Source organism: Patella vulgata, chromosome 1 (assembly GCF_932274485.2).
Source record: "Patella vulgata chromosome 1, xgPatVulg1.2, whole genome shotgun sequence".
Taxonomy (NCBI): Eukaryota; Metazoa; Mollusca; class Gastropoda; family Patellidae; genus Patella; species Patella vulgata.
Window position 1 is genome coordinate 3,817,501 of NC_065879.2, and position 55,083 is coordinate 3,872,583.

Below are 55,083 nucleotides of genomic sequence, written 5' to 3' on the forward strand. Positions count from 1 at the left end.
CTTTACTGTATAGTCTTGATTAAACTAGTAAAGGTATTTACTATTAACGAATTCCTAATATTAGCAAGAAACCATATATTGATAAGATAGAACCTCTCAAGTGAATATTATTACATCTGCATGTATATACAGAAATGCACAGACTTCTGTAATTGAAAGCAATCATGGGTGTTCTTCTTTATTTTTGTTTTCTTCTAACAGACATACTTTAATAACTCCCTGTCGGACGAATCCATTTTACATAAACTCATATTACAATCATATTATATTTTATACGTTAAAGAAGCAGTGTGTAAAATTTAGATAAAAAAGGATGGCCGTTCTTGTTATGATAGTTTAAAGCAGAGGATGAAAATAGAGAGAGAGAGAGAGAGAGAGAGAGAGAGAAGGAGAGAGAGAGAGAGAGAGAGAGGCGGGATTGACATATAATTTTATTTCTATAATTCGCTTTCGCGTAGGGGTCTTTAGCAGTTTTAGAAAACCGGAGGACCTGGAGAAAACCCATGAGGTTGGACAGGCGACCTTAATCCTTGTCACGTACAACCGGGAAATCGAAACCACGCCAGTTGACTCAGTGACAGAACTTATGATACAGCACGCACGTTCTATCCCCCCCCCCCCCCCCCAGGATGAAAAACTGTTATGTTGAACATTTCGGTCAAATTACCCTATTCTGAGCGAAGTTATTAATGTTTTCACTATATAGTCTCGATTGTCAAGTACCATTGTTACGATAATAAACAGAGTCTCAATTATCAAGTATTAAATGTAATTATTGTTTCAATCCATTCAAAATCTCGACCATTCGAAGGTCTAGGGAGTTGATTATCGGCTTTTCATGTGCATAAATGTCCGAATAATAATTTATATAACATTTGAAGCCAAAAGAAAGACCCTTAAGATAATCAATTTTAAAAAAAAAAACTGCGTATTTCTTTCTTTTACCTCCTTGGTTAACTCCCACTGCTAAAGACCGACTTGTTGAAACAGAATTATACAATATGTCAGCCCCGAAATGACCTGGTTTGAATCGAGTGGACGTTAAACACCATCTCAACACTGACACTTTTATTTTATTTTTCAAAATTTTATGGGGCCCTCTCAATCCCCACCCGGCTTCTTGGTGTCTTTTGGAATCTAGATGGTTTTTTTGGAGAGAAAGAGAGAGAGAGAGAGAGAGAGAGAGAGGGTGAGAGTGAGAGAGAGAGAGAGAGAGAGAGAGAGAGTTTAACGTCCACTCGATTCATACCAGGTCATTTCAGGACTAACATATGGTTCAATTTTATTTCAATAATTCGCTTGTGCGTAAGGGTCTTTAGCAGTGAGAGGAAACCGGAGGACCCAGAGAAAATCCACGGGGTTGAACAAGCGACCCTACTCCCTGTCACGTACAACCAGGGAATCGAAACCACACCAGTTGACTCAATGACAGACCTTATGATACAACACGCAAGGATATCCCGAAGAACCACCCCTTTAAATCAGTTAGATTGGTTATGGCATCGCTTGATTGTGTGATTATTGTTACTCGTGTATATTTATTCAAGCTGTATCGTATTATACACATCAGTAAAACGAACAATATTTACAGATTCCTTGGAAACTGGATCTTGCTGGATCTTGGCTCAGAGAATTTTGTCATTAAGCAAATATTAGAAAACTAGGTTTACCAATCCCATTAATAAACGTATATTTAGCAAATGTGGGCGTATTATGCCGTTATCCTAGAGGTCAGTCGGCCCGTCGGGGTGAGAAAGAGAGAGAGAGAGAGAGAGAGAGAGAGAGAGAGAGAGGTGGGGTTTAACTTCCACTCAACACAAACTAGGTCATTTCGGGACTAACACATGGTTCAATTTTATTTCAATAATTCGCTTGCGCGTAGGTTTCTTTAGCAGTGGGAGTAAACCGGGGGACCCGGAGAAAACCCACAAGGTTGGACAGGCTACCCTACTCCTTGTCACGTACAACCGGGGAATCGAAACCCCGCCAGTTGACTCAATGACAGACCGTATGATAGAGCGCGCGCGTACCAACCATTCGGCCATCCAACCCCCCGCGGCCCGTCGGTGTAAACTTCTGTGCAGCACGTGGTCACGAGAGGAAGAACCCTATCGATAATCAACGTACCAGAGTTATGCCACCATTTTCGAAAACTTGGTGAACGCGATAGAAGCTATGGCTTTTGGTGTATTTTTTTTTCAAATTTGGTGCGAACAATTGGGGTCATAAGAAGATGAACCCTAATTCAGTGTTTCACGACCTTCCGTTCCGGAGATACCTCCATGTCCGAAAAACGTTTGATAGCCATAGAGGCTACAGTTTTTTTTAAAGGATATTTGCAAATCGTTGGTATTAAGCATTGGGGTAAAGAGCCGAAGAACACAATTTAACAGAAATTTCATTGGACACAATAACGATTGTAATTTTGAATATAATTTTGTATAGTGAAGCTTGAGTCCACCACTGCTCTGGGGGCTGTTTCACGAAACTTTAACTAAGATAAAAATCCAAATTTTAGTAATTTGATTGGATAATATAAGATTGATTTTAGTGCTTATCTTTAGTGAAAATTTCAAGAAACAGGGCCCTGGTCCATTAGTCAACTCTCAATCCCCGTGTCGTCTGCTTCTCCTGTACACAAAACAGCTGCACAGATGCCGAAATTACCACAGAAATCTTAGAATTTCGAGCGTATTCCTAAAAAATCTAGCTGCCACTATACTTTTAACCGGTAGTGAAGGAACTTTTTATTTATTTTTACACATTTTACAAAGCTAATCTGTTTGATGAACGGTTTACATGACGTGACAGATTCATACATACAGAAACCTAGATTTTTCACGGGTTGCCATGGTAACTAAGAGGCATTCTAGTCTCTCACTAATTACCGATTAATGAGCATATATCATGTTTATGTCTTCTTCTGCACCAAAGAAATTCGATCGCTCTCTTTTTCCTTTTTCTAGTCAATTCCTCTGTGTAAAGTGGTTCGGAGCCTACAAATCTATTTAATTTTTTTACGTCGGCATGGCGAACGCGTTGTATCATAAGGTCTGTCATTGAGTCAACTGGGGTGATTTCGATTCCCCGGTTGTACATGACAAGGATTAAAGTCGCCTGTCCATCTTCGTGGGTTTTCTCCAGGTCCTCCGATTTCCTCCCACTGCTAAAGACCCTAACGCGCAAGCGAATTATTGAAATATTAGTGAACCATATGTTAGTCCCGAAATGACCTAGTTTGTGTTGAGTGGAAGTAAAACCCCATCTCTCTCTCTCTCTCTCTCTCTCTCTCTCTCTCACGTCGGCATGGCCGATATTCGTGCCGCGGAACCATCCGATCAGAAGATAAATTTGGATGTATTGTATACATTATGGTTTAGTGCGAGTAAACGTGCTTCTGTTATTTATGATGAAATAAAGATGTGTTTTAGTGTATTTTTTATGGTCTTAATGCGACTAATCTTTGATTATAACTATGACAGCTATGAGAAATCCGTGATTTTAGCTATGAGAAATCCGTGCTTATAGCTATAACAAATCCGTGATTATGGCTATGAGAAATCCGTGATTATAGCTATGAGAAATCGGTGATTTGCAATTTACCAAAATTGAGTCAGACGGAAAATAGTAGTTGTGTGTGGGTGTTTGTGTGTGTGTGTGTGTGGGGGGGGGGGGGGTCAAAAGTGTCCGTATCCCTGGGCGCTAATTAAATTGGAAGAATTAGAAGTGCACTTCAAATTACACTTTGCTCCGGTTGGACGGACTAATGAAGTCGGGCATACGCCATACAGTGTGCTATGAGGGAAATTTTGCCGGACAGCGGTACTACGGTCTACTCTTATATCAAATTCCAAATGCCAAGGGATCTTTTCCGTGCATGCTAACGACTAGACAGCTGTCCTTGTCAGGCCCTCCGTCCTGCACCATTGACAAGGGGAAACCACGTCGGAAAATCCCAATGAACTTTCTCGGCCAATGCAGGGATCGAACACGCGACCTCCTGGCTAGCGAACCAGCGTCTTACCCACTTAGCCACCGTGGCTCCAGCACGGTAAAGATCCCCTTTTGTAAATCGAAATAGGAGTAGACCGTAGCACACTGCATTCGGTATACCCGTACCCTTTAGCCCGATGGTTGCTGAAATACTAGACCCCCATTTGAAAACAAGGAAACAAATCCCATTTGAAAAGTATCACCAGATGTTTCGAATCGCAGTGCTTGGTTCTCCGAGTCGCCAATATGAAAGCTGAATCTACAAGGCCCGTTTTCTATGTACGCGTTTTCGTCGGCGAAAAGGTCGGTCTAAAGCCCGCCCCATACCGCTACGACTACACACAAGCCGACAGGGTCGCGCCTTTACTTCACTTGCCTACGACGGTACCAGTCTACACAGGCCCGACTCTCACAGATTATGCGTCGTCAGTTACGCCACTTTCCTCTAGCGAGTGATTCCAAAAGTAAACCGGAAGCAAGGAGCACATGACCTGCACAGTCACATGACTAAATGCTACTCTCCGATTGGCTAAACATCAGTAAGACAATTGATCGCGTCGTGTGAGTGTCCACACAAACACGATAAGTTACGACTGCAACCAACTGCATCCGACTACGATTGAACATTTTCAATCGGGCCGACGGGCCATGACGCGACGGAAATCGATTGAATCGTGGTCGTGGGACTGTCCACACTGCACTGATTATCTGAGACAAGACGTTGCGTTGGGTAGAGCCTGGGCAAGTCGTACGGCGGTATGGGCCGGGCTTAATGTAATGGGAACGTTTACTATGTAACCACCGAAAACGCGAGCGGGCTTTATAGGAATATCAGTCTAAAAATGATTCAATTATGTTTTGCCCTGCAGTGGTCCTGTACTGTCGATGTGCTATCTCAATCATAGCATCCATGCCCGTATTCATCAGGCCCGTCGGAGCAGAAGAGTAGGACGTTAAATCCCATTTCATTTTCATTTTCAGTCGGCGATTTGGAGGGCTGAATAGGCTAACAATTTTTACCAAAATCACCTCAAATCTAATATCATTGATCTAAAAGACTATTGACCGCAAACCATCAAAACAGAATAATCTACACGTTCTATATATTTTAAAAACAGTTACTGTCCACTTTAAGTTTCCATAATATCGTGATCAATGACATCACATTATATCTAGTGATTTTAATGTGCGGTTTAACGAAATGAGTTCAACACTACGTGAAGATAACAATCAAATCTTCAAACCTGATTAGCAAAGCTGTTAGTAATCAAACGAATGGTTCGGAACAGAAAGACAAGTAATAAATACGGCGGTTGCATGTTTCATACTCACACGTGTCAAATTTATGGAGAGTTCCGTTTAGGGTCATTGCAGATTCCCCCATCACAACCAACACCTTCCAGACAGGATGCGATGCCTTATCATTTAGCCATTACTGGTCCCCATCTGTCCAAATACGTCCTGGGATTGATCTTTGTGCTATTGTAGATATTATATATGTTTAATTATATTTACATCGACCCTTTTTTCTTGATTTTAACGATTCTTAGCTTAGCTCGGTTCTATTTCTCTTAATCACAAATTAGCGATCAAATATTGGAGTACTACAAGGATCGACCCTGTGCCCATACATGTATTAATATATGGTATTGTATCAAAATGAAGACGAGCATATGCCATACAGTATGCTATGTGGGAAGTTTTGCCCGGGCAGCGGCACTCTGACCTACTCTTATATCGAATTTCAATTGCCAAGGGATCTTTTATGTGCAAACCAATGTATACAAGGGTCCTCGGTGTTTTGTCCATTCTGAACGACTAGTCGGCTGTCCTTTCAAGGCCCTCCTTCTTTCACCACTGATAAGGGGAAACCACGCTGGAAAATCCCTATGAACTTTCTCGGCCAATGCAGGGATCGAACTCGCGACCTCCAGTCTAGCGAGCCAGCATCTTACCCACTTAGGCATCTTGGGTACGTATGATGACAAAACGACCATGCACATTTTCATATACAGCAATTTCAGATTTTATTCCTGAACTTTAATTCAATTATCATTGGGTAATGCAAAATTTATGATGAAACATTCAGTTTGACATCCAATTATAGAAGGCACTTTGTTGCCACCATTTCGGGATGTTTACAGATTTCAAAATGTACTTTTCCCATCATTTCCCGATCATAATGTCTTTAAAAGAATAGAGAATGTGAGGGTTTTTCTTCTTTGTGTCTACAATCCATTGGCTGAGAAAGTTTCTCGGTTTTATTACCGACGTTGTTTCTCCTTGTTATTGGTGCAGGATGAAGGGGATCTGGCAAGGAGTCTAGCGTTCGGATGGAAGGAAAACCCGAGGTTCTGTTTGCATGTAAAATAAATCTTGATAGTTGGCATTTGAAATAAGAGCAGCTGTCCGAGCAACATTTCCCCATAGCACACTGCATGGTGTATGTATGGGGTTATGGCCAAAACTTTTGATCAAAACGGCCAAACAAAATTGAAAACGGTTTCTGTAATAACCCTTGCCCTTCTGTAATAACCCTTCCTTCGCCCGGGTGGAGCAGAAAAGAAGGGCGTTTTACCCCATTTCATCTACAATCCATAATAATATCTTAAAGTAGCTAAGTCTCTAACTCAATAGCACCCAAAGTCTTCGACATTGAAAACACGAATTATTTCTCAATTTCAACCAACATTGATGTTGTGATCTTATCGCTGAAAAAGATGGGCTTCTGATATCCAATATTTAAGACAAAATAAACATTTTACTATTGGTATACGAATCGTGTACCTTAATGCGTTTCAGTGCAATTTGTAACAAGGGCCTCGAAGAACGAGGCTAGACATATTCCACAAGTCATGTCAAACGGTGACGTCATATTCTTATCTGGAGAGCATGCACAATAAATACTATCGGTTTAGAGTGGATAACCAGACGCTAGAGGTTGCCAGTCGATTAAGACTTCTGGCGTATTTCGCCGAATATAACTGATTAGAAATTAGATTAAAAACGGAAACGGTTGAATGTAAATCAGTTTATATACATTCATATTACATTATTATAAGCGCTGCGACCCAATAGGATCAATTTCTAGGTCGCAAATATTAGCCATTTAGCTCCTTTAATAATATAAACAACAACGCAATTGTATACTTTACGTTGTTTACCGTTACATTGTATATTTATTCCAAAAACATATACAATATTATTCCAAAAACGATTCCCCATCTTCTAGATCATCTTTTCCAGAAAATAGGTCTTGAGCAGAGGTTGTTTACTGTTCTTTAATTATATATATCTAGATATCTAGGCAACCTTATGAGAAGAAGAAGTCTAATTACTTTCCCATATGCAACCCTATCCTACAACACGAGCAAACTGGGGGAATTCCTCTTGACCATTATGATAATTTAGCATGGGGCGATATGGCCTCATCTATCATCTTTAATTTAATTAACACTTTGTAGTACGCATGCCCTTTAATGTATATCTTACTATGCCCACAGTCCACTCCGCGTATTTACTTTAGACGAGTTTATTTGCTTTTAAAACGGGGGGTGAAGGTTCACTTTATGTTTTCTTAAAGTTTCACATTTTGAACAGGTCATTTTCTTTTTTTGTAAATGCGTTCAAGGATCTAGCTTAGATGTGGAAGATAACTATCTCTATATATATAAGATGACTACGTCATCAACCGAGCTTTTAGATTAGTCGCCCTGCATTTTGTTTTCCACTCACACTGTTAGTAATTAGAGATATTTAATACGTTGACTTTCTGTTTCGAGTGTAACGTAACACCCCACACTCAAAATAATGGTTGAGTCCAATTCTGGAAGACTTTTCTGTCGTGCTATACAAGCGGTGTTCTTGGCAAGTCGTTTCTGTTCCCGGTAAGGTGTCGGCACTAACAGTAAAGTGTGAACAACGCACGCAGACAGTATTACACGGTTCCACTAAAAATATTCAAAACCTTTCAAAATGTCGGATGATCTGCGTGGTAAGTTAATTCTATTCAATTTATTTCTACTAACTTGAATTAACGCCGCTTTCACAAAAATAGAAGGAAACTTGAAATATTTGGATTTGTAACGGTTTTTCGTCAATTACACCATTTTCGCTGGATATATTACCGTATTATTTTATTTTACCTGTGATCAGGTATAGTTTCACCTTTTTAAGCGATATGATTAAATTGTACAAATTATGCTGTAATGCATAAAAAGAGCGTCTTACGTTTTTTAACTACCTGAATTTTCATAAATGCACAGTTATTCCTGATCATTTTCAAATTTGAGTGAATTCTGTGTCACTACAGGCCCGGGACTGTACAGCGCAGTGGACGCTTACGTCTAGTCCGCGGATCCCTTAACTTTATTTGAATTGTACACTTGTTTGTGATTTCTGCGTAATATGTCTTGTCCGTATATTTGTTTTTGTGTAAATTATGTGTGGTGCAGTCCCCCTGCACTTACTATTAGTGAGAAGAATTTGGGCAGTTTATTCTTCATGGACAATTAAGGAAAATTATTTTCGGATTTATACTTAAAAGCGCAAAGTAGATAAACTTGTGTTTCATATTCATGTTGCTGTTTAGCGCATTTTTGTTATCCATTACAATACACATTTTTATTTCGAACTAAGTTTATTTGACATATCAAAAATCTATTACAACATTTTGAACTGGAAATGCAGACATATTAGTAGTAGTGTTGTCATAGACAACGTCAACGAAGAGGCGTTTCAATAGAAACAGATTGAAACATATCAATGGAAGAAAAATATCCATTTAAGTTTATACGTCTGCCAAATATAGCCTGTATGTATATATAAACCTTGAGTGTAATTATCACTTTTACACACATGAGTCATTCCCGAGATATTCCACTGATTACAAACCATGGTAAAGATGAGCTGGGTGCAATAAACTATTTCTGGTTTAAATCAAATTGAAACCAGTTTAAATGATGAAAGATTTAAATGAAGGAAGAGTGTTTAGACACCTAACAGATATCCCTTGTGTTCTGGTCGATTGGTTTATGGTACGTTCAAGGTCAAAGAACGCATCCTCGGTCGTTGATCAAACCAAGTTTAGAATCGCGCCAATGTTCAAATTATCGCTGGATATATTGAGTCCATTGGTAATCTGCCTGGGACCTACAACGGATTCTGGTGCTAACAGCTCGATGTATGCCAATATCACCCTTCATATTGAACTGAAACAGAATAATTTTTGTTGTTTTAAAAATATTTTTAAGAGAGAGAGAGAGTGAAATGGGGTTTAACATCCACTCGACACAAAATAGGTCATTTCGGGACCACATTTTATTTCAATAATTCGCTTGCAGTGGGAAGAAACCGGAGGACCTGGTAAAAACCCACGAGGATAGACAGGAGACCCTACTCCTTGTCGCGTAGAACAGGGGAATCGAAACCACACCAGTTGACTCAATGACAGACCTTATGATGCAATGCGCTCGCGCTAACCATTCGGTCATCTATCCCCCGCCAACTCATATCTTTGAGAAGTTATTGTTATTAAACGAAATTACTCAGTCAGTTTTGACGAACGCGTTATGTACCAATTTAGATTGACTGCATGAAAATTGTGCTGATTTTGGGTTTCTTCTTGTTTTTGTTTCAAAAACTACTTTCTAAGACGTACTTTATTTGGGCGCCACTTTATTTGCTTTTAACTCTAGAGGTTCGACCATTCGTAAAAAAAACCCAAAAAACGATTAAAAGAGCTAAATCGCTAATATTTTGGACCTAGAAATTGGCACAAATGGTTCGCAAAATTATGAAGTTATATAAACTATTTTAAATTCAATCGTGTCCGTTTTACTGTGAATTGTCATCAGTTATGTTCGGCGAAATACGCCAGAAGTCTCAACCGCAAGTCAGTTTCTAGCGTCTGGTTATTCCAGTCAACACCGATATTATTTATTGCGCATGCTCTCCAAATAAGAACATGATAATCACCGTTTGACATGACTTGTTGAATATGTCTAGCCCCATTCTTTGAGCACAATGTTACAAATGGCGCTGAAACGCATAATGGTACACGATTCGTGTACCAATGGTAAAATGTTTATTCTGTCTTAAATATTGGATATCAGAAGCCCATTTTTTCCAGGTAAGATCACAACACCAATGCTGATTTAAATTGCAAAAAAAATCGTGTTTTCAATGTCGAAGATTTGGGATGATATTGGGTTACGGACTTAGCTACTTTAAAGACCGCATCTGACAGAACTTGATTTAGTCATGCCTATAACATTGCTCGAAAATTATTAAATTTCGAATGAATATTCATTCGTTGTTTTATTGCATGCTTTGAAGATAACAATTTTAGGCAGTCGTTTTGGTAACATCCTTCCATATCGTCTTTTGGTGGGGTACCAAATATCACCATCATTTTTTGGGGGGAATAATCCACAGTAAGATTCTTCTGAACTAAGAAATACTTTTACTTAAAATTATGATCACCCTTAGTTATAGATATGGGCAGCCATTTTGCTAATTTTCTTCCATATCGTTTTTTTTTTGGTGGAGTACCAAATATCACCAACGGTTTTTTGCAATAATCTACAGCATACGTCATCTCAACTAAGAGATGCTTTAACTCAAAATATGAGATAATGAACATCCCTTCTAATTACAATTCTAGGCAACCGTTTCTGTAACTTTCCTCTTCGTCGCTTTTGGTAGGGTACCAAATAACCATTCTCCAGAATACAGGGCTGCTCTATTAGAAAGATGAGAAAATGGGTATCCTTTATGGGTGTTATCTTAAGATTATTATCACCCCAAAACGACAGAGGTGTGATATACTGTCGAGTAACGGTATATCACGGGTTTTTTTTTCACCTGGCCATGTTCACGGTAATTTGAGAAGCTGACTGTGTATCGTGCTAGCTATAAATAGACATGTAACTCTGAAAAAAAATAATAAAAGATATTTCGGGATAGGGTTACTAATGTACGAGTATTGCTTGTGTATACAGAAGACACCTACATGGTGTAGTTGTGAATATCTTACTGCCAAGAGACCATCAACTCATTCCACAAAAATAAGCCATTCCTTCTTTTATCTATTTTGTAAGCTAATCTGTTTATCAGAATCAGGGTATGGTACAGTACTTAAGAAGAAAAATACATCGACATTACTGGTTTATTGACGTTAACCTCATAATAAACACGGCCTTCATATATTTTACAAACTGGTTGGGCCTTTGATTGGGTTGGGTGGCCGAATGGTTAGCGCGAGTCAGCTGGCGTGGTTTCGAATCCCCGGTTGTACGTGACAAGGATTAGGGTCGTCTGTCCAGCCTCGTGGGTTTTTTCTCTGGGTCCTCTGGTTTCCTCCCACTGCTAAAAATCCCTATGCACAAGCAAATTATGGTAATAAAATTGAACCATATGTTTGTCCCGAAATGACCTAGTTTGTTTCGAGTGGACGTTAAGCGATATCGGTTTTTACCCGAATCTTCGACCACCCTAATTTTCGAGGAGGGGGGGGGGGCACATGATCATTTACGTGGTCATACTGTTAGGATTAGGGTTGGGGATTTACATTTTAACATTATCATATAGTATTTTTTTTATAAGCAATATTTTTATTCAGTTTGTATCTGAATAGGGATTGGAGAACAGGCATAGCCTATATTAAACCCCTCTCCCTGTCAGATATAGATACATGTATTTACATTTTAGAAATAAATAATCAATATAGTGTAATGGGAGATTAGATAAAGAGCTGGCACTTCTAACTATAATAGTTAAAAACTAGATAATGTAAAGGGAATTTGCTGAAAATTTGATCCACTCCGAACCGAGATATAGGGATTGAATATAAGGTCTAGTAGCCTCGATCAACATTACTAAATTCGGTACGATAAAAAACATAGTCTCGATTATTCACCTTTTTGGTTTAATCATCAATGAGCGTTGAGCAGCAGATCGGATTCCAATCCTGTAAATATTGCAGGCTAGCGATGACATCGAGAGTTGATTATGGTCTGGATAAGTTAATTAATGTCTAATTAATAATTTAGATAACATTTACGGCCTAAAGAAAGACCTGCCATAGACAGATTTTCATAATGTATGTTTAATGAATGAAAACCACAACGGACGTCAAACGAGAATGATATATAAACGGCTATTACACGTGCCACATTGTAGAGGCTGAAGTATCAACTTTCAATTTATATTACGCCTATCTTAACAAGTCCGTAATTCTTAACGTATGGGGGGCCGTGTCCGTAGAAACAGCGAGATCGTCTATTTCTTACCTTTCTAAATATATAGAGAGCGACCACATGCGTTATCTCATCCACCACACTACAGGTTCAGACGGCTGTTTATTTTAAGTAGATTGCTTTCTTTAAAGTTTGACCTAAAATTGTGAACCGGTTTCACGGAATTCAATATAACGTCGAATTAACCGCCAGCTGTACGTGCTCTTCACATCTGCCTGCCAGAGAATCGTTGCCGTTTTCAATATTAAATATTTAGATAACATTGCGTAAACATAACACAAAGGTGGATGTCAGGAACATATTTCTGATTAGTGTTTCGTGTTGTTAAAAACAATTTTTTTTTTAATAATTTTCGTGGATAAAATGATAATCGCCTTCGTTAGTAAAACAGGTCAACGGAAGTACACACAAGATAGTGACGTTTCACGTTAAGATTACCTCTTCAAACCAGCTCGTGTTTCCGGTATTTTGAATTCCAAATTTTAAGATTTGTTTTGGATAACGTGATGCTCGTCTAACTTGTTCAAACTTTAGCTTATCGAACAAATTTCTAAACTCATCATGTCTGACGGAGAAACCTTTCTTCGGGTACATACCCATAATTCATCTTTGAACTATACCAAATTTTCGTTGTACTTTGTTGTTGAACCGTAGGTGCATAAACAAATTAAAGATCAAAGTTGAAATATCAAACGGCCAGAACCCAAAACTATTTGTGGTTATGACTTTTGGAGAAATCTGACTGATCTGTTCACCGTTTCGAAATTTTGCTAATTGCTCTTGGGTAAATTTTAATGGATTTTTTTTTTCACAGTTTCAAAATTTTGCTTATGGCTCTTAGAGAAATCTAATAGATATTCCCTAAAAAAACAAAATAGCCGACGTCACGTGATTGTTTCATTGGCAGAGAAGATATGCTCTCTAGAAGCAATAACAGAACTTATCATAAAAATGAAATATGGCAGCACCCATCTTCCTAAATAAATACAAACAGCGGCAGACATCAGCATAATGTACGTCTGCTCTATCATATATCACTCAATGCGGGGATCTAATTGATGGCAGGCGGATAAGAAGAACACGTGCAGGAATGATGATGGGTTGTCCAGTTACTGGTCATAATCTGAGCTCTTTCTTCACTTTCATCCAGCCAATAAATATCAGTTAAACCAGTCACTGTACCATGAAATGAACTTACCATAATTGGCGCCATGCGAGCAGACGTCACACTGTGTTGACTTCATTACTGCTATCAATTGGCACATATTTCTGTTGGTATAAGCCTTCTATGAATTAGGTACATGTACATTGACTGCCATTATTGGTATAGTGCTTTAATTGGATAAATTGAACGTTGGTTAATTAGCCGCATAGTGAAGATTATGGTAGGCCTATATTAAACATCAACGTTTAGCAACTTACATGTGTGAGTTTTTGCGGTAAAATGGTCTACTATAGGATCTCTGGCAAACTAATCAAAATTAGACCTCTGGAAATTTACTGCATACTTGCATCATGCCGGTAGCATTGCAAAAGCTATCTATTTAATTTTCCAGATATGTAAAGTTTTATTGCATTCCACGTGCATTACCAGAGAAATTTTGAACTGGAATCTCAAGGTTAAGTCATAGAGGATTTAGGCCTAGTTCCAAGAGAAAGTCTGTTTTCGTGTTTAGCCTATCTAAAGGGAGATAATCAGATATCAGAACACCACTTTACCGTAATAATATCATACCTTAGGCGACGTTGGAACTGAAACTCAGTGGAAAATAGTTCATCAGAAACACCCCTTTACCGTTATAGTTGCTTAATATGGTTTCCATTGTTAAGACATATAGAATGTTGATTATAGTCTGAATGTCCTTGAACAGGTGAGGGGGTGGGGGTGTTGAGATTTTGTCTAAAAGTTCTGGGCCCTTATTCACGAAAACTTAAAACAAGATACAATCGAAATTTTAAGAAATACTGCAATTCGATTGGATGACCAGTAAAATCAATTTGCATATATCCAATTTGCATATTGGTCAGCCAATCGAATTGCAGTATTTCTTAAAATTTCGATTGTATCTTAGTTTAAGTTTTCGTGAATAAGGGCCCTGATCTAACCCGAAACTCTACCGAAACGTCTTAAGTGTATTAAGTCTAATAACAAAAATAGAATTCGTAATCGGATGTTGATAGATACAAGAAAGATGAAGCAATATCAGCAACCCCCCATCGTATTAAATAAACCATTTTATATACCGCTCTATTCTACAGAAAGGAAAAATGACATTGGCCCAACGGGGCTATAAGCATCATCAGCAACCCCCCTTCGTATTAAATAAACCATTTTACCGCTCTATTCTGGAGAAAGGAATAAGGACATCGGCGCAAGGTGGCTATAAAAAGAAATTTATGTAGACATTGGCAAGAAATTATCAAAGGGGACGATTATATAAATCAATTTTAAAGACTTGTACGTGAAAGGTAACATATATACAAACGTGTATAATGTATATATCTCTACTGAATATAACTTATAAATGTATGTAAGGTTATTTTTTCTGGTGTAAGTAAAATTGGCATTAAGCTCAAATTAATAGCATGTAGATACATTTTATTAAAGGAAGAGATAGTAATGCATAATTAAACAAAAATAAAATAGACTGTAAATTTAGATTTTGGCTTTATTCCAGGTATCTTATCTTTTATATACACCCAGGAATTTAATCGTTAAATAAAATACCCGGTAGAAAATGTGTTGATTGTTGGCATGTCAGCGTTTATACTTCCTGTGAGAAAAACTTTGTGACCTGTTAGTGCTAAATGATAAGGCCAGCTCAATCTGATTTAAATACAGATCTATATTTCGTTTCGTTTTTTTTTTACTTTCGATGGCCTACACTACATGAAGATCTGACAAGTTATAGCGATAGGTCACGTCAGGGGTCAAAAGACCGACTTATGACCCTATGACGTCAGAGATTTGATTAACCAATCAACATTGATGTTACTAGTGGATTACCCACAGTTCCGTGAAAAACACGCCTAAAGCTCGCCGTAACAGACATTTTCATTGGCTTATCCCTGACACCATTCAGAACACGAGTTAAATAACAACTCTTCCAGATCCAAGTGTAGTAAAGACAAGTAAAACGAAATTTTGAACTATAAAAACGAAACGAAATAGGATCTGTGTTTTAATCAGATTGAGGCCAGCTCAGTTTTTCGTCATTTGTCACGAGATGTAAACTCGGCTAGCGCTAATCCCATCCGTAAAGCTGACCCTGGACCGAGCCGTAATGCTTATCCTAACCCTAACCCTACAATCTCGCCAACAATCACGTGCCCTAACCTTATTTACATCTTATTACACCTTGACGAAAATTGATTTAGCCTTAACAAATAGATTTGGCCATATTTGTTCAAATGGACTCGGCTCTACTAAAGATACTCGGAAGAACCCCATGATGCCAAGGAGCGGCCCGGAGCAGACGGGGGAGGGCGGGGGTAACTGTCGAATATTCAAACCTCAGCATCATTTCCAAAGATGTCTTCGGTATCTTTCTGGCACTTTTTGTTGGAAACCGATAAGCTAAATGATGTTTCTGAACCACAAAAGATGAATGTATGGGGTTGTAAGTAAATATACATATATTACGTTTGAGGGAATATTGGTACCATAACGCAACGACAACAGTAGGAAAGAGAGAGAAATGGGGTTTAACATCCACTTGACACAAACTAGGTCATTTCGGGACTAACATATAGTTTAATTTTATTTCAATAATTCGCTTGCGCGGAGGGGTCTTTAGCAGTGGGAGGCAACCGGAGGAACCGGAGAAAACCCACAAGGTTGGACAGGCGATCCTAAACCTTGTCACGTACAACCGGGGATTCGAAACCACGCCAGTTGACTCAATGACAGGCCTTATGATGCAGCGCGCGCACGTGCGAACCATTCGGCCATCCAACCCCCCAGTAGGAAAGTAACAAAGCAATCATAATACAGTGGCATCTTGTATTATGTGGGGCTTTTCTTTCGCTTAAGCTACTTTCGCCTATATATGTATAGAACAGAAGAAGTCTTATAAGTGTCAATGATTTCAGCTGATCACTTGCAGAGTTATGGCCCTTAATCACTTTCAAATTGATTTCAGGAGCTCTAGTCACAAAAACTATTGTTATAATAGACATATAATATAGATTAGTGATAGGGGATCACGGTGGCTAAGTGGGTAAGGCGCTGGCTCGCTAGCCTGGAGGTCGGGTGTTCGATCCCTGCATTGGCCGATAAAGTTCATCCAGATTTTCCGGCGTGGTTCCCCCTTGTCAGTGATGCAGGACGGAGGGCCTGACAAGGACAGCTGTCTAGTCATTCGGATGAGACGACAAACCGAGGTCCCGTGTACACATTGGCGTGCACGTAAAAGATCCCTTGACAGTTGGAATTCGATATAAGAGTAGGCCTTAGTGCCGCTGTCCGGGCAAAATTACCCTCATAGCACACTGTATGGCGTATTCCCGTCTTCATTAGCCCAGTTCGGAGCAAAACAGTAGGACGTTAAACCCCATTTCATTTCAGATTAGTGATAGATAGAGACAAAACCACTGCTCAGGTCATAGCATTGTGAATGAGCTGTCTGTCTAGCGCCCCACCTCCACCCAAAGTGGCAGGGTAAAAAATAAAATAAAATAAATAAAAAAACCCAAACAAGCCAGGGTTGCGCACAGTTGATCTACTTCACCCGAAAGTTTCTTTATTCTAGATTGATTGTAATGATAATTAATTTAAATACACGATATTACCCCAAGTTCTTGCCAAATTTACAAAAATGAAAATTGTTTGTGATGTTTAAAGAAGATATAACGACCTACTAGGTTGTATTAGGTTTCCAAGCGCGTTAGGCTAAACCACAAAATTATGCATAGTAATTAAAGAGAGAGAGAGAGAGAGAGAGAGAGAGAGGGAGAGAGAGGGGGGATTGGGTGGAGTTTAACGTCCATTCGACACAAACTGGGTCATTTAGGGGCTAACATATGGTTCAATTTTATTTCAACAATTCGCTTGCGCGTAGGGGTCTTTAGCAGTGGGAGGACAGACGACCCTACGCCTTGTCACGTACAACCGGGGAATTGAAACCTCGCCATTTGACTCAATGACAGACCTTAGGATACAGCGCGCACGCGCAAACCATTCGCCCCCCCCCCCCCGGCCCCCCCAAAAAATAATTAAAGTAAATTCATCGCTACCATGAGATTCTACAGAGCGGAGAGAAATTCCATAAATTTTCTCGCGTACTTATTTTAGAGTTAGCATGCAAGAATTATGTTGTTACAATCTGTCATACAAATAGATGAAACACGACTTTTTTTGTTTCTTCTAGCTTGTATATTAATTGGGTTCTCTCTAAAGCTTTGGTATTTACTTGGCAGCATTCACTCTTGTTCCATTTTCTGTCTGATTTTTATGCGGCTGTTTGCTTCTATTTAGCAAGGCCATGTTTATTTGTTTTCCAAGTCAGAACTAAGGAAAACAAGGTGATTTGTTTCTAAGTAAATGACGTTAAGCAAGGTGAACACAACAGAGAAATGGGGTTTAACGTCCACTCCACACAAAGTAGGTTATTTCGGGACTAACACATGGTTCAATTTTATTTCAATAATTCGCTTGCGCGTAGGGGTCTTTAGCAGTGGGAGGAAACCTGGGAATCGAAACTATGCCAGTTGACTCAATGACAGACCTTATGATACAGTGCGCACGTGCTAACCATTCGCCCCCCCCCCCAAAAAAAAAAAAAACCCAAAAAAACCCAGGTTGAAGGAGAATGAAACTACCGGTGATATGAGAGAGAGAGAGAGAGGTCATTTCGGGACTAACATATGGTTTAATTTTATTTCAAAAATTCGCTTGCGCGTAGGGGTCTTAAGCAGTGGAAGGAAACCGTTTAAATATTAAACAAATCTTACCAAAACATACTTTTTCATGGACATAACCTAGTTTAGATCATTTTCTTTTGATTTTACTTGGCAGAATTTGTTGGCTTGCGTAAATAACTTAAGCACTCATTCTGCTATAATTTCCATGCAAGCCAGTCTCTTTAAAAATGCACTTTGTAGTCATTTAGGTACGAATGCCAGTAATTACAGTAAAACGCAATTTCAGACCACGCCGCCTTCTTGCATATTCATGAAGAAATCATCCGAGAATTCCCTCTCTGGCCATTGCTGGATTGACTTCTAATACCTGCACTTTTGAGGGAGTTTGTCTATTCTTCCCGTTCAATCAAATCTATCCCAAGTACAGCAACTCGACAGCCCTTCGTTTAATCTATGGTCTTCCCTAAAACTTTGGACAGTGATTTATGGTATTAAAAACGGTAAAAGTATATTGTTGGTCTCCAAACAGTACTGTTAACATTGTATTCGTTTTGATAACCTCTTTTGTCACGCAATTAGTTTTCTGCAATATTCTGCTATGAACTGGTTAATATGCATTGGTGACGTAACGTTATGTAAACATATTTGGAGCTCTGTTTATACCCGAATTGTTACGGAGTTAGGTATTGGTTGTTAATTGGACTATTGACCAGTTATAATTTGGAACAGAAACTTGCTTTTATTACGACAGTGCTTGAGTGGGATTAGGTCTTATCATACGAAACATTGCTAGGAGTATAGTTTCTTGTGACTTAAACCAGACTTCAAGTTCATTTCTTTTATGAATTCTTAAATCGTTTTATTAGTCATGTTCTGTCCTTTGTTTCAGATGTACAAGAGGTCTTCGATCTTTTCGATTTCTGGGATGGTCGGGATGGTTTAGTTGACGCCGTCAAAGTGGGAGATTTGTTGAGGTGTACAGGTTTAAACCCAACAGAAGAACACATTACAAAATTCGGTGGAACCAAAACGCCAGGTACGAGTATTTGTGTATAGATATAACAAATGGAACACATAAATTCTGCTACCAGGACCACCTTGTGGAGGCAATAATATAAAGACGCCTCTATCATTAGAAAATTACTGGAAAAAAGTCCCAAGTTTCAATTTTTAGCCCGTCGAGTCAGGGCTTTTGTTGTCACTTCTGTCATATCTGTTCAGTTAAATTACTTGGTCCAAAGGACCAGGGCAGGACAGGACAACCTTAAAGGGATATATTTAGACACGGTTGGCGTTTTTTCAGTTAGATTTAGAACAAGTGCTTATTTAGATTGATTAAAATCAAATTGCTTTGGCACGTTGAGGTAGGACCCAGGCAGCTTGTCGGAGCTTATTTTGACATTTTTGACTGTTCAGGCTACACTAGGGCTGCCCCAAGTCTATAATTTGGTCTATAGGGGTAGCTCGAACCGGGGAGTAACATAGACTAGGTAACACTGGCCTACCGCTTCTGGTTTCGGAGTTTCGAATACAACCCGGGCAGCGCCGAGTTATCCGCTACTACCTATTATAAGCTACCGGTAAAGTTATATTAATAGATTTCAGACAATTACTTTTACTTTATTAAACTTTTCTTGTCATTGCAGGGGAGAAACAACTCCCTTACGAAGAATGCAAGGCCATCTGGGATCAGGCTAAAGCTATTAAGGACACCATGACCCATAAAGATTTCCGTGAAGCATTCAAATCTTTCGATCGTGAAGGCCAGGGATTCATCTCAGCAGCTGAAATGAGACACATGCTCAACGCCATGGGTAAGACATACTGAATTTATATACATCTAATACACAACAGTTTCAATGGATGTTTTAATGGTTGGCAACCTACCTCGAAATCATATTCCTTGGAGCAATCAGATTAAAATACAGATCTATATTTCGTTTCGTTTTTTTTTATACTTTCGATGGCCTACACTACATGAAGATCTGACAAGTTGTAGCCATAGGTCACATCAGGGGTCAAAAGACCGACTTATGACCCTATGACGTCAGACACCTATCAGCATTGATGTTACTAGTGGATTACCCACAGTTCCGTGCAAAACACGCCTAAAGCTCGCCGTAACAGACCGTTTCATTGGCTTAACCCTGACACCATTCAGACCACGAGTTACATAACAACTCTTCCAGATCCAAGTGTAGTAAAGACAAGTAAAACCAAATTTTGAACTACAAAAACGAAATGAAATAGGATCTGTGTTTTATCCAGATTGTCCTTGGAGTATTGTTTTCAAGTTTATGTGAATCAGAAAATACATTTACAAAATACATGTAATTGGGTATAGTTAGACTCGTCAGTTAAACATACATTATGCAAAAGCTAAATCTGCCTAATGTAGGTCTTTCTTTAGGCCTGAAATGTTTTCTAAATTATTAATTAGACATTAATTAACTGATCCAAGCCATAATCAACTCTCGATGGCATCGGATGTCTCCGATATTAAACATATTAGAACGGTTCAGCCATATTTTAATTTAATTTAAAAATGGAGGAGCGAGACTTAGCTTCGAACAGCCAGTGCGGTGGTTGCAATTATGGCACACGTCTTGTCAAACCTTCAAAGGCTAATATCTTCGCTCGCAATAGAGTAATTGGAATGTAAATCAACACTTTTTATGAGAAAGGTTTCTCGGCCGTGTGTTTTATCCTTTATCGTCAGATTTGGGGCAGGATGGGCACTCAAAGCAAGAGAAAAAGATATAGACATTATGTGATATCACAATTAATGCTTTGCATCAATAATTAAATTGAATCACAATGTCATTGTATTAATTCATAATAAAAATTGACGTCAAACGAGGTGTTGAATTTCTCTGTTTAAAAAGCTCAATGTGTATGTATATACGCCAAAATGATGATAGAGGCCATGCGGGAGGGGGGGGGGGAGATACATTGTCTCAGGAACATGACCCCCCCCCACCCTACACAAATTCCTGGATCTGCCCCTGGACCTTTAGCAGTGATAGAAAACCGGAGAACCCGGCGAAAACCCACGAGGTTGGACAAGGCGACCCTACTCCTTGATACATACAGCCGGGGAATCGATGTTCCAGTTAGGCACTCCATTCACTTTGGTTTTTTTTATTTCAGGTGACAGACTTTCAGACAATGAAATAGATGACATTATTAAATATACAGATATTCGAGAAGATTTGGAAGGCAATATTAAATATGATCGTAAGTAATCTCTGTATATTATACTTCTATAAAACTACCTGGTCACGTGACATTTACCTTAGATTAATTTACATATTTCTGCCGTATCTGACAGTCACTGATGTTTGTTTGATGCCTTAAAATTCCGTCTTGTTGTTTTATTATACGCCCACATTGAAATATGGTTTTATATTGTCGTCGCCTCCGTCCGCCCGTCGGTCCGGCGTCCACACTTGCTTGTGGACACTCTAGTGGCTAAATATAATATCCGATTGACTTTAAATTTATACACAGCGTTTAAGGTCATTAGACGAAGAAGCCTTTGGTTTTCAGCGATTTCCGATAATTACTTCCAGAGTTATGGCCCTTGATCCCTTTGAAGAATCTTGTGGACGCTCTAGCTAGAGGCTAAAGTTAATGCCGGATTGACTTGAAATTTATACACAGTGTTTAAGGTCATGAGACGAAGACGCCTCTTGATTTTCAACAATTTCCGATAATTACTGCCAGAGTTATGGTCCTTGATCACTTTGAAAAATCTTGTGGATGCTTTAATTAGAGACCATAGTTATCATCTGCCTAATTTTATATTTTTACACCGTGTTTACGTCTATATATAATCATTTCGATTGACTTTAGATTGATACACAAGAGTTTAAGATCTTGAGACGAACAAGTATATTGATTTTCAATGATTTTTGATAACTTGAAAAGCTAAATCCATGGTATTAAATGTTTTGGATACTAAAGTTTGCATGGGCCAAACAAATTCTAATGATTTTCTGATAATTACTTAAAAATCTTAATCAATGTATTATAAATGTTTCATTACTGACAAAAGTAAAAATATGCGACAACTCTTGTTGACTGACCGGACGATTTAGCTGCTGTGGGCGTATGTTTCGTTGCGTGGCAACCTATCCATTTTTGTTTTGTTATTATTGATTAATACGGGTAAATGCTATCATTTATTGAAAATGTAAGTGGATATAGCGTATGATTTAAAGACCAAGAACAGCTATTAATTCCATTCTTTCACATTTCGTTTCAGAATTTATCGAGAAAGTTTTGGACGGACCCCCTGGTGTGTAAAGTTTTAATAAATTGTAGGAATCTTTAAGAGAGAAAATGTGAACTGTATTTGGGAATCTGATTTGAAAGAACAGTAACAGTGTTAAGTTTTCAAAATTGGAATACATTATTCTATACTACAGTGTGTTTATTGGATTAAGTTTGTTCTATCTAAAATTTCAATCCACAATTTTAATTTTTGTCTTTTCGAAAGGTAAGAACCGTAACCGGTTTACATTATCTTATATTATTTATTGTGTCATTTTACAATGTGTGACATATCCTCAGTGTACTAAAAACAAAACTACAGTTATTAACTGGAAAACGAAAGTATTTTCGGAGGTTTTTAACTAAACAAAAATCATTTGGTGAACTCTAAATTATTTAATTTAAAAACTATTATGTATTTAATTTATGTTTTGTTTTTGTATCATAAAGTGTGAATCTAGTTAGACTATTAAACTTTCCTCATAATTTGTTAACATCGGCCTTAAGGGGGGACAACTCTTCATACACCACGAACAAGGGGCATATTTTCGAGCGGTCATTCTCGGGGTTACTCCGGGTGTCGTTTTAGCTCCTACGTTATTGTAATTATGTTATGTGATACTGGATGATATTTCTAGTCATGTTTTAAGAGTGTTTATACCGTAAAATACCTTCCATTTAGTTCTTATTAGATATTATTTTTGAACGTGACAACTTAATTCTACCTGACCCTTTTTGTTTCCATGCATGTTTCAACGGATTATACACATTCGATGTACATTTTCTTGCCTGTTCGTCAAATTGAATTATTTATAAACGCCTGTTATTGCTCATCCAATACTTTTACAAAATAAAAAAACTATGTAAATGAGAACAAGACATGGTTTGAAACATAAAGCTTTACGACATGGGAATATTAGTCTACTTGTTTGTATATTTACTGGCTGCATTTACATTTCAATGAATGACAATCTCTCAAATTATCTACCCAATTGCTGTTTTTTGTCCTAATGAAATAATTCAGAGAATAATCAATTCACATTGTTTCTTTACTGGTTTTAAAACAAAGCCACATTTGGCAATGATGATTTAAGGGGATGTGGATGGCCGAATGGTTAGTGCGTGCCCGCTGTATCATAAGGTCTGTCATTGAGTCAACTGGCGTGGTTAAGATCCCCGGTTGTACGTGACAAGGAGTAGGGTCGCCTGTCCAACCTTGTGGGTTTTCTCCGAGTCCTCCGGTTTCCTCCCACTGCTAAAGGCCCCTACGCGCAAGCGAATTATTGAAATAAAATTGAATCATATGTTAGTCCCGAAATGACCTAGCTTGTTTCGAGTGGACGTTAAACTCCATTTCTCGCTCTATTTCTATCAATGATGATTTGCATTTTTGAAACAGTCTTAACTGCATAACTCAGCATATTATTTTATTCTCTTTATTTTATTGATGCTACGCACTTGGATTTCTTTGAGAGACTGTCATTTATAAGATGGACTTAAAGTATTAACTAGATTTCGTATATACTACAATGGGCACAGAAGTGACTTAGTCGATGTCAATTCTAGTAGCGGGGATTTATCGGACGTTAACTGATATATTTAATTAAGTGAGTGGAAGAGCTCATTTTTCACACCTTTATTACATTGAAGTAGCGAATAAAATTTAGGGGGAACCATGAATACCATGTGACTTTTCAGTTTTCTAACTTTAGGTGTTTTTGGCTCTGTATCATCCTTAGGCTAGATCTTCTGACCGATTTCATTAATATGCCTAAAGGTGATGATAAAAAGAAATCATTAACCTTACTTTTATTCTGCACACGGCGACCCATCTACTTCATACTTCGAGAATAGATCTCTGCACTAATTGACCGCCATATCCAAATATTCGTATACTGGTTTGTAACGCGGTTCTACTCCGTTTCACATCTGTCATACACACAAAGATTAAATAAACTTTCATTAAATGGAAGCAGAATAAATACCTAAACATAATTCTCGAAGTATACTTAGTGTTTTCGACTAAAATCGTCGATTTAGGACTAAAAATGTCGGTCAACTACCATAGTGTCTGTTCTCAAGCGGATCTAACCGTAGACAGCCAGCCTACGTTTAGTATGCCTTAATTTAAGCAAAAGTTTAGATTTGTGAAGAAAAAAAATGACTGTCCATGTTTATAAATCTTATTTTAAAAAATATAAAAAAAGAAAAACGACTGTCTTGAAATGAAATCATTATTGCGATTAAAGGATAAGAAAAAATTGTTTATCAATACATACTATCTAGCTAGACTAATTTAGATCCACCAAGTCAGGTCAGGACAGTTCAAGGTAGTATCTTACTCTAAAGGATGTGTCTACCCTTTTCTCCTGATCTTTCTAGATCTAAAGCCGATCAGATCATTGATGCAATCTGCGTAGTATTACCATAACGAGATACAGGTAGAAAAGATCTAATCTAAAGGTAATAATATACCTGCAGTATATATTATCTTACCTGTATTATACCATCAAATTCCCCGTGTATTACAGTGTCATAATATCGGCTTACTCGTATATTTTAATTACTTACACACGGTTTCCTGATTGATAACACATGGCACAGAGTCTGAATGGGTAAATTCAAACTGCCATATGTAGAATAACGAACAGGGTCTTAATGCAAAAACTTTTAGAAGACATCTTCATTTAGTAAATCCATTTATTTTGTATTTTATTGTTAGGCTCTTTAATAGAATAATACATCTTGTAGGTTAATGCAAAAATTTTTGAAAAACATCAGTTTGCTATTTGCTATTTTGTATTTTAAGCGCTGTCTTGGAAGTTATTGTTAGAATAATGCTTCTTGTGGGTTAATGCAAAAAACGTTTGAAAAACATCTTAATTTGTTAGTTGTCTTGGAAGTTATTGTTAGGCTATTTAATAGAATTATACATCTGGTAGGTTAATGCAAAAACTTTTGAAAAACATCTGAATTTGGTAGACCCATTATCTTGTACTTTAAGCCCAGTAGGTGTAGATTATTTAGTTTTCTAATGCAAAAACCCTTGAAAGAAATCTTAATTTGGTCAAGACATCTTTTTGTATTTTAAGCCGGTCTTCAAAGTTTATTCTACCTGAAGACTATTCCACTTTTATTTGGGTTACAGATTTGAAAATTACCACGTGTGAACAGAAATATTTAAAATATGTCGCTATTGAGTAGGTAGTGCATTTGTGGAATTTACAAGTTCAAACTTGACGTAATCAATCTGGCCTTAAATAAAACCCCTACACTTTAATTTATTTAGCATAGAATTAAGACAGTGCACTGGCTAAAGACCGCAGACACGACGCTAAAAACGTAATTACAGTATTTAGTCTTATACATTACACCAAAATATCTTTGATGCTAATCGAGTCTACCATCAGGTAGAATACTTGTCTAATTTACTTCAGGTAATAATTGAGACTGGTTATCCGCGAAGTTCCTGGCAGGATTCCACGAAATCTGTCTGTCGTCACGCAAAGTGTAAACTAGAACGGTATTAGATTTCTTGATGTAAAATATTTTACCGGCACAAATTTCAACCTGGTTACCTAAGTTATGTAGACTAAAAAAACGATATCATTGTGTAGACTTATTCGGTGTTCTATAATTCAAATTCTTAAAGTCATCATATTTATAGAAAATAAAAAAAAAGTTTTGCGACACCTATCAAGTTCTATCTGAAATTAATAAATTTGATTTTCACCCGAATAGAATACTTGAATATGTTAATAACCTTATTAATTAAAAGAGGTACAAGGAGCGGGTTGTCTACTACGCGTCATGGTGCTTTATTGTTCAAGTGGCTTTGAGTTTTAACGGATTTAAATGCTTAAGACCATTATACGTACTCTACGGTAGATACCCAAACAACAAGGGGTCTATATTGAACATATGTTTTATTCAAGAACTGGGTTAATCTAATCTGTTATCTCACTAATCAAAATGATCTTCAGGGGAATAACTCTTAATATTACTCGATTCCATTTATACCAACTCAACCTTTATTGCATTAACTTATCACTGTTCACTGCCATATTAATTAATTATTGGCTATTAAAAGAAAAATGGATTTGCTCTCTTTCTATATACAATCGTTGGCCATCTGGGATATTTCGGCAACATATCATATTCCAGAACTACCAATTTTGGCACGTGTTCTCACCACGCTATATGCTAATACCAAGTTCCAAATAAGTCCATAGCCACCCCCATAGCAACCAGATTTGTATACAACAGCTATGGCATTGAACACGGACAGTTATAAAATGCATAAAAACCGGCGATGCATGAAGTAGTCCAGCTTTGAAATAATTAAATTGGCTATCGTAGACGTGTAAATTAGGCGAACAGTCCACGAAAATGCTATCTTAGCTCGATGATACGGATATATTCATATCAGCCCACCTTTGTTACCAGGTGCCAAAAATTACTGTTCAAACATATTCACGTCACTTCCGATCGAGCCAAGAAAAAATGTCAGGGTTACTATCAATATTTGATCAAACATTAAATTTACCGAAACGAAGTTTAAATGAGTTATATTTAGATATTTGGGTTCAAATATTGCTGAGTAAATCATCAAAATGGTTGGTGGTGTGGAATTGGTCAGTGGGACCATTTGATATGAAAATGGATGTAAGCTGTGTTCCCGTGAATTGGAATGGACTGGCCTTATAAAAGAGGGGATATGGGGGTTGCCTAACACCGGCATCTGTAGCATTCCATATCTCTAGTCTTTCTCCTGGTAACATTTGCAGTAGCAGCATCGAATTTAAACCACAACACAATGGTAAGTAAAAAAACATTACTAAAACCGTCTCACCTTCATTGTCTATTATATATGGCTATCTATCATACTACCACCGCCTTGCATGTCTTTCTATTTAATCGTATTCTTAATAACTTTATATATTAACAGGAATAATCATATTTAATTCTTTAATAAACTCTTATTAATATTAATAATTAGAAATACCACCGGCATGTGTTAAATAGTATACTATTGATGTACTAACTGCAATAGTATATACATAATTAATAATATTCTTGATTAAATTTCATTAATCTTTTGTAAATTATTGTCTAAAAGAGCTAATATGTCTACACTTACTTTACTACAAACATTTTTATTAGTTGTAAGAAAAACTTAACCTGGAACCGAGCCAAAATTATTAACCTAATCAGCATTAATTTGTATGGGAACTTTCGTAATTTAGACTATATTAACCAAACAATTTTATGTGAAAGCATTTAAATTGAACTAATAATAACGATCCGAAAACAAATTAAAATAAAAAAAATGAGTTCCCCAGAATCACTTCCCAACACCTTTCCTCCATATCCTCCCAATCCACCCAAACTTTCCAACCTAGCAATACAACTACACCAATGTCACTGTATACCCTCCGATAACCTTGTCTGAACCTACATCGATTACTGTAGTAATGTATCATTTAGTTGTAGTTCTTATGGTAGAGCAATCACCTTATACATTTCAAGGGTAATCAAGAACTCTGTTCATTTCATTGTGTCGGTTACTCTAAAAGTCATATCTAAGTCAAATAATGTTATCTCCATTGACTGTTCGTGTTTTTAAGTTGCACACCTGGATACCTTTTCGACTGGAGCTGTTTTTATGGATAAATGTCTTTACAGAAATAGTGCCATTTTGTATGTTAAGGTTATTTTGTTACGATTCAAAGACAACCGCTTTTGTAACATATTAGAGAATTTGTTTTATACAAGACATTTTATAAATTGGTTATTTTGTTACGATTCAAAGACAGCCGCTTGTGTAACACATTAGAGAATTTTTTTATAAGACATCTTATAAACGGTTAATTAGGGACGAAATTCTCATCACTTTGACCTTTCGGTACTTGATGTAGATTTTTGACCTTTCGTTACTTGATTGAGATTTTTGACCTTTCGGTACTTGATTGAGATTTTGAAAGGCAAATTAAACATACATTATGCAAGAGATAAATCTACCTATTTCAGGTCTTTCTTTAGGCCTGAAATGTTATCTAAATTATTAATTAGACATTAATTAACCTATCCAGGCCATAATCAACTCTAGATGGCAGCGCTAGCCTGCGATCTTTAGTGGATTGTAAGCCGATTTACTGCATAATTTTCCTTCTCCATTAAACGATTAAATGGATAATCGAGACTATGCTGTTTATCGTACTGACTTTAGTAATGATGACCGAGGCTTATGGGAATTTCAGTCGCTTAGTTCTCGGTTCATAGTGGATCAATTTGAATGAAATTTTCAGCAAATTGCCTATACATTATCTAGTTTTTAACTATTATAGTGAGAACTGCCAACTCGTTACCGAATCTCCCATAATGCACCTTTAATTAATAACCGTCAAATGAGGATATTCAGGAAGATTAAAACTTATAATCGACTAAAAAGAGATGTCACAACTTATACAACATGAAATATAAGAAATAAGAGATATTAATATTAATATTAATGTCCACGACAAGAACCCTTAAAACCTTCTTTGATAGGCATTTATTAATTAATAAGAAAAGTACAAAGTTATGAATACACAATTATTGAATTTATTACCATGCAACGCTTCGCCAAGGGCATTCTTGCCTTTGTTGATAAAAGATGAGAATATCTTCGTCCAACTTTGCACAGTTATTGTGGACCCACAAATTTCTGAAGCCACCGTGGCTCAGTGAGTAAGACGCGGGCTCGCTAACCCGGAGGCTCCGTGTTCGGTCCCTATACGTTGGCCGAGAAAGTTCATTGGGATTTTCCGGCGTGGCCCCTCCGTGTCAGTGGTGCAGAACCGAGGGCCTGGCAAGGGACAATGTATAGTCGTTCGGATAAGACGAAAAGCCGAGGTCCAGTGTACACATTGGTGTACACGTTAGAGATCCCTTGGCAGTTGGAATTCGATACAAGAGTAGGCCATAGTGCCGCTGCCCGGGCAAAATTCCTTAATAGCATACTGTATAGCGTCTTCAGTAACCCAGTCAGGGCAGAACAGTAGGACGTTAAACCCCATTTCATTTCATTTCATTTCCCACAAATTTCCACATTCTGTTATCCTTAAAAAGTAGGAGATATCATAACTTATACCAACGGTGATGAAACATAAGAAATCGACAATATGGTTTAATAATTAAGAGATACAGCAACTTATAATGAAAAATACGCAGATATTATAACTATTAAACTAAGAAATATGATAACTTATGCAAACGATGATAACATATTACTCATGTAACTTTAACGAACTTCCCTGAGAAATATTAAAGATACATTATGGGAGATAAGATAACGAGATGGCAGTTCTCGCTATAATAGTTAAAAACTAGATAGTGTAAAGGTAATTTGCTGAAAATTTCAGTCAAATTGATCCACTATGAATCGAGAAACAAGCCGGTGAAATTTTTGCATAGTCTCGGTCATCATTACTAGAATCATTAATATAAACAGCATAGTCTCGATTATCCACTTTTTCTGATTTATTTATCAGTGGCCGTTAGCGGCATATAGGAATCTAATCCAGCCAACATCGAAGGCTAGCCTTGACATCGAGAGTTTATTATGGTCTGGATAAGTTAATTAATGTCTAATTGATAATTTAGATAACATTTCAGGCCTAAAGAAAGACTTGTAATAAGCAGATTTTGCTCTTGCATAATGCATGTTTAAATAAGGAATGTTATAACTTATAAGATATTGATGAAACTTAAACAAAATAAATAGATATCGTAGCTTTCACACAGAGTCACGGAGCATGGAAGGTTAAGAATTTCTGTACGAGCGTTGATAAAATATCAATTATTATTTAATTTCACTTCGAATAACAATAAAAAATATTATGAATTAATATAGTCGGTGGGTAAGAGCGCCTACATTATTAGAGGTTTCTAATTTGGCACGGGGAGCCACGGTGGCTAAGTGGGTAAGATGCTAGCGCGCTAGCCTGGAGGTCGCGTGTTCGATCCCTGTATTGGCCAAGAAAGTTCATCGGGATTTTCCAACGTGGTTTCCCCTTGTCAGTGATGCAGGACGGAGGGCCTGTCAAGGACAGTTGTCTAGTAGTTCGGGTCGTCCCGTGTATACATTGGCATGCACTTAAAAGATCCCTTAGCAGTTGGAATTCGATATAAGAGTAGGGCATAGTTTCGCTGCCCGGGCAAAATTTACCTCATAGCACACTGTATGGCGTATGTCCGTCTTCATTAGCCCAGTCGGAGTAGAACAGTAGGACGTTAAACCCTATTTCATTTCTATTTTCGTACACACACGTTATGAAAATTGTCTGTGTGAAATAATATTATATAGTATTAAATGGATCGGCCATTGTTTTATTCATTAACTGGTATTCGAGGATAACTCTCCAAGGGTCATATTCTACGATTATTACGATCTCTATGTTATCCCGGTTTTTATTTTAAACAAATCTGATAATCGTTTGACTAAGTGGAAGCTATCATAATCAGTACAGGGGTTCTAAAAGTTTAAAATAATGCGCCTATAAAATGTGAGTATTTTGTTCTGATTATTGACTGCAACATCAATTCATCTATCTAATAGATCTCTTCCTTTTCTTTTTATTTCAGTCAACCTTATCAAGAGATACGATTGAAGGTGAGTAAACCAAAATGACGTTCTTTCTCTCTGTCTGTTCAATATCCCTATACATTAAAGATACATTATGTAAGATTTAGATAAAAAGCTAGTCATTCTTGCTATAATAGTTTCAAAATAGATAATGTAAAATGAATAATTTGAAAATTTCATTTGAATTACTCTATTGCGAGCGAAGGTATTAGCCTTTGAAGGTTTGACAACTACTGTACTGGTTGTTCGAAGCTAAGTCTTGCTCCTCCATTTTTAGCTTAAAATATGGCTGAACTGTTCTAATCTATTTAATATCGGAGAAATCCGATGCCATCGAGAGTTGATTATGGTGTGGATAAGTTAATGTCTAATTAATAATTTAGGAAATATTTCAGGCCTAACGAAAGACCTGCAATAGGCAGATTTAGCTCTTGCATAATGTATGTTTAAGTTAAAATGTTGACTTTTCGTATACCCGTAGGCTACTTTTAGTGGAAGCTTTTACACCTCATTTTTTATTTTCACCGGTTTTCTGAAGGTTAAGGAAATCATTTTTCTCGTAAGCCTTACCACCCACTTAAATATAGATAATGGCCATATTTTTTAAGATTATATTGGAACACAGTCCAAGTTGTAGATATACATTTCACTCTATTAGTTTGGCACGTTTTAGGTACCGGTAAATAGTCATGGAATTTAGTCTCGTACATATTGTCATATCTTACTGTATGTTCACGTATATACACTCTTTATACTGGATAAACAAGAATATGCTTATTTTACGCGTACATCTGTTTCTGCTATTATTCCCCACCTGTAATGTGATATGTCTTAGCACGCGCTATGCTATGTATTTTATGTAGAACCAAATCGTCTGCTCGTGCCGTTTGCTTCTCGTTTATACTTAGGCAATATCCGGAAGTAGACACCCCCACCCCTCCCGCAAATTAAAAACAAATTCAATTAAGAACTGAAGTTTCTGATTTTTCTATTTCGTTATAGAATTATTTCTGATTTAAACAGACATATATAATACTAATTCTAGATACTGATAATAAAGTGCGGGTCAATTAATTCATAATTTGCTAAATGAATTCAATAACTGCGCCGCCATTTTGGATGAACTTCACTCCTTTTCATGGCGACTGCTTCGTGTGCAGATAAATTATAAGCCGCGTCTTAAACTGTTTTATACAGCTGTATAAAACATTATAATAAAGATAAACTAAAACAGCTTTTAAACAAAACTTGTGTAAATGTCAGGTAACTGAATGAAACAGGTTAATAACCTTGTGGATTCCGGTGAAAGTCAAACATGATGGTTATGTACGCCATGACGTCATGAGATAGCTTTAGAAAAAGAGAGGCATCAAGGAATATTTCCCGACGTTACTAGGCTAGCAGCTGGTAATTAAACTGGCCGGTTTTATATGAGTCCTAGATATCTTGTTCTTAATAAGTAGGCTACTCTAGATATGATTAGTCTGAATTCTAAGAATAAATTCAGTAGAGCTCTGATTAAACTAGCCGCCATATCATTATTTTGAACATAAATTACGATAAATTCAGAGTCCTAATAGTTTAGGAATGTCTGCATATTTTAATATATTTGATGATTTCATTTGGCCATATTAATTCCCCCGTAGTTATTGTCTTTCAAGAATACAACGTGTAATATCAGTACTTCGCGCGAGATGTGTGGTCTATTTTTAGTAACGTATGCTCTAGAGCTAGTATGTTTCCATAAATGGGGATGCCTTATTCTCTCTTGTACCTTTAGTTCTACCAGTGCCAGTATGTATCGTATCGTATCGTGTAACGGTTGTACCGTAAATCATACAAAATACGATACATTCACTTAATGATAACGCAACCGGCATATTGACTATCCCAATAGCGTTTCTTAATATAACTTCCACGTGGTGGCTTATATGTATATATCAAGAACAAATTCAAGTAATATCTTTTTAATGGATTTAAAATTAGATTACTTGCATATAGATGATTAACGTATTCAAGCCTTCACATTAAACATAATATATTAACTTCACTAGGCGAATTTCAAATCTCTCACTAGTTGACTTTGCACAGGTGGTAGCATTGGAACAATTTATGCATGCATTTTTGTAAAGGGAGAAAATTGCAGGTTTATTCTGTCAAAAAATGATAAGATTATTTCCTATTCTCCATGCAGTCGTCATCTTTGGTATTATCATAGCAGTGCACGGGTGCTAGCATTGGATGCACTTTCGTATTCTCCACGTAGTTGTCAGCTTTGATATAATCATAGCAGGGCATAAATTTACATTATAAAAAACTAAACCGACTGATGTTATATTATGCGCATTTAACACTGTCCTTGTTATTTTTTATATTTCAGAGGTACGAGAAGTCTTCGATCTCTTTGATTTCTGGGATGGTCGTGATGGTGACGTCGACGCTTTCAAAACCGGAGACATGTTAAGATGTTTAGGTTTAAACCCCACACAAGCCCTCATTACCAAAAATGGCGGAACCAAGGCCATGGGTTAGTATATGCGTATATTCTAGTTAGTTCGTTCTCTCCATTGTCACTGAACTTGCCTTGATATGTTGCCAATGGTTTCATGTCTGGAAGTTGTTATATGGCACATGTTTGTTTGGCAATGATAAATCGGCTGCTTTCATCTGGTAAAAACAAATTAATTGCCTGTGTGTTGTGGGATTAATAAAAACATGACGGTACTAGATGATTGTATTAAAGCACGATTTGTGTGTTAATAGGACCCGAGTCGAGCTATAGTAAAAGGTAGATAACTCACAATTAAATCTTCACGAGATGTATGCAGTCAGACCAGTCTTCTTTACCAGCTTTATTAATGACATTTCAATGCCATAATATCTCACAACTTTAGTGTAACATTAGTCTCTATAACCGACAGAACAGGCCGTTTCGCCAGTTCCACCATGTGTTTGGTCAACCGATTTTATAGCAAGTGTATCCCTCCGACCCCACCCCCACCACCCTACAAGTGAAAATAAAAATTAATTTGAAGTGAGAGAGAGAGAGAGAGAGAGAGAGAGAGAGAGAGAGAGAGATCAATGGGGTTTATCGTCCACTCGACACAAACTAGGTCATTTTGGGACTAACATATGGTTCGATTTTATTTCAATAATTCGCTTTAGCAATGGGAGGAAACCGGAGGACCCGGATAAAACCCACGAGGTTAGGCATATGGTTCGATTTTATTTCCATAATTCGCTTTAGCAATGGAAGGACACCCGAGGACCCGGAGAAAACCCACGAGGTCAGACAGGCCACCCTACTCCTTGTCACGTACAAGCGAGAAAATCGAAACAATGCCACTTGACTCAATGACAGAGCATCTGACCCAACGCCCACGCGTTAACAATTCGGCCAAGCAACCCTCAAAAAAAAAAAAAAAAATTAAGAGAGTGCTAGACATGACAGACCTTCTGATTCACGCGAACGCGTTAACCATTCGGCCACCTCCCCCGCCCATTATACAACGAAAAAAAAAAACAAATTAAGAGAGTGTTAGACATGCGCAGCAGTACTCGTGTGACTGAATATATATATGACCTGTTGATGTGTTTTATTTAAATAGTTAATTACTCTTTGTAATATATATGACCTGTTAATTTATTTTAAATATCGTGTGATTGAATATATATGACTTGTTAATGTATTTTAAATATCGTGTGATTGAATATATATGACTTGTTAATGTATTTTAAATATCGTGTGATTGAATATATATGACTTGTTAATGCATTTTAAATATCGTGTGATTGAATATATATGACTTGTTAATGCATTTTAAATATCGTGTGATTGAATATATACGACTTGTTAATGTATTTTAAATATCGTGTGATTGAATATATATGACTTGTTAATGTATTTTAAATATCGTGTGATTGAATATATATGACTTGTTAATGTATTTTAAATATCTAATTACTGTTTGCAGGAGAGAAATCATACAAACTAGAAGAATTCTTACCAATCTATGAAGTTATATCTGGTTTGAAAGATACAGGTACCTTCGCAGACTTTAACGAAGCTTTCAAAACTTTCGATCGTGAAGGACAAGGATTTATCTCTTCAGCTGAAATGAGACAAGTTTTAGTATCTCTTGGTAAGTTTAATAAGTTCCGTTATAATTTATTTTTCCTGAGTGGTCTAAACCCTTGCATGTGATTCGTCGGTCGATGGTCACTGCTCTAAAAGAAAAGGAAGAGGCTCCATATTAAGCATCACTTTCGGGTGTAGCCCAAGTTTCTCCAAGGACAAATTTTGGAAATCAAAATGGTTCAACGTCTAAATAGGAATACATCATGCAGTTCTCGGCCGACTCTTCTGTAAATTCCAGCTGCCGATGTGAACAAGAGGCATCTGGTTTTCGTTCTTATCAGACTAAAGGCTTTTCGTCCCCAGACTCTCCGTCATGCGCCACTGGCATTGAACCAAGGGCTTGAAAATCCCTAGGAATGTTTTCGGTCTGTTTAATGACCGCCATGTTTATAGTTAATGACCGCCTGGTTAATAGTGAATGACCGCCTGGTTAATAGTTAATGACCGCCATGTTAATAGTGAATGACCTCCTGGTTAATAGTTAATAACCGCCATGTTAATAGTTAATGACGGCCATGTTAATAGTTAATGACCGCCTGGTTATTAGTTAATGACCGCCATGTTAATAGTTAATGACTGCCTGGTTATTAGTTAATGACCGCCATGTTAATAGTTAATGACTGCCATGTTAATAGTGGATGACTGCCTGGTTAATAGTTAATGACCGCCTGGTTATTAGTTAATGACCGCCATGTTAATAGTTAATGACCGCCATGTTAATAGTTAATGACCGCCTAGTTAATAGTTAATGACCCCCTGGTTAATAGTTAATGACCCCCTGGTTAATAGTGAATGACCCACTGGTTATTAGTTAATGGCCGCCTGTTAATAGTTAATGCCCCCCTGGTTAATAGTTAATGAATCAGCACCATACACATTGAGCCACCCAAACCGATAACGGTAACTACATCTATTGAGTCGATGTGTTTCTTGGCAACTCAAATAATAATAACTATTGACCATTTTCTTTTGATTGACAGGTGACAGAATGACAGATGAGGAAGTTGATGAAATTGTTAAATGTTGTGATGTTCGAGAAGATTTGGAAGGAAATATTAAATATGGACGTAAGTAGCTAATTACTATAACATTACGTGTTCTACTAAACCAGTGGTTCTCAACCTTTTTTGCCAACGGCACACCTTGGAACACATGAAAAAATAGCGGCCCACCTGGCTTAATATACATGTATATGTAAAATATTTGAATTTTTGTAAAATAAAAACATAGTAAGTCAGACGGCATACAATCGTAGACACAGACTAGTCATAGACACTAAATAAAGAAAAACACAGCTATGAACTTTCAGTAGACACCAGTGAATACTCAATTGGGATCACGTAGTGACATCATGCTCTTGTGGGTTTCGGTTTGATTTATCAAACTCGCAGAAAAAGTGAATCCCAGAATTGCAAAAGCAGATAGGTCTTAAGTGAAATAGGTGCTATGAGATATAAAAAAATAACGGTCGGGGGAGGGGTGAGGCAGTGGGTGTGGCTTCGATGTTGTCCCCCATCTGAACTTGAGCCTATATTATAATGCCAAAAAGAAAAATGATTTAAGATATGCCACAACGAAATAGATAACAAGCTTCCAGAGTGTGGCCGGGATTATCGATAACAGATCAAAGATAAACCGAACATACAGAAACTGTAATCAATTTCATGTTTTATATATTTCAGAATTTATTGAAAAAGTCTTGGCTGGACCTTACCCTGATCAAAAATAAAGTAAACGAACGACGCAAACTATCTCTCTATCATTCGGAACTCAAATAAAATAATCGATGCTGAAGAAAATCACTTCTAAAAATCTTTTACATCATGTAGTTAGTTGTAAGCTAGGTAATCAGGCGTCGCGTAGCAACCAGGACAATAAGAATTTGTAAAAAGTGAACATACTGAAAGTGCCATTTTGAAATCTGTAAATACGGTGCCATTTTGGATCTATCTTTGTGGTGTGTCATACCTTTTTTTACATGAAATATCAAATAAGTTGTTATTTATTTTTAAATTATTTTTTAATTTATGAATGGACTTATGTTGCCAGGGGGTGCACGTTTTAAAAACTTGCGTCATCATGACGTCAGATATCTGTTGACACATGTAAACTATTTTAGTGATTTTAAACCAGGACTTTTCAATCAATGGAATGCTACAGCACATTCATAATATGATTGGTCTAATCCCTTCTAAAATTTCAACAGTGTGAATAGTGCAATAAAAGTTCCCTCCGTGTACATCTATATTACATGTGTGTTCGTTATTTTCTTTACTAATATTCATCTGTACTTCGCCATCTTTAGCTTTCCCCTTGTCAATGGTGCAGGACGGGGGGGGGGGGCTGACAAGGACAGCTGTCTAGTAGTTCGGATGGTACGAAAACCCGAGGTGCCTGGTACACATTGGTGTTCACGTAAAAGATCCCTTGGCAGTTGGAATTCGATATAAGAGTAGACAAAATTTCCCTTATAGCTCACTGTATGGCGTAAGCCCGTTCTCATTAGGACAGTAGGACGTTAAACCCCATTTCATTTCGTCATCTTTATTTGGTCAAGCAGCAAACACACAACCCTGTTGTGCATCAGCCAGGCTTCACGGTGGAGGTGGAGGAGGAGGGGGGGGGGCGGGGGTTGCAGCCGGTGCGCATAAGATTCTGTGGGGCCCATAGAGGAAGGAAAAGTTACATTGAATTAAACTAAAAACTGTACTTGGTTTTAATTTGATAGGCCTGTAAGGCTGTAGGTAAATGCTATGACTACTTTCTAATACTATGTCACTAACCCTTATGACAGTATGACAAAATGGTTTACAGACCTTTTAAAAAGATTTTTGATTCCTCAGAGCATATATAGTGCAACTGAATCATCTAGATATGACTAGTGTTGGAAAGGAAGGGGGGGGGGCAGGAAGGGGGAGGGCAGGTCTTGCCCAGCACATTTGTTTCCTCCCAAGGGACCCGGTATCAGCTCATCAAAAGACGCATGATATATTACTCTAATACCGGAACTTAATTGGACCACATTCTTCACCCCAGATTTTTCTGCTGCTGATGTCTTTTTGCACCATCCGCGTTAAGGAAATCTATGATGTTATGTCGATTGGCCAACTCACAGTCATTGAGTTGCTGTGTGAGAGAGGGGAAATGGGGTTTTACGTCCACGGGACACAAACTAGGTCATTTCGAAACTAAAATATGGTTTAATTTTATTTCAATAATTCGCTTGCGCGTAGGGGTCTTTAGCAGTGGGAGGAAACCGGAGGACCCGGAGAAAACCCACGAGGTTGAACAGGCGACCCTACTCCTTGTCACGTACAACCGAGGAATCGAAACCACGCCAGTTGACTCAATGACAGACATTGTGATTCAGCTAACACGCTCTAACCATTCTCTCCCCCCCCCCCGAACGTAAAAGCATCCTTAACAGTTAAATATCCCTTAGCAGTTGGAATACCTCATAGCACACTGTATGGCGTATGTCCGTCTTCATTAGCCCTATCGGTGCGGAACAGTAGGACTTTAAACCTCATTTCATTTCATTTCGTAAGGACGCATGTACCCCTAATTTCTTCAAACAGTTTAAAATGAAGAACCTTCACCCCTCCTGTCTAAACCCTAACTTCGCCACTTGATAACTGTGTTGCAATTCGATATAAGAGTAGGCCATAGTGCCACTGCCCGGGGCAAAATTTCCATCATAGCACACTGTATGGCGTATGCCTGTCTTCATTTTCCCAGTCAGAGCAGAACAATAGGACGTTAAACCCCATTTCATTTCATTTCAGTTTGTTGTCGGTGTAACCCCAGCCTGAAAAATTCCGCTCGATTATCTCAATCCCCATCTCAAGGACATTAAGACGATCGTTCGTTACTGGAGTTTTCCATCAAGGGTGAGATTGTAGACAAGGCATTAAGACCGATTTACAGATAGGATTAAAATATGGGCAGCTCTGAAAATTTCGGGGATTGTATGAACAATAAGATTTGAAAACGATGTGATAAACAACACAATTCAGTTATGACCAATTAATCTAAAGAGACCAGATTTTCAATCACCATGTAATTTATTATCTACCGGGACCCTAGGTTCCCACTATCACGATTCGTGCTACGATTTAAATCGTGGTTTTAATCGTGGAGTAATCGTGGTGATCCTATCAGGTCTTATCATATATTGAGTTCAGACGTAGCAATCGTTTTGATCGTATCAAAACATATCCAAACGCGTCTGCACGTACCGGATCGTGGACCCAATAGGCACAATACTATCGTAACACATCACACGACAGCGGGAACCCAGCACGACCCCACAGGTATTCAAATATAATAAACACAGATTAAAATATTATTCGAGATCAAGTCAGCAGTAAGTAAGGACATTTCTAAAGTATTGTGAAATGTGACGTTCTAGCAGTAAATGGGTTTTTTTTACCAATTATCATAACACCTTTAACTGATCTCATTGTAACACCACCTCCAACACCAACAAAACACAAACTGGCTGAAATCGGAGGCTCTCTGGTACGTATAAGAATTTGAAATGGAAATTGTGAGTTCACGTGCACGTATTTTTTAGGGGGTTATTTTTCGTATAAATCATTTATTCACAGGACAAAACATATATACATTTGATATTAGCATTACTGTATAATTAAAATATTATATGTATACCAAATATCCAGGCAGAAGTACATATTACAATATTAAAAAAAGTAATTTTGGTTATTTATGGTAAGTAGTTATATATGTAAAAGAGTAAAAAGTAAATACCTGTATTTACATTCTTATAATGCAGCGGAATGATACAGGATAATTTCAATCGTAACCATTTCAAAAGTACACGCGTTAAACCTCTAGACTCCCCCAGTACCGGATCTGGGGGAGGGGGCGCAGAGTGGGACAAATGTCCCGGGCCCCCCACATTTAGGGGCCCCCACAATTCTGGATCATACTAATATTTTATCCCGGACGGAGCCAACCAGTACCTGGGCTGAGGGGGAGAGGATTGAGGCCCTGGGCAGTAAGGAATATTGGGGGCCCCGGGACTGGTAGGTACTAACAGATTTTCGGGGGCCCAGGAAATCGCTGCCTAAATTGTCTCAGATGCACTGAAATTAATCCTAATTTTAAAAAAAAATTCCTGGAGGAAAACACCCCAGGCGCTCAAGGGGGCGGAGTATATACTAGTACGATCCGCGGTCAGTACGAACAATTTGAACAAACAACAATGGGGCCCCCGAACAGTTGGTATGTCCCGCCGCCCCCCCCCCCCCCCACAAGGTTAATCCGGCACTGGACTATCCTGGGAAAACGCCAAGGTTGATAATATATAAAATGCGCACAATAACATTAATAAAACATACATTATGCAAGAGCTAAATCTGCCTGTTGCAGGTCTTTCTTTAGACCTGAAATGTTATCTAAATTATTAAACATACATTATGCAAGAGCTAAATCAGATTATTGCAAGTCTTTGTTTAGGCTTCTGATGTCATAAAAATTATAAATTAGATCTTTATTTACACAACAAGCACAAAATCAACTCTGTAGACCCACGGATGGCTTGGATTCGGCTTGGATTTAAACAGGATTTCGTTGATTGATTAAATTTTTAAATGGCGTCGTAAGCGGAGGTTAACCGTGACGTTGACGTCATACTCCCGGAAATAATTTTAGATCGAGGCTAAATGATAGATTGTACGAAGCGAGACCGCTGTTGAGCGAGGTAGCATGTCAGTCAATTTGATTGAAAGTTCGATATACATATATACGGCCTTGATATTATGTTTAGTTGTGATTAAAATGAGAGTTTGGATGTCGGTATTATAGGCTACGCTCTTTTGTCACTTGCGTTTACAGAAAAATTACAGAAATTGATAAACATTGCAGCTAACATCACCCCAGTTGAATTGCAGCTCCATTGGATCACTGTTCGGGAGTTACGCAGGCCTACCAGTTACAGTACAAGAGTACACGCAGGCTAACAATATGCCTCATTGATTTGGTCCATTCCTTTCAAACTTTCGCTTCTTATCTATATATTAAAAGTCTTATTTTTAATTTGTAGTAAAAATAAATGTGATACGAATTGAACTGCAACCCCGTCTCAAACCACAGCCATTGAAAACGTTACTTGATAATCGAGATTATGTAGGTGGAGTTAGGGCCTGTCAATCAAACAATCGGTGAAGAGAGAATTGACTCCCATTTCTAGTCAAAAATTACAATGGTGATAACTTTGTTCAGAATAAAGTAATTTGACTGAAATTTTTAATATATGCTTCTTTCATCATCTATTTTTGAACTGTTATAGCAAGAATGGCCAATTCTCTATTAAAATCTCCCATAATGTATCTTTATTAGACATTAATTAACTTATCAAGATCATAATCAACTCTCGATGGCATCGCTAGCCTGCGATATTTATTGGATTAGGTTCAGATTTGCTATTCGATTTCCATTCATAATGTAATCATGAAATGGATAATCGAGACTATTTGTTTTATCCTACCGACTTTAGTAATGATGATCCATGCTACGCCGAAAATTCAATCGCTAAAATCTCTGTTCATAGTGGATCAATCTGACTGAAATTTTCATCAAATTCCCTTTATAGTATCTAGTTTTAAAGTATTATAGTGAGAACTGCCAGCTCTTTATCTAATCTCCCATAATGTATCTTTAATGAACGTTTTTAAAAGTATCCAAACATTCCATTACAGACTTATTTGAAGGTCGTAATTCGGGATTTTTATTCATCATTCTAAATATAGTTCTATTTAATAATGGCGGAACACTACTCGTATTTTCAAATACGTCTTTTAAAACAGCCCCTAAAGCTAAAATGTCGGATTCCCACGAGGCTACATGTTCCTCTGGTTCCGGGGGTCGTAAAGTATCGTTGCTGAAGTCGTCATACGTGTCGTCTGACGCGTCGTAAGTTTTACTCAAGTCGGCGAACATTATCTTTGGACCCTGACTACCGTCACCACGTCTATATAAAATATTTTTAATGTGAATATTGTCGATGTATATTTTCTTCTTGTGAAATAATTGAACCATGGCGACGACCCGATGAGCTATTTCAACGCGATAACTAAAATTCCAATTTGAATGTCCAAAAGTGTCCAAAGCCACGTTCAAATGTATGTAGCCCGACACATGTTCTTGTACAAAACCCCTAATAACGTCTTCATCGACCTTTTTCTCTACATGAATGCCATAAACTTTTGGTGCGAAACCGTGGATTGAGGCAAAAGTGTTGCTCACGCATTCTGTATGTAAATCAAAATAAGAATCGTTTGAAAAGAAGACATGGATCGTCACAGGGATGTTTTTGTATAGTCCGCGGTATATACCTTTATCTTCATCCAAATTCACCCACAGTTTTCTCTCATGTAATGAGGGTATAGGAGTTATCTCCCTTGACACTAATAATGGCACTTTAATATCTTTGAAAATGTTGTAAACTCGTCCTGGTTTTATGCCGCCATTTAAGCCAATTTTCTTTTTTTGTAAATGTTGCAAGTTTTGCGAAATGTTTCCAATTCTTTCTACTAACTGATGGATCGAAGGCCGATTTTTAGGTAAAGGTGATAGACACCAATCGATCACCAACTGGAGGTCCCCATCTTCATTTTTTAACACCTGGTTCATTTCGTCAAATATATAACCCAGACCATAAATATCCATACTGGGGTTGGTTTCTTTCCATTTTCCATATTCCGGTGGATAAAATTGATAACCGGTATCTATGCGACCAATCATTCCTTTCCTAAATGTGGATAATCCAGTATCTATCATGCGAACTATGGGCTGGTCGCCTTTCCATTGTACCATGATGTTAGTAAGGTGAAGGTCATTATGGAGTACGAACCGTGTATGCATTGCCTGTATGGCTAAGGCTAATTGGTGCCATATTGACAATAATTGCTGTTTCGTCACGTCATCATGACGTGTGACCTCCAGCAACGTTTCTCCATTTTGAATGTACTCAATAACCAATGACATATTACCCATGTGTGTCCCGTGAGATACGTAACCTAAAAAGTTGGGAAAATAGTCGGACATGTACATCATAATTCTCGCCTCATCCTCGATGTCATGAAAATCCGGTTTCTTTGTGTATTCTTTAATTATAACCTTTGTCTTCGTGGCTTTTATTTCTCCTAAATAAATTATGCTATAATATCCTTGAGCTAATCTTTTCCACTTTCCGGGTTCGTCCAGGTACATGACGATGGAGGACTCCGGCAAGATGGCGGTTTGATATTCAGAGAGATCTTGTGGAATGTTTTTGTCTAAAAATCCATATCTTTCGAAAACACTCAACGGTGGCCTACTGCATGTTGCATTATTATACAAACCATATGTGACGTACGTGTATTTACTATCGACAAAAAATAAATCTGAAATGAAAAGAAATACAGATGTCAAAAATAATCAGATTGATTTCCAATAACAATGTTGGAATTATATTTTTTAATAAAATTTAGTAAAAAGTAATTTAAACTAAAATGTAACATTTATATATCTAGCTTAGGGACATGTTTTCCCAGATTGTGTTGAGTATAAAGATTGTCTTACCAGTATTTGTGTCTAATATAAAGATTATTTACTAGTATTAGTGTCTAGTATATAGATTATTTTACCAGTATTTGAGTCTAATATAAATATTATCTTACCAGTATTTATGTCTAATATAAAGATTATCTACTAGTATTTGTGTCTAATATAAAGATTGTCTTACCAGAATTTGTGTCTAGTATAAAGATTATCTACTAGTATTTGTGTCTAATATAAAGATTATCTTACCAGAATTTGTGTCTAGTATAAAGATTATCTACTAGTATTTGTGTCTAATATAAAGATTATCTTACCAGTATTTAAGTCTAGTATAAAGATTATCTACCAGTATTTATGTCTAGTATAAAGATTATCTTACCAGAATTTATGTCTAGTATAAAGATTATCTTACTAGTATTTGTAGCTAGTATAAAGATTATCTTACCAGTATTTGTAGCTAGTATAAAGATTATCTACTAGTATTTGTGTCTAATATAAAGATTGCCTTACCAGTATTTATGTCTAGTATAAAGATTATCTACTAGTATTTGTATCTAGTTTAAAGCTTATCTTACCAGTATTTGTGTCTAGTATAAAGATTGTCTTACCAGAATTTGTGTCTAGTATAAAGATTATCTACTAGTATGTATGTTTAGTATAAAGATTATCTACTAGTATTTGTGTCTAATATAAAGATTGTCTTACCAGTATTTTTGTCTAGTATAAAGATTATCTTACCAGTATTTGTGTCTAATATAAAGATTGTCCTACCAGTATTTGTGTCTAATATAAAGATTATCTTACCAGTAGTTGTGTCTAATATAAAGATTATCTTACCAGTAGTTGTGTCTAATATAAAGATTATCTTACCAGTAGTTGTGTCTAGTATAAAGCATACAGTGACCAGAAATTGAATAGGCGTGATTAACTTCTTCATAATTATCTTCCCTTCTGCAGATTTCTTGGTATTGGTGTTCAGTCTTCGTTTAAAAAATATCTATAAGAAAAGTAAGGTTAGACAGTTTACTCAGTCAATTATATTTTATGACTGCAAAGGGATCATTAACTTGCCCTAAAAATTAAACATGAGCCTAGGTGGGTCCAATTGAGAATCGCGCAATAATTTCTCTTGTGCCTGATAAACAATTAAGCTTTATTAAAGGGAAGAAGAGCAATAACAGAGAGAGAGAGAAATAAGGTTTAACGTCCACTCGACACAAACTAGGTCATTTCGGGACTAACACATGGTTCAATATTATTTCAATAATTCGCTTGCGCGTAGGCCTCTTTAGCAGTGGGAGGAAACCGAAGGACCCGGAGAAAACCCACGAGGTTGGACAGGCGACCCTACTCCTTGTCACGTACAACCGTGGAATCGAAACCCAACCAGTTGACTCAATGGCAGATACAGCGCGCACGTGCTAACCATTCGGTCATCCAACCCACCGAGGATACTCAGATTGAATTCTGTCAATCCCAAAAATATTGACAGTCGAGTGAAAAGGGGATAGCCGGCTAAAATACACGCGCCGAGTGAAAGGGAAATATTTCAACCAACCATAACAGCTGAAACATATCCCAGTGTTCAAATACATCACGATTCTACTAACACCACATCAGTAGCCGGGACTGGGTGCTAAATGATAAGGCCCGCTCAATCTTTCGTCATAGGTAAACAGGGCCAGCGCTAATCCCAACCATAACCCTAACGCTAGACCAAGCCCCAATGCTTACCATAACCCTAACCTACAATCCTGCCAACATTCACGTGCCCTAGCCTTATTTACATGTCAACGACCTTGACAAAAATTGAGCTGGCCTTAACAAATAGATTTAGTCGTCGGGACTGGCAGAACGGTGACATAATTGAGTTCAGTGTTACTCGATCGTAATTATGTCAATTTGAATCCAGCATTTCTATGGAGTCCCTTTGACCAACTAAACATTTACATAGAAGCCAAGTAATGGAAGAAGTATAAAATTAAAATAGAACTGTTACATAAATAAATAAAAAGCGATATATTCACTTTCTTTAGAACAAATAATTTGTTAACAGAAACAAGAACAAACATACGTGACGTCGTCTTCACAGATCTGGGGATGTTATGGAACCCCCACACGTCTTAGTTGTCGTTTAAACAGTTATAGGCTCCCATAAGAATTGACTATATATAATATGAATGTAATAGGCTTGAGTGTATATTTTATAATACCGCTGTTCAATGTAAGATCGTTTTAAGTAGACCTAGCTGATATTGACCATTTATTGTATACTAATATAACAATATAGGATATAATAACTATTGAGCGGACTTCACGACGATAGAGAGAGAGAGAGAGTTTAACGTCTACTCGACACAAACTAGGTCATTTCGGGACTAACATATGGTTTAATTTTATTTCAATAATTCGCTTGCGCGGAGTGGTCTTTAGCAGGGGGAGAAACTTCAAGAATTTACTTTGGCCCCTATATGTATGGTAAATGGACAGTAAGAGAGGACAAATACATTCTGAAAAATGGACCCTCTCTCAATCAACTTTGGTGACAAACATGGCTTCTAGCTTGGGGTATCTCCCCGTGAATACAAAGCTTTCAAAGGGATTTAAAGCATATTTTTGACAGATTAATTAGTTTGAATATGTTTTTAGTCCAAATATATCATCAAATCATAGTTTGTTTGTACGGGGGAAAGTATCTTTAAGATAAAGCTTAATTTTAAATCGTAACAGCTACTAACAAATCCATTGTTATAAAATCATTTTAACGATTTGCTGTTGTATAGAATCTGTTGCCACGTTCTTGGCGTTATCGATCGGATCAAAGTCACCGTGTTGACATACTCACAAATTCTTAGGTATATTGTCCATACTCTGTCCGCCTTGCCCTATAAACACTCTATACGGGTCAGATATACCCTCCCTCTACGTTCAAAATATAGATCTGTATTTTAATTAGACTGGATATACCCTCCCTTTACGTTCAAAATCATAGGTCTTATATTTCTCTCGTTGCGAGAGAGAGAGTTTAACGTCCACTCGACACAAACTAGGTAATTTCGGGACTAACATATGGTTAAATTTTATTTCAATAATTCGCTTGCGCGTAGGGGTCTTTAGCAGTGAGAGGAAATCGGAGAAAACCCACGAGGTTGGAAGGCGACCCTACTCCTTGTCACGTACAACCGGGAAATCGAAACCACGCCAGTTTACCCAATAACAGACCTTATGATTTAGCGCAGGCACTAACCATTCGGTCATCCAACTCCCTTCCTCAGTACGGATAAACGAAGCGGACATTGATCGAACATGTTAAAGAACGGACAGTCTGGCAAGGAATGGCGGCTAGTCGTTTGGATAGAATTCATGAAGAGTAGGCGAATGTTTCACCCCATTATCGCTAAATCTATTTGTTAAGGCCAACTCAATTTTCGTCAAGGTCGCTGAGATGTAAATAAGGTTAGGGCACGTGATTGTTGGCGAGATTGTAGGTTAGGGTTAGGATAATATTGATGGGGAGATTTGTGCAAAACAAGACATATAATAATATTATGGTCTTGACTAATTATTGTTACAGATTCATAGACAAACACGTGAAACAACAGAAATCTGTGATATTATGATACATGAATTGAACTATAGGTTAATAAACACATTTGTCATATGCCATCTTCATGGTCAGGAATGGAATATGTCTGTTGACCAAATTAGGTAATAATTCCTGTTGTCATGCAACGTATGAGGCATGTCAGTCCATTCCATATTTGGCTAATTCGTGACGCAATTGGGCATGAGTGACCAATCACATAATTGATTTCCGTTGATTTCAGAAGTCAAGACACATTTAACGTTAGATTTACGCGGAGACATTTCAGACACTATGTGGATTCTTAGAGAAGAGACACGCATTAGGAGAGATATGATGGTGGGAGAGTCCGTTGGGGTTCAAGACACACCATCTAGATCCAGAATGATTCGTTAAGTCATGGGGGAGCCATAAGATGTCTTCTTGTTGGTGGGGTTGAGAGAGTGGAGAATGACTTTGTTTTAATCTATGCTTGTAACCTATGTATCCAGTGCTTGACATAAAATGTAGAAACGAATGTGATATTGTAACCATAAACTAAATAAGGGGAGAATAAATCCACAATGTTTAAAGTGGAGTCCGAACCAGTAGATAATTACAAATATAACCAGAGATAATACTAGACGATCACAATGCTAATAAAATATGTAGCAGAGAAGAGAGTATGCGTCACAATTTGGATTCGGGGAGTTTTTGGCATGTTGGCTTTCCATTACACATCGTTCAAAAGGTGGGTAGGACAAAGGTTAGTCCAAAGGGCAACGAGGAAAGTCAGAGAGTTAACGTGTTTGTTTTTTATCTACAAGCATTAAAAATGCAGGTATCTAAAGAAAACAAATATTGAGTAAACATTTGTCAATTACAAGAGCAAATGCCCCTTTAGTGATGTTTTTGTTGAGTGGATCAGTAGATCAATGTCGCCCCACTCCACATTTATGAACTGTGTCTATTTATGAACGACTGCATCCAAACCTTAAAGGCCAATATTGGTGTCAGTCATTATCACATAATATTGTGACCGAGAGGTCGGTCAGATATTACAAGAGTCTGGAAAGGTTCTTCAAATCTTTAATACTGGAAACTTATAATAATAATTATCTACACACACTTACAGGCCCATGGTTAACGGACTAGTACCTTATGCTACTAGTCGGATAGACCTAAAAGACTAACGTATCAAGTACAATCACATATTTATATGGAATTACTTCTAATCACTTGACTAGCTCAAGTGCTGACATAAATAAGCATTGATGTAATAATTGTACAATATAAGAAATAAAACAATTGTAAATAAAATAATTAATAGATTAATCATACGATTGGCATGTTCACCAGACAGGCCATATTGTCAGTTACTTTCTATCTATAACTGTTTTATAAACAATAAGGGATTAAAATAAATTAACATGTCATTAGAATTACGTAACATTTCACCGTTGGCTATAGCCACCTTTCAATAGCACACACACACCCATACTCACACACACCCACCCACTCACCCCCCCCCCCCCCACACACACACACACACACTCTCACTGTTTTGAAGAAATAGAATAATTATTGTCAATTTGATGACTTTCCTTTTTTAAAATTAAAGTATTATCTGAAATATTCAGGATTTAAATTCTAACATAGACCTACTATAACCAGCACGGTTATAACATGTTTTTTGAAATCTTTATAACGCATCTATTGTAGCAATGATCCCTGTGTTAAAATTATATTTGGAATGTGTTTAACCAGTTCTATCACATATGTGATAATGACTGACATCAATATTGTCCTTTAAACGTATATAGCAAATATTTAAACTAACCTTTAGTGTAATAAACCCCTAAAAACCTAAACCCCTAAAACCTAAACGAGCCATTATGGGACATAACGAAACTGACCTCGACCAAATATTGCATTCAGCATAGTTTAATAATATATTTGATTTCGCGATACTATATGTAAATTGTTTCTTTGATAAAATTGCCAGCTTTCTTCGATTTTTCTCAAACCATTCACAATATTACAAAGCTCAATTGATCAATACATAAATAAAAGCCACATATTGGAAACAGAGATCAACGTCATTATTTTTCCTAGTCTATTTTGCACATATTATTATACATTTTCCCAAACAAATTCAACTGGAAACACCGCTTAGTTAAAGATACATTATGTAAGATTTAGATAAAGAGCTAGCCATTCTTGCTGTAATAGTTTGAAAATAGATAATGTAAAATGAATAATTTGAAAACGTCATTCAAATTACTCTATTGCGAGCGAAGATATTAGCCTTTGAGGGTTTGACAAGACGTGTGCAATAATTTCATCCACCGTAAAAGTTGTTCAAAGCTAAGTTTCGCTCCTCCATTTTTAGCTTAAATCAGAAATATGGCTGAACTGTTCTAACCTATTTAATATCGGAGAAATCAGATGCCATCGAGAGTTGATTATGGCCTGGATAAGTTAATTAATGTCTAATTAATAATTTAGAAAGCATTTCAGGCCTAAAGAAAGACCTGCAATAGGCAAATTTACCTCTTTTATAATGTATGTTTAACAATCTGATTAAAATACAGATCTATATTTCGTTTCGTTTGTCTATACTTTCGATGACCTACCCTAGATGAAGATCTGACCGGTTGTAGTGGGAGGTCATGCGAGAGACTTTTGACCCTATGACGTCAGACATTAATTAATCAATCAGTGTTGACGTTTCTAGTGGTTTACCCACCGTTCCGTGCACCGCACAACAAGAATTTGCCGTAACAGACCGTTTCATTGGCTAATCCCTCACATCACCCAGAACACGTCAATGATATCAACTCTTCCAAATCCTAGTGTAGTAAAGACAAGTAAAACAATATTTTGAACTATAACAAACGAAACGTAATAGGATCTGTGTTTTAATCAGTTTGGTTAGTTCAAGATTTGCACATAGACTTATGAATTCGTCACATTGTCCCGACATGGGCATTTAGATTCTTACTTGATATCGGGGAAAACATTATATTTTAGGTGCCATATTAAAAAAACAAGGTCAAAGTTCATCGTGACAAAATGATTCCATGATGTCACCACCACACATTGTTAAATACAACTGCTGTACCGTTGGCCGTAGTTCCGCATTCACATGTAGGCACGTATTTATGGTTTCCATGACACCTGTTAAATTTGAATTTTGAAATAACAATTGAAGCACAACTCCCAGGCTATACACGTCAGAAGCGAATGTTGTGGGATTGTCTTTCTTAGTTTCAGGCGCTGAATAAATAGAATTTTCTGTATAAAGACCACTTGAATCACTGCAAGTTTCAAAGCTTGTCAGTAATATAACCGGCTCAGTGCCGTTTTCACTGTATAAAATAGTGGATGATTTAATATTATTTATCAGAATGTGCTCGTCGTGAAACATGCGGATAGATTTTATAAGTTTACATGCTATATTTAAACGATATTTATCCACCCACTTGGAGCGTTCTGTTCTGAAAGCTTCTATTAACGTCATACTATCTCTGACGTATTCCTGCACAAATCCTGCAGAGGTCATGTTAGTCCCATGAAAAGTAATGCCGTAAAAGTGAGGAGCAATGCCAATCGAACTTGCAAACTTTGTTAAAGCAATTTCATTTCGAACATTCTGGTACTCCCGACCATGATATAGACGAATTATCACTTCTTTGTGTTTATAGGTACCGACATAAGAACAATAATCCGCGTACATAGTCAGCCATTGCTCGTCATCTATATCCGGTAGGGGGGATAACTCATCTATCATAATCATGGGTAGTGGCGCTGTAACATATTGTTGGTATTTTTCAGATGATAATAGTTCACCATGCATTAATTTTTTATATCCTATGCCTGACTCGTTGCTGTATTTCTTTTTTAATTGTTCTAGCCTGTATAATATCTGATCAGTAGTGGGTCGATTTTCAGGAATTCGTTGATAACAGTATTCAGCTAGACTCTTAAGGTCGTCATTTTTCAGGCCTTTGTTAATCTCACTGATAGAGAAACCCATGGCGTAGATATCCATTGAAGGGTTGCTCTCTTCATTAATAGCATCGGGTGGGAAAATGGGATACTTGTGTAGTTTTTTCGGAGAAATTCCTTGAAATTGTCCATATCGAAAAGTAGCATATCCGGTATCAATTAAGCGAACAACTGGGTTTGTTCCATTCCACATAATTAGAACATTGTCTGTGTGCAAGTCGTTGTGTAGAATAAATTTTGAGTGCATTAATTTTAAGGCTCGTGTCATCTGCTCGACGATCAGAAGCCATTGATAAATTGTTATTGCGTCGTTATCAGTCGTCGCATATATCGTCTCACTATTAGGTAAGTATTCCATCACCATAGAGATATTGTTGACATGACTTCCGCATGGTATATAACCGTAAAACTTGGGAAATACACCCGTGTCTTCCAGATACATGAGAATTCTCGCTTCTCTGTCGATAGCGTCTAACTGGGTCTCCTCGGTAAATTGCTTTATAACTGCGGGTTTCCCCGATCCTTTCATTTCTCCAAGGTAAACATTACCAAAAGTTCCATTGCCCAAATACATGAAGTTGCCATTGTCATCAATGTACCTGATAACGGATGATTCGTGTAATATCAGAGGATTGAAGTGGTCTAATGAGCTGGGTATGCCATCATCTTTGTAGCCATATTTTTCAAAGATGTTAAGATTATAATCTCCGGGCAGACATGCGCGGTCAAGTCTGTCGCTGGCATGTTTATAGAAATTTATATACGGACATACTTCATTTGGTTCGACGAAAACGTATGTTGTGCCTATAATTAAAAGAGTTAAAATGTTAATGTATAATTAGCCAACTTTAATTTCGACGGGTTGCGTCTGGATGATCTGGTATAGGGTGACCCATGCACTCTACAGAAATACAGTCCACCGCTGATAGTTCGAGACTACCACTGAAGCGTGCACATTCGCCGTGTCGAGACCAACTTTTTGACAGTATGATACTATAAATAGCCATGGCACGTGCAATTCTCTACAAATCTATCAACTATTACAGCCGTAAAAATTTTATTGTTGACCATTTTGAATAGCAGTAAAATTAAGCTTCTTGGTTATTACAGCAGATTTAGGAATTACGTTCGTTTCATTTTTTAAATCGCTTTATCATTAACTGTACCGTGAAGAGCGGCATCTTTTGGTTTTGTACAAATAATATCTCTGAAACACTCGGGTTAGACAGGAACATGGTACTAGCAGTAGTTTCATTTTACTTTTACAAGCTTCTTAAAACAATTGTTGAGTTAGCTAACGTGCTTATTTCTAAATTCAATTTCTTGTTCTAGCTTTCTGTTATGTTTCGTAAAAAAAGTAGTCTTGATTATCCCGACCTGTCAATCAGACGTAGAATGGTTGATAGACTGGTTAAGCGAGACTAATTTCAAAACATGTTATGGACGACACTTGGAACCAGTTTTCAGTCATTTATAGATGATTAATCGTCAAAGCTTATTAAGTACAACATGATCGTTTATTTAGTGACTATAATTGTGTGAAACTGATTTGAGGCTTGGCATATATATAAATATTGTGGCGTAATTGTCGAGATATATGGAGATATTTATTTATGGTGGGTCACCCTACCACTGGTTAAGCCATGGGCCAATCTGTTTCCCAGAGATCTTTTAATATCTCTGTTACAGATGACTGTTTCGACACGTGACGTCACATCACGTGGCGTCAATCACTGGCTCAATAGCGCGTGCATTGTTTACATAAGACGTTACTGATTCGGGCTAAATGGTGAATTTTACTTATTTTAATACCCGTTTACACTAAATAGGAAATGATTTTTACCTACAAACAATTCAAACGTCTTTATTTATTTTTCTAATAAATGAAAAAAATGTTTTAGAATTTAATTTGACGGAAGAAAAAAGTTAATATTTGGGACTCATTAAGTCGCATCGATGTCATCCTTATCAGTGATTGTAACGGCCTAGCAAAAATTCACCACTGATCAGTGTGGCCATGGGCAACAAGCTAAACAAAGTGGGAGATACAGCCACAGTTTCGAACACTGATACACTATATAAACTACTACTAATATGAGAGAGAGAGAGAGAGAGAGAGAGAGAGAGAGTTTAACGTACACTCCACTTCGGGACTAACATATGGTTGAATTTTATTTCAATAATTCGCTTTATGAGGATAGGAAAGGGAAATCGCTGTCCTCATCCAATTACGCACAAAGCAATGATGAAAAATATTAGCTATGCGAACTTTCCAATTATTGATATGCATACCTTCTGCTGAGGATAAAACTCCAACTATAAGCAGAAATCCTATCATTGTCACACACCTGGAAGAAGAAATATTATTCAAAACTTTAGGATATATTACATATACATTACAATGTACATATCTTGTCAAAATTGGGGGGTTGGATGGCTGAATGGTTAGCGTGCGCGCGCTGTATCATAAAGTCTGTCATTGAGTCGACTGGCGTGGTTTCGAATCCCCGGTTGTACGTGACAAGGAGTAGGGTCGCCTGTCCAACCTCGTGGGTTTTCTCCGGGTCCTCCGGTTTCCTCCCACTGCTAAAGACCCCTATGCGCAAGCGAATTATTGAAATAAAATTAAACCATATGTTAGTCCCGAAATGACCTAGTTTGTGTCGAGTGGACGTTAAACCCCATTTCTCTCTCTCTCTTGTCAAAATAATAGGAGCCACGGTGGCTAAGTGGGTAAGACGTTGGCTCGCTAGCCTGGAGGTCACGTGTTCGATCCCTGCATTGGCCGAGAAAGTTCATTGGGATTTTCTGACGTGATTTCCCCTTGTCAGTGGTACAGGACGGAGGGTCCGACAAGGACAGCTGTCTAGTCGTTCGGATGGGACGTAAAATCGAGGTCTCGTGTACATATTGACGTGCAGGTAAAAGATCACTTGGCAGTTGGAATTCGATAGCAGAACAGTAGGACGTTAATCCCATTTCATTTCGTCAAAATAATAGACATTTACGTCATGATTTGAAATGCATATTATTGTAAATGATTGTGGGAAGACTGTCATAAAAGGGCAATAAAATATAGTTTTAACTAAAAACCATATCCATATCTCTCTGATTATTTATCAATAGTTATAAACAAATATATTAAATACCTTTTGTATATGGTATTCCTCCTACAGGTTATTGCCTTTGTTCTTCCTCGACATTCCATAATTAATAAGAACAACTCGATCACCTCTATTTTAAAAATATATCGATTTATCCCTTTTTTTCATCTTTACTAACACCTTGTATCCCCACCCCTGTTTTATACCGTAACCTGTATATATAAAACTCTATTAAGGAAAAATTGCACGTTTCCACTGTCGTGATTAGTTAATCAATAAGTACACAATGTTCAATACAAGAAAATGACTACATCTGTTCAAACGGGAATATAATACAAAATAACTTAAGTAATTGAATCCATATATCAGCTGTGCAATATTATACTGTTGACTAAACTTTGATTTGATTCCCAGCGATTAATAAGACTAATTGAATTATATACGTGGCAAAATTGAAATGTGATAAATATCTACTTTGTACGTGGCTTGAAAAATTGTGTGTAAGAATTGTCAAGGGCTATAAGAACATTGAAGATCAGTACTTTTCAAAATCTATTATAATTTCAGAATTATAAATAGATTTATATATTCCAGAATCCAGAAGTATTTTTAAATATTGTTGTGAAATATTTAGGTGACCTGTATGTGTTATGAAACGTTGTTATTAAATAACAGAGAAGTAGTTATAT

General features: G+C 37.3%; 3 protein-coding genes across 3 annotated transcripts; 1 reads left to right on the top strand and 2 right to left on the bottom strand.

Moving 5' to 3' along the window:
* The first annotated feature begins 22,420 nt into the window (after window positions 1-22,420).
* LOC126808503 (myosin catalytic light chain LC-1, mantle muscle) lies at window positions 22,421-37,402 on the top strand. The gene is made up of 6 exons (XM_050533263.2): window positions 22,421-27,207; window positions 31,014-31,041; window positions 33,395-33,541; window positions 34,989-35,156; window positions 36,133-36,219; window positions 36,835-37,402. Exons 1-6 carry the CDS (start codon window positions 27,205-27,207, stop codon window positions 36,879-36,881), a joined length of 480 nt encoding a protein of 159 aa, XP_050389220.1. The 5' UTR covers window positions 22,421-27,204; the 3' UTR covers window positions 36,882-37,402.
* Window positions 37,403-40,442: 3,040 nt separating this feature from the next.
* Window positions 40,443-45,913, bottom strand: LOC126808484 (uncharacterized). Its single transcript, XM_050533225.2, has 3 exons — window positions 45,792-45,913; window positions 44,588-44,714; window positions 40,443-43,560 (listed from the first exon to the last, which is right to left on the bottom strand). Exons 2-3 carry the CDS (start codon window positions 44,652-44,654, stop codon window positions 41,834-41,836), a joined length of 1,794 nt encoding a protein of 597 aa, XP_050389182.1. The 5' UTR covers window positions 44,655-44,714; window positions 45,792-45,913; the 3' UTR covers window positions 40,443-41,833.
* Window positions 45,914-49,207: 3,294 nt separating this feature from the next.
* LOC126808483 (uncharacterized) lies at window positions 49,208-54,757 on the bottom strand. Its single transcript, XM_050533224.1, has 3 exons — window positions 54,440-54,757; window positions 53,583-53,638; window positions 49,208-52,094 (listed from the first exon to the last, which is right to left on the bottom strand). Exons 1-3 carry the CDS (start codon window positions 54,496-54,498, stop codon window positions 50,335-50,337), a joined length of 1,875 nt encoding a protein of 624 aa, XP_050389181.1. The 5' UTR covers window positions 54,499-54,757; the 3' UTR covers window positions 49,208-50,334.
* Window positions 54,758-55,083: the final 326 nt, after the last annotated feature.

Bases quoted from the DNA above. Each gene is read 5' to 3' on its own strand.
- LOC126808484 (XM_050533225.2), bottom strand. From the start codon at position 44,654: ATGAAGAAGTTAATCACGCCTATTCAATTTCTGGTCACTGTATGCTTT. The intron at 43,561-44,587 runs GTAAGATAATCT...TTTTCATTTCAG, and splicing joins TATACTAGACACAACTACTG to ATTTATTTTTTGTCGATAGT.
- LOC126808503 (XM_050533263.2), top strand. The intron at 31,042-33,394 runs GTGAGTAAACCA...TTTATATTTCAG, and splicing joins ATCAAGAGATACGATTGAAG to AGGTACGAGAAGTCTTCGAT. The intron at 36,220-36,834 runs GTAAGTAGCTAA...TATATATTTCAG, and splicing joins AGGAAATATTAAATATGGAC to AATTTATTGAAAAAGTCTTG.
- LOC126808483 (XM_050533224.1), bottom strand. From the start codon at position 54,498: ATGGAATGTCGAGGAAGAACAAAGGCAATAACCTGTAGGAGGAATACC. The intron at 53,639-54,439 runs GTATTTAATATA...TTCTTCTTCCAG, and splicing joins AGGAATACCATATACAAAAG to GTGTGTGACAATGATAGGAT. The intron at 52,095-53,582 runs GTATGCATATCA...TTTTAATTATAG, and splicing joins AGTTTTATCCTCAGCAGAAG to GCACAACATACGTTTTCGTC.